The sequence below is a fragment of the Prionailurus viverrinus genome, chromosome A3 (genome assembly GCF_022837055.1).
Source record: "Prionailurus viverrinus isolate Anna chromosome A3, UM_Priviv_1.0, whole genome shotgun sequence".
In the NCBI taxonomy this organism is placed as follows: Eukaryota; Metazoa; Chordata; class Mammalia; order Carnivora; family Felidae; genus Prionailurus; species Prionailurus viverrinus.
In genome coordinates this window covers 50,075,735-50,136,682 of record NC_062563.1, presented here as the reverse complement: position 1 = coordinate 50,136,682, position 60,948 = coordinate 50,075,735, and the positions used below count along the sequence as shown (strand labels likewise).

The window sequence follows — 60,948 nt, the reverse complement described above, 5'->3', positions numbered from 1 at the left end:
TTTGGAAGCCTCTGGATCTGGGTCTGGGTGGGGACCTTCACTCTTTACTTGCTGACCTTGAGTCCTTAGGGCCCCTTGACCAGTCGGTGCTCCGTGCGCTGCCATGAAAGTGCAATCACTTGCTATTCCAAAAAGCAGTTGGCTCCATGCCTGACCTAAACACTCCACAACACAGGCCATTGTTATTTCAACTCAAAACTGAGGGACATTATGTGTAATTATGCTTACCTGGTCATAACTTTCAAGATAATTTTCAAGGCGCATTCAAGGATCTTGAGAGTAAAGAGGCCTTGGAAGTGCCTGATATGACCTCTTATCTGGACAGGGATCCCTTCTTGAGTACCCTTGAGTGCTGGCAAGGGTGGGGATGTATATGACAGAGAGCCTATCTTCTTTTAGGACATCTTTCCTTGTTAGAAACCTGAAAATGGTCTGTAACTTGTGCCCATGTGTCTAAGCTCTGGCCTCTGTAGCAACAGAGGCAAGTCCAGGATCTCACAATCCTTACAATATTGAAGATGCTGTCAGATTCCCATCGGCCATAAAGCCTCTTCCAGTACTGTGATTTTGTGATTCGTAATAGGAAACACAGATTTGGCCTTCATCCCTGCTCTTGGCCCCACAGCTCCTAAACCCTAGGGGGACTTCCTAAGTCATAAAAGCAATGGGAGCATCTTTTGTTATAACGTTTGGTCTTTGGTCCCAGGTCCCATAAGCTCATTCAACCACCCCTGAGTCTATGTTAATGAGGTGATTTCTGGAAAGCCCCTAGGTGACCACGGGAAGGGGGACAGTTGCCAAGGAGAAACAGCCATGCAATCAAAAGGATGGATCTTTCAGCCTCCCCCACCCTGACCTCTGGAGGAGAGAGAGGCTGGAGGTTGACCTAATTACTAATGGTCAATTATTTAATCAATCCTACATAATAAAACCTCCATAAAAAATCCCAAGTAGGGGTTTAGAGATCCTGAGATCAAGAGTTGCTTGCTTTAATTAAACTTCTGGTTTAATTAACATGTGGAGGTGCTAGGAGGGTGGTATGCCCAGAGAGGACACGGAAGCTCTGGACCCTTCCCCTATGTCCTGCCCCACATGTCTCTTCCATCTATTCTCTGCAATAAATCAACAAGAGTAAGTCAACTGTTTTTCCTGAATTCTGTGAGCCTCTTTGGCAAATTATCAAATCTGAGGAGAGGGTCATGAAAACCACTGACTTAGAGCCAGTTATTCAGAAGCACAGGTGACAACCTGGATTTGTGACTGGTACCTGAAGCAGGGGTGGGGGTAGTCTTATAAGACTGAGCCCTTCACCTGTGTGGTCTGCACTAACTCCAGGTAGATAGTGTCAGAACTGAGTTGTAGGCCACCTAGTTGGTGTGGGAGTATTGCTGACACATCTAGCATCAGAGAAAAGTACCAAGAGTAGAAGGCTGAGTGGAGAGCAGAGAAGAGTTTTCCTCCACAATGATGAACTGCCCCAGGGACTTCAATCATTCCTCACACTTCATGCTCTCCAAACAAGTCATTAAAACAACCTTACCAGAAACCGCACACACAATGTGGCTTTCCTGGGAGACTCTTCCTGACACTGCTATGATTCTGCACACTTCTGGGATTGCTCATTACCTTATTGCCAGCCTTGATTTTATCCCAAAATGGTATTACCCTAGTTTGAACATCACATTTGCCTTTCAGGGACTCTGAAATGGTTCTAAAAATAAAATCCACCTTGAAATAATGATTTACTGTGCCTGAGGGTATTCATAAGTATATATTGGGAGTTCTTAAAGTAATAAAATGAAAACCATAAAAAACAACAACACTGTTGGTTAACTTTGAAAACTATCCCAGTGGGGTAGCCTTTCTAATTATGACACAAAACCTGGAAGTCATCATAAGTCTATATAAAAATATAAATCAGTTAAACTTAAATACATAAAAACAGTAAAACTGTGCATTGAAAAAAACACCATAAATTCAAAAAGTAATAAAATGGGAACAAACTTGCCACACATTCTGTCACAATGACTAATTTCCCTAATGTATAAACATTCTTCTAGTAAGAGAATTACCACAATCTCTCAGAAAAATTGGCACAGGACATGGACAGATGTTTCACAGAAAAAGAAATGCTCTTAGACATACATATGACATGAATTAGGCCAGTGCACAGGAAAATTACCATCTGACGACATGGTCACAATTTAAAACATTCCTGCCTTTGGATCTGGCAATGTCAGCATGGCTCACGTATGGATGTGGTACTGGAAACAACCTGATGCCGGGGGTCCTGTCATCCAGACATATGGATGACACCAGCCACTGGAGGACTGAGGCAGCTCAGTGTGCATCAACAGTGTAGCTGTTCTGAGTGAGAACAGGAAAGTACAGGACATGTGGGCAGGAGGTGGTGTGTGGGACATGCTAGAAAGATCTGAGCACATAGATGCACACGGCTTATGTGAAGTGGGGCACACCAGAGGGAACAAAATTCTTACTGTATCTGTAGTTTGACTTTTACATGTTAGGAGGTGCATATGTAGTTACTTCTTTTTTAAAAAACAAAGCCTACTTTATAATCACAAAAGACACAGCAAAATGACTTGTGTACTTTGCTGGAACTAAAAATATTCCATGACTTATTTGGTGATCTTTTGGGAAACTTCCAGTTGTTGCCACTTTTTCAGATGTGAGATCACTAACCTATAAATGGACCAAATCAATTTTCACCTTTACCTTCATATACATTTGATCATGGCCTCTGGAAGTTCCTTAAATATTTAACTTGTTAGATATTATAGAAGGAAAAGGCTGGGGAAACCCTGCCAAGGCAGGGATGGTGAGGTGCTGGTAGTTGGATTTTCTTGCCCTTTTCAAATGAAGGTTTCCTAGCTGTAGCCCAAATGTGGCTTTTTATTTAGGTAAAACACCTTCCCTTCTTTGTCTTTTTCTGCTTATGTCATATGCACACCTCCAGACCTCTGCCCCAGGGTTTAAATTCTGGGGAAACCACTGGGCAGAGGGTGATTAACCTTATCTTGTCAGTGGATTTTGTACTGGGGTCTTCCACCAGCCTTCTGAAGTTGGGCCAGTGACGATCAGACCACAGAATCAGGACGTTCAGAAAAGGGGGTAACTGCTCCCCCATCTCCGTGGGCACAGCACTTCAAGATCAAAGGTTTTACACTTCGATCCCTCCCTGCCTCCACCCCTGGGGACGAAGGGCTCTTGGAGGTAAGGAGTAAAACTAACCTCCTGTAGCTCTCTGCAGAGCCCTTTCCCCAACACAGGCCTCCACTCATGGGCTCATTCAGCAGTCACATCGGTCCTGGTCCTGCAGTGGCCCTAAGTAGTTGAGGGGCCAGACCCTATGCTCACACCCAGTCTTTGTCTGGCATGCGACCCCTTTCCAGCTGTCCCAGATTAAAGCCAGATCCTCAGAGAACACACTGCAAGCTGGGGCACAGCATTTGCTTGAGAACTCCACACTGCACGTGGCTGCGGGTCACAGTCCCAGGGAAGAGGGGAGCTCTGCTGGGAAGGCAAGGGGCTCGCCTATAACCACGGGCATGTATGATGGCCTGAGGATGGCCTCCCTATGCCCTTCTGCTGTTTTCTCCTTATGAGGCACACTGACAAGAGTTAATGTGCCACCTGTCACCCGGCATGGACAGTTCTTTGTTTCAACTATAGTAAACAGGGATCTCAGGGGCTTTTCTACCAGGGGATGAACATTGCTGATGCTCACCTAGAAGAGTGACTGGAGAAGAAACCCTTGTAAACCCTTTATTTTGAGTGGAACACATGAGGTTCAGCTTATTCCATATACCATACATTCACTGCAGAACGACTGTGGCCCCAGGGCCTATGTCTCACAGACTTCACATCCCGATGCAAGAGGGCCCAGAGCCAGTGTCCTACAGAGGCCCCAGACAATGGGCATAGCCCTATACCCCAGAAGAGCCTCAAGAAGGCAGTTCTGGGGACTGCAGTCCACCTGACCCACAGGGGGATGGTGTGTGTCTTCAACACTGCTCAGCTGCAAATGGCTCATGGTAGCAATACATTCACTGGGGCTCAGAACACAGCTGCTACACAAACACCCAGCACCACACAACAGAGATGTCACTCACACAGCACAGCCATAAATATTGTAAGCAGGTCATGCTCACATTCAGACCTCCTCTGAAGAGCTGGGACACACAGAGGTATTTCCCCCAGCCCTCTTCTACTCACAAGGCCAACTTCATCAGCTTGCCCCAAGCCATCCAAGAACCTGAGAAAACAGACCTCTGGATGACCTCGCATGTCCATAACCAAAGAGGAGGCCAATGCATTCAGGTCCGCCCAATTCACTGTCCCAGAGGACATGGTGGTTGCCACTTGGCCCACCCTGAAAGCAGCCAGAACAGCCTGTAAAACCTCCCGACCAAGTCTCTGGGGAGAAGGTGGAGGTCCACCCTGGGGATGAGAGGAGGGACCAGACAGGGGCAGGGAGACAAAACAAGACCCCTGTCACAGAAACACGTTACAGTCACCCCAACCCTGCATACAGGGGAGGGATGGGGGATGGTGTGCCTGTGTCATACTAAACTTGACATGTGCCCTTTGCCCTGTCTGGTTTACTGCCCACCTGGGGCTGAGGCAGGAGGAGACACTAGGCCTGGTCACGTTCTAGCTCTCTGCCTGTCCAGGGGCAGGTCTGCAAGGCCAAAGGGAAAGGGGTGGCAGCCCAAGCAGTGGCTTCCTCCCAACACATCAAGGCGTTCCACACAGGTCTGTTCTCATGGAGATGGAGCCGCTCTGTAAGGATGGCTGGGGCAGCTTGGCCACTATGAGGCTGGATTCTTCTGTCTTCTCAGGGAGTCGATGTAATGAAAAATGGCCCCCAGAGCCCAGCTGGTCTCAACATCGTTGATTTTCCGAGTCAGCTTGAAAACACAAAGGAAGGCACAGAGTGGGCATGGTTGGGAGGCTGGAAGCAGTACCCCCAGCCCTTGGGGTCATAAAGGGCACAGGAGCACCCAGAGACAGTCTTTACCTTCAGCACTTTGTTCTCTGGGAAGCCAAACTCTTGGAGCAGCAGGCTGATGTAGGTGAGGTCCATGCACAGAAAGGGGTTGCCTGGAGGATGGGTCTCCGCTGTCCTGCACACTGGGGGTGAGAGAGCCCTTTCCCAATCAGATTCCAAGTGGTTCATTCCTGGGTGGGATGGGGGGGCTCTATGCAGACTAGACTCCACCCACCCCAGGTGCCCACCCTTCACAGGGCTCTATGTTGGCCCCAGGTTCTCAGTGATTTAGAAAAGACTGTAGCCCAGAGTGGGAAGGTGATCTGCCAAGAGCACACCAAAGGGTAGGGTCTCAAAGCTAACCAGCCTCCCCTGGGCCTGGCCTCCAAGACCAAGAGGGACTTGTGTGTCTTGTCTTGGTGTCATGGGCCTAAGGCCAAAGTCTCACACTGCATAGCTCTGCACCCATGACTTCTAGATACCTCTCTCAGGGGTGGATCTGGGCTTTCTGGAGAATGAAAACACCAACAAATCTGGCTCAGAACATTCTACTCTTATTCTCAAGGAGGATGAACAAACCTACCAATAGCCTTCCCAGAATTCTGCTCAGAACCTTTTCCTGTTGAAGAGTCATGACAAACCCCTAAGTGACAAGAAAACTTGAAGAAAAAAAAAAAAGCCACTTTGAAGGGGAAGGGGAGAAAGGACTTTCTATAGAGAAACATATGAAGTTTAACTCTTTTGATCTGCAATTAACAACAACAACCAAAGAGCAGAATATTTACAGACAGCCTTCATTTCACACCCCAGCCAGCCAGATTGAGTGTGATGGACAAAGGAGGAGAGGAAGGGGGACTGCTGGGTCAGCTACCTGCAAACTCAAGGGGAATAGCTCTTCACTCCCTACATGTTGGGCTCTGCTGTGCAGGGGTTGTTGGTGTGACAATTGTGAATTTGCTGGGACAATATCAGGGGAAATCCCTGAACTGCAGTGAAGAGGTGTCAGAAACAGTGAAATCAAGGGAGTCCATTCCTAACAACCTTAGAACTAGAAATATGCCGTATCACAGCCAGGGACACTGAGGCTCCCCTCTCCCCCTGCCGTGGCCACACAGGATGTGGCTGACCTGTGGTCTGGGCCCAGCACAGTGACCCCAAGCACCCTCTCCCACCTCTGAACACTCATCTGCCTGGCTGAATCAGGAACTAAATCCAGAAGTTCTCAGTACTGCCTCACAAGCACCAAGGTACATCTGCCACACAGAGGGACTGGGTCCCTGTCTCCCACTCTGGCTCTTCTCACCCGGGCAGTGCAGCCATCACTTACCATACTTGGCTGCAATATCAAAGTCTCCCACGACGAGGCTGCCTCCCTTCTCCACATCTGTGGGATAAGACCAAACACCTGGTCTGTACCAGCATTCCTGAAGCAGTGATGCCACCAATGCCCTGAGGCTGGTGCCCATGAGAGGATGATGTAAGGCGGTGTATCCAGGCTGACTGCAAGTGGAGCAGTGGCCCTCCCATGCACTGATCATTTGTCCAAAGTGACGTGGCTGGGGGTGGGTAGGTGTTCCATGCAGGACACCACATGGGGATGATTAGCACAATCATGGGACTTAGAGGGTCCCTCAGAGGAAAGGCACCAGGATCCTTGGACCCCCAGAGACTGGGCAATCTCTTAATTTTAAGTTAAAAAAAAAAAAAATAAAAGGGAATAATTGGATACATTTTCTCAAGCTGTGGCCCAGAGTTCAGCAATGGTATTCTGGTATCAATTTTATGAATGTGGAAAAAAAATTCTATAAAAAAAGTCAAATAGTGGTTTGCCAGGTCTTAGATCAAATGGTCAGAGAGACTTTACAGGGCTCTCCAGAAGGGAATGGCCCCAGTCTTCTGTGACATTCCTAGGGAGGGAGGCATGGCAGCTGTGTCTCCCAACTCTCAAGATTGGTGATTGTTTCTTCAACGCACCCCAAAACCTCTACTTTTCAAAGAGGGGCCTTGAGATATCCCACACACTTACGTTTCGTAGGGGGCAGCTGCTCAGTGAGCTGAATTTTCCTTGACTTTGGGCATTTGCTCAGTCAGCAAATGTCACATTGAAGATGGATACCATTTCTGAAAACAGACCTAAGCAGCTCTTTCAGAGCCATGTGTGACCACAAAAGGGAGTTGGAAGAGCTTTTCTGAACAGGCCAGCATCTCCCGAGGTCACTCTGGGAGGTTGTTGGTCCCCTAGGGAAAGGGCAACCTGCAGCCAGTGATAAGGTGATGCTGGGAGGTGTCTCTTCAAGCCAGCCTAGGAGAGTGGAGTCCCCCAGTGTACTGCCAGGCCAAATTTGTGTGTGGTAGGCCCTGAGCATTGTGATGTCCACAGCCAGTGGCACAGTCAGGAGAGTGGGGATCAACTAACGCTGCTCCAGGTATAGGGAGCCTGCAGGGGCCCTCAGGCCTGGCAGGTCAAGTGGCCATAGGGCCAGCTACCAGGAGGTAGCTTATTCTATGCCAGAGAGAGAGACCTGGGGCCTGAGCAAAGGGTGAATAGAGGTCATTTTCCACCTGGACTACCCACCCTTGGGTGGTAGTGTTCCACACTGGTCCCAGGCAGCAGGTGGCTCAGGGAGCCTGGAGACGCCACAGTGCCCATAAGCTCCTGAAGCTGGTCAGTGGGCTGACCCCTCCCCATGCCAGCCTAGGTGCCAGATGGGGAAAGGTGGCCATGTCACCAAGGGCTCCCTCAGCTAGAGACCTGGGGGCCAGGCAGGAATGGCTGAGGGTCTGAGTTACACAGGTGCGTCAGTTCTGCCTTAGAGCAGAACAACTCAACAGCAAGTAACTGTTTTTGCACTGACATTGTATTACTAAGTGGCTCAAAAACCTGCTTTATTTTTGAAAAGGGGGCTTACTATTGCCTATACGGATGACAAGACACTTGCCCTCCTGTCTACTTCCAGCTGTGAGGGTCACTGATGACATGATTACTCTCTGCCGTGGGCCCTCTGCACACCTCAGCCCCACCCTTACCTATGAGGCCAACATTTGCTGCAAGGTCATAATAGTAGGAAAAAGCATAAAAATCCACATCCTTCACTTCTTCTGTTCTATGCACTTTGTTTCGAAGGATTTCCGACACTCTGCTGGCACACAGCTCATGGAGGTTCACTGCTGAGGCAAAGGAGAAGCACAAAGATAGCAGTTTGGGGGCTCAACACCTGGGCCACGCAGCCCCCAGGGCTCTGTCCAGTGATTTGAGGCCCTGACCTGGAGGGTGTGGCAGGGCAAAAAGCCTGCATAGCACCTACCCTGAGTCAGGGTGCTCATCAACACCACACATATCAACAGCAAACTTTCAGGAGCCACAGCACTGTGGGCCCAGGTCAAGGGAGAGAAACCCAAAGCATGAAGGTGGCCAGAGATGGTGTGGTCCTCAACCCTGAAGGACATCGGCCCTTGGCTCAGCACACACAGCTGTCCTAATGCAGCCCAATGGGTTCAAGTTCACACTGTTTACTCTCTGCTAGCCCTTACTGAGCTCTGAACATGCAGGCTATCCCATCAGCCACTGTGGAAGTGGGACCTGCACCCTCCTTATGTCACAGATGAGGAAACTGAGGCCTAACAGGCAGCTTGCCAAGCTCACACAGCTGGCAATTAACCCCTTGCTCGGAAGAAGGACAACAGAGAGCCCCAGAGGTTATCAAACGTGGATATCCCATAGCCCACCCCTGGACTCAGCTTCCCATCTCTCCCAACAGACCTGCCATGGCCTGAAAGCAGCTCCAGCCAATTCTCCCCTTGTCCTTGTCCGCTGGATCTCATTTCCCTCCACTGTCCCTTGTCAGGACAGCCATACTTCCACTTCCTCATTCCTTAAACACAGCAGCCATCCCAGGGCTTTTATACTTGCTGCTCCTCTGGCCTGGAGAACTGTTGCTTTAGATCATCTGTGTGCCTTATTCTCCATCTCTTTAGGTCTTGGCTCAAACACCACTCCATGAAGCCTTCCCTGGCCATCATATTTAAAACAGTTATCTTCCTCTCAGGTTCCCCCTCCCCACAATCCCTTCTGTTTCTTTCTTCAAGTTACTTTCTTGTTTATCAATTCCTCCCACTGAAATGTCAGCTGTATGCCAGTGGCTGCAACAGGGCCTGACGCATAGGATGTGCATGAGCAGCTGGCTGAGACGGTGACCTCCATGGTCAATAATAAGAAACATATATTTGGTCTTTGTTCTGGACACAGCTTCTAAAACCCTTGGGATTTCCTGAGGAATGGAGATAAGAGGAAGATCTTCTGTTACTCAGGATAAATCTGCCCCTTTTTCTCAAGTATACCTGAATTTATGTGAATGAGTGGGCTCTTGTTGGTGGGTCCCTGAGTGGCTTCAGGATGGGAGCTGGTTATCAGAGGAGCCAACCATGTGATTAGAGGGTTGGAACTTTCGGCCCACCCTTCAAAATTCAGGGAGGGCAGGGGGCTGGGGCTTGAGTTAATCACCAGCAGACAATGATTTAATGACCTATGCCTGTGTAGTGAAGCTTTATATAGCCCTAAATAGGTTCCGTGAGCTTCCTGGATGGTGAACACATGAAAGTACTGGGAGGTGGTGTCCCCAAGGAGTGCATGGAGGCTCCACACCCCTTCTCCAACACCCTGCCCTATACATCTCTTCCATTTGGCTGTTCCAGACTTGTGCCTTTTATAATAAAACAGTGATATTATGTAAATTGCCTTCCTGAGTTCTGTGAGCTATTCTGGCAAATTATTTGGGGGTGGTGGTGGTGGTTCGTGGGAACCCCTAATTTGTAGTCGGCTGGTCAGAAGTATAGGAGGCCCAGGACTTGCTATCTGCATCTGAAGCAGAGGGGGGTGAGGGGAGCCTCGCAGGTCTGAGCCCTTAACCTCTGCAGTCTGCACTAACTCCGGGGTGAGTCTGAACAGAATTATTCATGTGTGGAGAACTGGTGGGTGTGGGGAACTCCCTCCCCTCCCCTGCCCACATTTGGTGTCAGAAATGTGAGTAGAAATAGCTCTGTCACCAAAGACAGACAAACCTCATGCCCATTATGTCCAGCCTGGAAACAGTTCAATGTTTCTTTTAGCAAAAACTAAAGGAGCACAGAGCAACCGAAGACCACGTGGGGCAAGAGGGGTCAGGCTGGTGAGACAGCACACCCAATGTCACAGGCTGGGGGGGCTATGCCACCTGGATCAGCCTCTCCTGTGCTCACCAGGCAGCCTGAGGTGATAGGTGGAGGGAACTGATTCCACTGAAGAAGCCATTTCTCCCTCTTTTCAGAGATAAGCTCACACTGCTACTGGGCCAACAGCCCCAACTTGGCCATTTGTCTTAAGAGTGGTAGAATGTTCAGGTCCTTCCTCACTGGAGGCTTGTTAGGAAGTGCAGTCTTTTGGAAGAAAGTATGTGGCAACAGACAAGGGAGCCTTGTGCAGAGACCCCATGGGAGCCAACAGTTCCCAGTGTGTTCTGGCAAGGGCCTCCTGCAGCCCTGACAGTTCACAGAGGTGCTTCCATTTCATGGGCAAGTGAGGGCTTGTCTGTGAATGAGGCTTGGCAACAGCCTCTCTGCTTCTGAGAGGTATTCAGAAGGTACAGAAGAGAGGGAAGGCTGTGGATCTTAACCCTCATAAACCACTGATGAACAAGAAGTCCACCATACCTGCCTTCTGTCCTGAAATTCTGTATGTTATTTCAGCATGTTGCCACTCTCCTGTGAAACCTGGAGACAAACAAGGACTGACCAACTCCTTTCCATCCTCAGCTGAAATAAAGAGAAATAAGAAAGGCACGTTATCACAGTAAGAATGGGGCACACATGGATTCTCCTGAGAACAGGCCTATAACACAGAGGATTATAGGCTAGTGAGGGGAAGATTTTTACCTCCCTTAACTACCTAAAATAATTTAGATAGTGTGTCTAGCCCAGAAACAGGGCTGTTACCAGAGATATTTTAATCTAAGTGACTTCTGTATGGATGGGCAAACATCTAATAACCAAACCTCTGTTCTTGTGTCCTGTGAATCACCTTCTTCCCTTTTAAAGCCCCCAGGCCCCTGGTCTATTTCTTAGCTCAGGATGACACAAAGCCTCAATTGCCCAACTTGTCCTTGGTGTCATATTCTTCTGGGGCTCCCATACATTTGTAATTAAATGTTTTTCTCCTATTAATCTGTCTTATGTCAATTTAATTAATATACTAGCCAGAAGAACCTAGAAGGGCAGGAAAAATTTTTCCTCCCCAACAGTTGGGGAGCCAGCCAGGAAAAACTTCACTGGCTGCAAACTGCCTGTTCTGAGGCTGCTGCAGCTGAGAGATCCTGAGACTTCTGACAGGTGTGGCACAAGGTACGAATTTTGTCAGGCTCCTGAATCTCTGCCTGTAGGGTCCAGTGGAAATGAGTGGTGAAAATCTCCCCCCACCCTTCTAAATTTAGATTAGCAGGAGAAAATATTTGTACAAGTTCCTTGGGTATGGTGACTCTGGTAAAGATTTATTATTAACACTCTTGACTTTTTTATTGATCCTTTTTGTTGCAGAGATGGTCACTGCTTTTCTCTTGTCTGTCATCATTTGTCATAAGAAGGAAGACCACAGGGTAGAACGCAAGCCTAGGTCCTATAAGCCTGCTGAGTTCACAGTTCCCACCAGATTAGTGTCTGTTTAGACAAATGTTGCTGTGGGTCAATATGCACATGAGGTAAAGAAGTTGCTAGGGGACATCTTGGAAGCCAAAGCCACAAAACAGGTAGGCATGGGTCAAGCACTTAAAAGCTGTCAGAGTGCTCCCTGTCTAACCCAAAGACTCCTGTGTTAGGATGAGTTAGTCACAAAACAGGCCAGACTGACACTAGGTCACCTGTGAACCTTGAGAAAACTGCCATACGAGGTACTCTGTAAAACACTTCACAATCTCTAACCCAGCAACACATCCCTCTCAGGTACAGTTTGGCTGAGACACCAAAGGCTCAGCTAAAGCTGTTAATGTGCCTATAAGGGGCTTTCCTTTCATTTTGTTTATGTATTGAGAGCTTGTCTTTATGACCAGTGAGAATATTCTCTCTGTACACATCACATGCATCTCGGTGGCTAGCTGAGTAGTCTGTGGTTCCAAGACTTTAAGTCACAAGAAGCACTCTTTGTCTGACCAGGCCAGCTCTCAGGAGAGTTTGTCACAGGGGTCCTGGTCCATATGGGGTTTTTGTCATCTCAACCTTCACTGTTTTGTCAGTGCTGAAAAAGTCCCATTTTAGCAGTGCCTACCTGGTATCTGATTAGCAGGTGTGTGACTGGAGGTGCCTCATGTTCTCATGGGGAACTGGAAAGGGTTTTCATGCATCATTCTTACTGCTTGCAACAACAAAAGGCTTTACTTTCTTAGACTATTTATGGGAGTAAACTTTCTGGATCTTATAAGGGCCCATCATCTTTTGGGACACTTCTTGTGTTCATGGTTAAGCCATAGAACGGCTTTTTGGTTTGAGTCACTATTGAGATTAATATAAAAATCCTGCTCACCAATGGCCAATGAATCCTTTGAATTGATAATATTTGAAAGAAAGAAAAATATTTTTGAGAGTTCTCAATTATTATCCTAAATAATTGTCTTATTGGTACCTATAGAAAGACCAAGTTAAAAAAAAAAAACAGACATGAAGAAATGTAACAGCTAAGCTTTAGGGACTCCTTTAATAAGATGGGCAGGGGGAAGAAAGGAAATTAGACTTAAAACAAAAATGAAAGTCCCCATCCAACATAAATTTCTTAAAATCTAGCCCTGTCTCCTCAGCAAATTCCCTTAACTCCCAAACTCGTCCACCTTCCCCAGAAAATCCCTTAAACACTGAACTGCTTACTTCAGCTTCCCTTTCCCTACAAGATTTACAGAGAGCACTCTGGCCTGATCTCTACGCCCAGGGTACACAATTTACTCATATAAATACTAAAAGCCAAAAAACAAATTTAACAGTAGCACCCAAAGTAGACAATAAGGCTTAGAGAGAAAGCTCCTTGCTATAATCAGGCTCTGCTACCTTTAGGCCTTCCTGTGCAATGTCCTTTACAGCTACATCCTAGATTCCCACCCAAATAATTCACATCCCTAGATAGCAGATTTTTAAAATTGTAAAGCCCTTGAAGGGCCTTGAAAGTCTTGACTTTCATTGGATTCTACCAAATTAAAAGAAAATCCCAGATTAATGTCCATTTACAACCCTACTCATAGGGACCTTGTTTGGGTGCTAAGGGGCATTCTTCCCATCCATGGTTATATTGTAGTTATCAGACAAGCCAGATAGCTCCCTGAAAGCCTCCGCCCCCACCCAAGGAAACAGATGACTAGCATTTCTCCTAGGACCTCCTATAAATGATCAGCTGAAGGCTGATGTTAGGGGCTGATAGGCTTTTCTTCCTAAGATGAAGGTCCAAGATTGAAATGTGCACTCAGAAAGGAGGCCTTTGTTAAAATACTATATATAGACTTTACAAAGGCATACTGCATTAATCCCGGAAAACATCTGCTGTTTGTCCAGACTGAAAACTGCCAAGACATTTAAAAGATTTTTTTAAATAGCTCTGTGGCTGGAGACCGGCCAGACTGGAAAATGATATTCAGAGACTGATAGGATTTTTTAGGTCTTTTCCCCTAAGCTAAAATGAAACTATGTTCTCAGAGGAAAAGAAAAATCTTCTGAAGCCTCTATAAAAAGTTTTATTACTAAAACACTACAAAGCTCTTATATATATATATACATATATATATACACATACACATATATATATATATGTAATACATATATCTATAAACATATTAATATAGTTGGATGGGTGGATCAAACTATGATATCATTTAAGCTGCAACCCAATTCTTTTAAAGAATTGAGAACTGTCCTTGTCTTACAAATCTTTGCAAAACTAACAATGCAGCTTTACAGGCAGCTCAAAGCTCACCTGTTCTTTTTCACCAATCCTCTCCCCCTCAATTTATCATCAACATGCATTCTTCCTTGTGCCTTTGAAATTGAAGTGTTAAAGTACAAAACTCAGGGAGGTAAAACAAAAAAGGGAATGGTCACTTGGAACTTGGGCTCATACAAAATTTTAAGTGTATGGAAACTGTAAGGTCTCAGTTTGCATCTGTTGATATGTTTATGTATTCTATATGTATGTGTTGTAATTGGGTGATATCTTCTATGTCCAAATGGTGTCAACAAAACTAATTTGTAAGAGAGCTCTATTTAATTGGCTTAAAGAAATGAAGTGTTTACATAAATTGAATTCTCAAAAATATACAGAAACTAGGGATGCCTGGCTGCTTAGTTAGTGGAGCATGTGACTCTTGATCTCAGGGTCATGGGTTAGAGCCCACATTGGGCATAGAATTTACTTAAAAAAAATTAAAGAATAAAATACTTCATTCTTTTTTTTTTTTTTTTTTTGAGAGAGAGAGAGAGAGAAAAAACGAGCATGCATACTTGCGAGAGGAGGAGGGGCAGAGGGAGAGAGAGAAAGAATCTTTTTTTTTTTAAATTTTTTTTTTTTCAACGTTTATTTATTTTTGGGACAGAGAGAGACAGAGCATGAATGGGGGAGGGGCAGAGAGACAGGGAGACACAGAATCGGAAACAGGCTCCAGGCTCTGAGCCATCAGCCCAGAGCCTGACGCGGGGCTCGAACTCACGGACCGCGAGATCGTGACCTGGCTGAAGTCGGACGCTTAACCGACTGCGCCATCCAGGCGCCCCGAGAGAAAGAATCTTAAGCAGGCTCCAGGCTCAGCACAGAGCCAGATGCAGGGCTTGATCCCATGACCCTGGAATCATGACCTGAGCTGAAATCAAGTCAGTCACTCAACTGACTGAGCCACCCAGGCACCCCAAAGACAAAATCTTTAAAAAAAAAAAAAAAAAAAAAAAAAAAAAAGAAACTAACCCAAATGTTTTCAAGTTAATGTGATCTAGTATTAACCTTTAGTAAATAAAAACTAGTTTAAGTTTGTTGATTAAAACAGGCAGGTCTTCAGAAGTTAATCAGTATGGCAGAGTGCCTGGGTGGCTCAGTGGTTGAGTGTCTGACTCAACTCTTGATTTCAGCTCAGGTTACGGTCTCAGGATTGTGGGACTGAGCCCATGCTGAGCATGGAAAACTGCTCAAGCTTCTCTCTCTTCCTCTCAAATTAAAAAAAAAAAGTTACGCCTGTTTCGGATTCTGTGTCTCCCTCTCTCTCTGCCCCTCCCCCGTTCATGCTCTGTCTCTCTCTGTCCCAAAAAATAAATAAACGTTGAAAAAAAATTAAAAAAAAAAAAAGTTACTAGTATGAAATATGAATATCACTATGAATATCACTATATCACTTTTATTCCACCTTGATTTACTTAAGGTCAAATAAGCTCATGCCATCTTTTACAAAAATCTATCAGCCAGAAAAATAGCTTGGGATGATGGCTGACTTTGTCTAAGGTCTCATAAAGCAGTCTAAACACAGTTGTTAAGAACAAGTAAATTGGGGCACCTGGGTGGCTCAGTCGGTTAAGCGTCCGACTTCGGCTCAGGTCATGATCTTGCGGTCTGTGAGTTCAAGCCCTGCGTCGGGCTCTGTGCTGACGGCTCAGAGCCTGGAGCCTGTTTCCGATTCTGTGTCTCCCTCTCTCTCTGCCCCTCCCCCGTTCATGCTCTGTCTCTCTCTGTCTCAAAAATAAATAAACGTTAAAAAAAAAAATTAAAAAAAAAAAGAACAAGTAAATTAAATAGATACAAGTAGTATATGAGATTTTTAGGTGAACTTTTCCGCAATAATTATGTTTTATGGTATGTGTACTTAAAAAATTTTCCCAAATCTTTTGGATAAGCTAAAGCTTTAAACTTTTGCTAAATGATGATTTAAGTTAAATTCACTGACTATCCAGACCATTTCTAATTAAGAGAAAATACTGGAACATTAATTACTGAACATAGATTTATACACTTTTATTTCCTTTTTCAGAAGAACTAAAAGGTATTTGGATCATGAGTAAACATATCTTATGCCATACTGAAAAAAAAAATTGTGCTATGAGGAAGCAGATGTCTCTAAGAATTATTGTTTATTTATTTGGGGGGGGGAGGGGCAGAGAGAGAGGGAGACACAGAATGTGAAGCAGGCTCCAGCACAGAGCTGTCAGCACAGAGCCTGATGTGGGGCTCGAATTCACAAATGGTGAGATCATGACTTGAGCCAAAGTTGGAAGCTTAACCCACTGAGCCACCCAGGCACCCCTAGAAATTATTAAATGTATTCATAAGTTTGCCAATCTAAACAATGCTGGTGTGACATAGTTTACAACTGTTAACTTCTTAGGGGTTTTAAGAGTTAATTCTAATTAATATATGTAACTAAAATTACTAGCAATAATAAGGGAAACAACTCTGTATGCAAAGACAGTAAAATGTGCTTTCAGTAAGAAGAGGTATGAGGTATGAAGATGCATTTTTGTTAAGGAGAAAGAAAGTAAATTTGTTCCAGGTAAAACTGGTTATTTCCAAACGGGCAGGAGAAGAATAAAGACAAATTAAATGGAAAGCTGGAAAGATAAAATCTTACCTTGTGTGGTTAAGTTGGCTAAAACTGAATGAATTTATTTAGGTTATAAAATGAAGCTTTAAAATCAGTAGTGTACTTATATGAAACCAAAATTGAATGTTCTTTCACCTACTAAAAGGACAAAGTTTTCTGTGACTAGTAACTGGCCTGCTCCTGATAAGACCGTGAAAGGCTTTTTGTTACCTTTTAAGTAACCAGCCTACAAAAAACAAAGATTATGTTTTATCAAAATAATTTTGTTTTATCAGGTCTTTGACCAGTTTTGCTCACAACTATGTAACCTTCTGTTTTGCCCTCCCAAAGGATTTTACCTTTGTCACTTTGGTTAAACAGATAAGTAATGGGGGCGCCTGGGTGGCGCAGTCGGTTAAGCGTCCGACTTCAGCCAGGTCACGATCTCGCGGTCCGGGAGTTCGAGCCCCGCGTCGGGCTCTGGGCTGATGGCTCAGAGCCTGGAGCCTGTTTCCGATTCTGTGTCTCCCTCTCTCTCTGCCCCTCCCCCGTTCATGCTCTGTCTCTCTCTGTCCCAAAAATAAATTAAAAATGTTGAAAAAAAAAATTTTAAAAAAAATTAAAAAAAAAAATAAACAGATAAGTAATGTTTCATAATGATCAGTAATTTGTATTAGTCAAGTGTACAAATCTTGTGGGTTTTTTTGACAAATTTCCAAAATCAAATTCTAAATGAATTCTTTTTTGGCCTCCAACTAAGTTTGAGATTTTTTTTTTTTTTTAAATTTTTTTTTTTCAACGTTTATTTATTTTTGGGACAGAGAGAGACAGAGCATGAACGGGGGAGGGGCAGAGAGAGAGGGAGACACAGAATCAGAAACAGGCTCCAGGCTCTGAGCCATCAGCCCAGAGCCCGATGCGGGGCTCGAACTCACGAACCGCGAGATCGTGACCTGGCTGAAGTCGGACGCTTAACCGACTGCGCCACCCAGGCGCCCCAAGTTTGAGATTTTTAAGAGAGCACGGATAACATCTCAAAAGATACGCTCTCTCTATAAAAAGAGATGTTACACTGAGTTTATTTGTTATGTTAAATTACCTGGAAAGCATGTCAGATAAGTGATGATAAGCCTTCTTAGATTATAACATATGAGTAAATGTTACTAACATACATATTATAGAAATTGTTAAGAAATTCCTAAAATTCTGGTATGTCCTGGTATAATGTTGTGTCATAATTGTTACCTTAAAATATTGCACACCACAGAAATAACCAGACCTCTTTGTCAATTCCACTACAATGAACTCTCATCAGATCTTTGACAATGGGTATTTTAATAGTCACTTACAGTTACTATTTTTACTCTTGCAAAAGTGTTCCTACAAAAGTACTTTCCTTCAAGGAGATTCAAGAAAAGACTTTTGACAAGTCCAGGTTTCTGATAACTTTATGATCATAAAACCGGGCTGGGTAAGAATTTCTAGAGCTAAAGAGAAAACGGGATTTAAGGGAAACAAGTACTAATTACATGGAACTGAATAAACTGAGAAGGAGCATTATAATTTTTATGAGTTTTTGTTTGAAATATTGCCTGTTCTGTTCTTCCAGATTTAGAAAAAAAATTTTAAAAATATATTTATTTATTTTGAGAGAGCGCAAATCAGGGAGGAGCAGAGAGAGGGAGACAGAGAATCCGTTGCAGGGCTCAAAACTCAAACCATGAGATCAAGTCCTGAGCTGAAACCAAGAGCTGGCTGCTTAACCAAATGAGCCACTCAGGTGCCCTTGTTTTTCCAGATTTAAGGAAACATTTTTCCTCTTTTTTCTTAAGCTATCAACAACTTGGTAAGATATACCTTTGTGAACAAAGATGAAACAATTACTTTTTCTCCCTATCTGATACTTCCAGAATTTGGAAACTTACTGAATATGCTTATTTTCATGGCAATATAGTTACGTGTGTAAGTTCAGTAAGAATCCATTCTCCTGGGTCTCCAGAACACAACTGGAAACACTGGCTATATTACCAAGGTTTTTACTAGAATGTCATATTTGAGAAGGATGTGTGTAAGCTCAGACATGATCAGACAATTTTAAGGAACTAAGGCTGGTGTTATGAAGCCAATGAAGCACCTTGAAAAAACTGGCCTGATATCTTGCTTGAAGGGTTCCTAGCATGCTTACAGGTGAGTAAATGTTTTCTGGCAGGTGCAGGAACCTTATGATATTTTAGACACCTCAAGAAAAGAGGAATTCACCTAAACTATAGGTATTGCAGGTTAAGTCTGATGGCATTGGCTTGATGGTTCTAGCTTCAAGAGGCCATTTTAAAAACTTCAATCTGAGATTCCTTATGAAAGTTCCAGCAAAGAGGATTAAAAGAGCCTATATGATGGTCAATCCCTATTCTTGCTGCACTTATGCAAGTAATCAGACCAAATTTATTGAAACTAAACTTAATCTGCAAACAAATTAGTCTTACTGCATTTATCTCTGGTAGAAATGGGGTGGCTAGTAGAAACCACAGTATACACTTCTACTCCTGCTGTCTCTGAGGTTTTATCTTCTGCCTATAAGTTGGACTGGAGCCTCATTATTCTACTCTTCTCGGATAGGTGGCTATAACTCTCCAAACTAACATTTCCAGTTTTTCTCCTACACCTCTGACTTGGAATCATTGAGAGCTAAATTGCCCTTTTTTGAAGCCATTAAACCTAGGCTGGACAATTGGATATAAATTTCAGAGAATCATCACAACAGCTCACATATGGATAATCTTCATGCCGGCTGCTGTGTGGAGCACTCAGAAAGATCACCAAAGACATTCAAACTGCAACAGGAAAACCTATCAGTTTGCCACTGTCTGCCCTCACTCTGTCTGAAGGTGCTTCAAGCTGAACATCTAGAAATCTTCTCAAATGGCTGCCTTCAGAACAGAAACTAGGATTACAATCTGCCAGTCATTAGCCACTATGTTTATTTCCACAGAAATGTATTTTACTTAAATACCTGATTTCTGGCACCACAGGCCTAACTTTGGGTGCCCACCTGCATCACTGCCTCCTGAAATGAGACACAACTATCTAACTGAACCCATCCATTATCAGGACTAAGAGCCTGGTTCAGTGATATGGAACAATCTACTAGCTTGAGTTCTCGACTGTGAAACTTCTTAGAAAAATTTCAAAGGTAGGACTAACAGGGAGTTGAATAGATGACCCCAAAATATGCCACTTTGGCATGTGGAATGTTTTGAGCTAAAGATAATCAATACTCAGAAGATTCAAGAAAAACTTTTACCTTTCTCTTAAATTCTAAAAGAATTTAGATAGGGGGTCTAGCCCAGAAAGAGAGCTGGTACCAGAGTTAAGTTGTTAAGAATGACCTCCGTATAGGAGGGCAAACACATCTAATGACCCAACATCTGTTCTTCCTATTGTCATGTGAATGCCCATCCCCCTCACCTTTTTAAACTGTACTGTTATTATTTTATTATTAAGTAATCCACTTCTGTGACTGTCATGAAGCCCAGGCGGGGTTAACAGTAATGAGTCCTAGAGGTAACTATACCCAACTATGGACTTTCTGGGTATAAGCACTATCTTCCCTCTCTACCTCAGCTGAAAACCCAGACTCATGAGGCCTTAATCCCCGCCTCCCTATTCTTGGAAGATGCCAAAGCCAACTATATACCAGGTTTTTCAGAGAAGATGACTTTGTCTTCCCAGAAGACAAATGCTCTAGTTTGCTTTATGAGGCAAATAGTAACCCCCAAGCCCCAAACCCCAAACAAGTTGGGACCTGCGCAGACCTCACTGTGCCCTCTTCGCCTTTAAGGCCCTAGACCTCTATCCTATTCCTTAGCTCAGAATGGCACGTAAGCCTCAATTGCCTGACTTGTCCTTGGGTATCATATTTTTATGGAGTCCTGTGCGTACATAATTAAATTTTTCTCCTATTAATCTGTCTTATGTCAATTTAATTAATAGACCAAAAGAAAAAATTTTCCTAATACTAGTAATGAAGGCATCGGAGAGCTAAAGGAACATGCTTCTTTTTGCCAGATTAGACCTGACCTGTGGAAGGATTCCAGGTCAACTAGGGGAGGCAAAGACTTTTTCTATCACAGAAGTTGCAGCAAAACCTCATCAGTTCTAGAAACATAGCCACCACAAGCTTACATGCACTGAGGGGCTTCAGGGTTCCAGGCACTGGGTCAAGTGCTATTCAGTCAATTGTCACAACCATGCTAATAAAAGGGGAGCCAACACTACTTGGTTTTATGGACAAATGAGGCAGTGAGTAACCTGGCAGGGCCAAGACAATGCTATCATGCCATGCATCTGTGTTGCCCCACAAGACAAAACCTGAGGGTTTTTTTCCAAAAAAAAATTGGAAAGGAAGCATGGTGGTTGGCCTCCAAGGGCCCACGATGCCACCCCTCGAGGATGTGCATGCTGAGAAGTGAGTCCCTATGTCTGCCCTTGATTCTGGCCTGGGGCTGCTTTCACCCATGGAATGTGCAGGATATGATGGCATGTGACTTCAGGGCATTTTCCTTCCTGATCTGCTAGGGAGAAATGCAGGCTGCTCTGCTGGGGGTGGGCCACATGGAGGAGCACTGAGTTGCAAGACATTCACCCAGACACCACAGGTGTCACCACACAACACCCTAGGGATCCTAGAAGAAGTGCTGCCCAGCTCAAGCCTGTGCAATCACGAGATACAACAATGACTGCTGTTTGCTTGTTTAACCAGTTTGGCGTGTACTTGTTGTGCAGCAACAGATAACACAATAGGGAGAGGACTCCTCTGGGGCAGGAGCTGTCCACACCCTTCGTGGCAGGTGTTACAGTCCTATGTGTCCCAAGTGGGCACTTCATGCAGATGACAGGACTCCAAGGCTAGCCATGGACAAGGCTACCTGCCTTCTTCTTCTTGGCTAAATAGGTGTTTTCTGGTCCCAGAACAAAGTCTGCAGGTATACCTGAGACATGGACATGTTTCTGGTTTGCAACAAAGGGGATAGATACCATAATAAGGTTAAACACTAGGATTTGAAATAAGTGAACTGAAATAAGATGTATGTGAAAAACAAAAATTCCTGCTGAACATTACCACCCTGGTCAGAACAACCAGGCCCTTAGAAGAAGTGCAGAGAAGTGCTAGGCCTATGGAGGGGAGCGGGTGTGGAGCAGGGAGCGGCAGGGCTGAGGGAAGGGCTTGTGGCTGGAACACAGGTGTGCATTCACACACACACTTCTGGACCAGAGGCATGGGTCAAGGCCTTTGGGCCTTGATCGATGCCATCAGTAAAGAGAGGCCAATGCCAGCATCAGATTAGTGCCCCCCAAATTGGGAAACTCCTAAGTGTCTCCTAAGTGATCTCCTAAGACCTCATAAGAGTTCATGTATCCTGGTGGCCAGCACCAGGCTTCTCCTCAGCCAGGCCACTCAGAGAAGATCAGAAAAGGCCTGGGAGGAAACATCCTGACCTGACATAGGCTCCATCTCTAGTCCAATGCCATGTCTGCAGGAAGGGCCAAGCCCATGTTTAATGATCCTTCACAGAGCAAGAGAAGATGGAGGGACATTCTCACAAGACTAGAATTTCTGTGAATAAGGGAATTCAACCCCAGCTCCAAGGCAGCAGCCTCAGAATCACCTCCTCATGGTCCCTCCTGTACTGTCATGAAGAATAATGTTCCCTCCAGATCCTTAAAAACCAGTCCATTCCAAACACAGGTGATGATTATACAGTTTCTTGGCTAAAATCCCCCAGCTCAGTGTTTGAGAAATAACTTCACTAGCATCTCTTCCTTTTGAAAAATAACTTAGCATGTACACAGCTAAAACACATCACCATTCATCACCATCAGAGTGCCCACTGACAAGATGTGGGGTGCATCCCTCCATATGCATCCCTCCTGGGCTCTCCCAGTCTCCAAGGCCCAGCGGGCTACTATGAGGGCGGAGGGTGGGAGCACCTTTCCTGAAGGGCCCCTGAAGGCTGCTGAGCAAGGAGGGCTCTGAATTCTCATTCCACTCACCAGGTTTCCCTTCCATGCCACCCAGAATTGCTAGCCGTGCCGACATCAATCCGAGGCCCAGGTAGCTGTGGAAAGAAAATCCTAGGTGAGGGACTGGCCTGCCACAGGAAGCGCTCGGTGCCATCTTCAACTCCACCTCCAGTATGGTCACCCAGCCTGGATCCAAAATAAGTGGGAGAGGGAGGAAACCTGTGCCGAGGCAGCAGATTTTCTGCTCCTAGAAGCCTCTCTTTGTGGAGTTCAGGCCATTTAGTTCAACAAATGAAAGCCTATTAATTGACAAGAGCTTGCTTAGGAGCTGTGGGCACCAGTGAACAACACAGATGCACCTTGATTTTTATGGAGCACATTTGCTTTATGCCAATAATCTACTAAAGGTGCCACGTAGTAAATAGATGGCTGAGAAAATTCCTGCACAATCCATGGGCTCTTCCCACCTTTTGGAAACCTCCTCCAAAGCAGAGGAGAATAAGCACAAAAAAGAGAAATGTGATTTTACTGTAGGTGAATTGAAAAATGAAGCAGGGAGAAGGCAGGAGAAGGGAGGAATAGCAGGGAGGAAGAAGAGGAGGAAGAGGGAGAGCCTCCAGTGGGGCATCCAGCAGAGGGGTTTCTGGGGCCTGGCCTGTTTGTGACCGGGTGCTCTGGCCACTGCACAGGGCTGGCTGAGCCACACTCCTGGACAGGCAACCTTCCGCCCCCACTCCCAAAACAAACCTGTAGGAATAGAGCTTGTAGGTCCGATTAAACATCTGGAGTGACGTCAGGTAGCCAGGCGGGGAGGTCTGGAGGGTGTCCTGAGGAAGAATGTGAGGATCACTATCCTTCCCGCTGGTCTTTCATTTGAAAAGACCAGGGTATATGGAAACCAGTTTGACAATAAATTTCATATAAAAAAAATAATAAATACATATCCAAAAAAAAAAAAAAAAGAAAAAGAAAAAGACCAGGGTATTCACAGATGTATTCAATTAAATTAGTTTTTTGTTAAGTCACATGTTATGAAAGAGTTTGGAACAAGCAAATGAAAAATAAAATGTCCAAAATGAAAAACTATGTTTTTCCTCCTTATAAGTAATATTTTCCATTTTGACAAGTATGGCCCAATCAAGACAATTATGAGTGAATTTAAATGTTCTTCCACTGAAAACTAAGAATAATAATAAAGTGGTTGGTGAGGAAGGCACTGTAGTTAACTATGGTCTTGACTGAGAGCATTTTTATCTCCTTTATAAGGTCTATCACACAGGGCTTGAGCTCTCTCAAGCTCTACTGGCCCCCTAATTAATAGCCCCTTTTCTGGCTGCCCTAGTGGGGAAGGGGAGCATCTCACATCCTATGGCCCAAAGGGTTCCAGGTAGTATCTAATTTATTATCCCACTGAAGACCAAATTTCCATTTTTTTTCCCCGGGCAGAGTTAAAATCAAGTGAAGAAGCATTAACTGTGAATGACTCTGGCCTTCAGGACAGGAACTGACTACACAGGCCCAGAGGCTCCAGTTCTATGGGCCTCCCCTAAGGGGCTGCAACTCTTGGGGACAGGCAGCCTTGGGGGGGGGGTAGGGGCCACAGTGGGGTGACAGAGACCAGTTACCTCGACTCTTGGAAGGAAGGTGATCTGAGTGGACCCTCCACCCAAATCCAGCATGCCCACACTGCTCCTTCCTGGGGTTTTCAAACTGCCTGGAGCATAGTGAATAGAAACCAAAATAGCACTGTTGCGTTAGTAATTAGACCAGAACAGCCAAAAAAGTAAAAAGAGTTTAGGAGCCAGGCCCCTCAGTGAAAAGAAGAACAGAAAAACAGCTGTATTTAACAATCTCTATGGAAGGATGCACTACATGTATAAGGGACATGAACGTGGCTCCACTGGCTGTGGCTTTAACAATATAGGATGACACTGATCTTCAGCAGAGAAGTGGGGCCTGCCCTTATCTACTGTTCACCCCTCAGAGACAGACTTCCATGATGTCCCTTCATGCCCAGAGGCATGCCTTCCCCTAGCTCAGCACTCCCAATCTGGCCCCTAACATGGTTCTCCACCCCAAGGGGCAAATCCTGCCACAAAGCTTCTTTCCTTTTCATATATGCATCACACGCGCTTGTCTTTGCCATAATTACAATAAAGAGACAAAAATCAACATGTACTGAGAATAATCTAAGAATAACAACAACTTGCCACCTCGATCCAAGAACTAATGTTTTTGTTCCCTGTTCTGTCTACAGCACAGGAATTCAATTCTAAGGTGATGAGCATACACCACATTTACTATGTGAAAGCATGACTGGTTTTATTCAGGACTTCCCTAAGAAATGAGAGGACAGGGTCCCAGGCAGGTGTGGCTCCAGGACAAGAGGCTGGAACCATGCTGGTGAAAACCAAGCCTACAGAGAAGCATTTTTATCTGCAAGCTCCATGCTTGCCCTGATGAGTCCCCAACCCATCCCAACACGCTACTTTGGGTAGCAACACTGGGGAACCCTAAGGGGTTAAAGACTAGAAATGAGGCTGCTGCTGTCAAGAATGGCATCTGTGGACTGTCAGCTTCTGGCGGGTGGGGAGGAATGTACCTGTTAGGAAGTTGACAGTGATCCACGCTGAAACGCCTATAAGAGAGGGTCACAGACAATATGTGAATAACCTGAGATGCTGTAAACAACACATGCACTCAAATGACCACTTTCAGATTCCAGGAGCTGGAAGTGAGCACTCATCACTCCTCAGTCTCCAGACCAACTACAGGAAGAGGCATCAGTCATCAAGTCACCAACAGCTTCTGGAAGACTGTTCTAGAAGACACCACACTAAAACAATAAATACTCTGTCAAATGTTGTATCTCTCCCTCCTATTCTTTATCATCAACTTCCACTTTTTGGAAGAGAACCAAATGTTGCTCTTCCCTCCCCTGGTCATATTTAAAATCAGGGGCTGGTGAGGAACCTGATCTTTTCTCTCTTAGCAATAACAATGTAGCAGCAAACTTCTAAATAGGGTAGCAAGTGGGGATTCTCTCTAAATGTTCTTAAAACTGAAGAGGATTTGTTTTCAGAAACTTCATCTGTGCCAAGTTTGGAGCTGGTCAAGATGAGAACCCATCTCTAACACTGGCCCACAAAGATCCTCTGAGACAGTAGAACTGTGAATTGAGTGGGACTGCCATTTTTGTTTGCCTGTGTCTGACCAAGGAGAAAGTTCCCACTCGGAAGCCAACAGCAGCCCTACATACAGCCTGTCTCGAGGGACAGAGAGCTTGGGAGACCCTACCTTCATCCGTTCCATTCATGATGGAAACACAGTCATCTCCCACAAGGAAAGGCGATGCCTTAAACACTTCTTTCACCTAAATGTAAAGAGACATGTCTTTATCCTTCAGAATCTAGACTCAAAGTTCCCAAATATGCTGTGTTTTCAGCAGGTGGTGACAAAACAGCAAAGGACGGCAGCTGTTGCTGTGAAGTAACAAAACTCTTGTTTTAAATTTCTCTAATCCTTGGCAAGTGGTATCCTCCTTAATCTACTCTCTGGGCTGGCAGAGGCAGAGGCTACCCTGAAGAGCCCTGTCTTCAAGCCACTTTGGGCTAGAATTGCTCAGGGGCATCCTGAGCCTACTGGGCCCCCAAACACTGCCCAGCTTTAGGACTAGAGATGAGGGACAAGAAACCCCTCAAGGCAGAGTTTAGCCTGGGACTCAGGAGACAGTCCCACAGAGGGAAGGTGAAGGCAGAGGAGCAGCTGCATTTGGGTGTATTTCCTTCTCCTTTTTTTTTTTTTTTTTTTTTTTTTTTTTTTACCAAGTATTGACACACAGAAACTTCAGTACTCTGCACATTCCAACTGCACTTGTGGCCCACCATCCGACTTGAGCATGCAAGGTAATTTTTATAAGGGACTTTGAAAAATGTGCAAAAATTCATCATTTAGCAGTTGCATAGTTTAGAAACAGTACAGAGGATGAGGGGACCATATTGTTGAGAGCAGTTTCCCTAATGTGCCTGACAATAAGAACCATTCAGGCACCTGTTAGAGATAGGGTCCAGAGCCCCTTTACAGGGCTGCCACTGGTTCTGGGGACAATCCTGGCCATTTGAGAAAAGAACAGGGCCGGAGAAGGCTAAAAGGCCTCCTCAGCAGTTACATCTGTGGATCAGACCAAGAGGGAAACTAGCAATTTCCATGAGAACAAGCAGGCTGGAGATGAAATGTCAGGAACTTGGCTTCCACATCCCTCTACAAGGAACAAGTCTGCATGGAAGGAAGCCCTTCAAAAGGCTTCAATGTATTTTTAAAACAAAGTTGCTGTTATCACACAACAGATTCATTCTAGAAAACACAAACAGCTAAAAGTGATGCTGTTAACATTTTGATGTGTTTTCCTCCTCAAGAAGCTTCTACATAGCCCGTCTGACTGCTTGGACAATGGCTGAATATTTGGTGTTTCCAGATATCATAAGCTATGCACCTCCGCGCCCCCCCCCCCCCCCCCCCCCCGGGTAAATGGATAAGATCACCTTTTGCAGTAACTTCTGAGCCTTTTCTCCTGGTAATAGACGTAAACCAGCTGTGGCCTTGAGAACCAAGGGGGTAGCCTTCCAGAAGTCAAAAGGAACGTCTTTTTTAGCAACATCCAGTAATTCCTGAATTCCCGAAGTACTCTGTGAAGGTGGTAAAAGTAAAGTAGAATCTGTCAAAGATCAGCATACAGGGTCACAGATGCTCCCCCAACCCTTTTGGTTTTATTAACTCATAAATACATTTTCTTCTAATTTTCCAAATTGGCAGAAAATGACTTAAGTGGTGCTGGTGGGTGTGAGGGGCAACAGGGACCAAGTGAGTACAGAGAAACACCCTTGGCAGTGGAGCATGGTGGGATAAGGACACACACAATAGGGGTCTTGCTGTTCTATACTCTGGCAACCAAAACCCCACCCAGCCCCCATCACCAACCCCCAGTGGGTGACCTCAGATGAGCTGTGATTCCCCTGGACATTGTGGGGAATCTCTCATGGTGCTAAAATCCCATGAATAACTACACAGAGGAATCATTTACACCTGCCAGAATGCTTGAGGTCCAAAAGTTGGCACGGCCCTGTGTCAGTGCATAGGTGGCAAAACAACTTTGGTAAAGTATTGCTGGGCATTATCAATAGGTACAATGCTGTGGGGTGGTGTGGGGGAGGGCAATTTGGCAATGTCTGTCCAAGAAAACATACATTCCTTTTACTCAGAAATCCCATTGTAAGAATTCATCTGAGATAAATGCCCTTGCATGTGTGGGTAATGAAGTTCATATAAGGTGACAAACTGCAGCCTTATACCGTTAAGAGTAAAGTGTTAGACATTATCCAAATGTCTTTCAGGAGGGGACTGGTTCTGTAATTTAATGTGCCCACACATACTGCAATATCATTGCCAGAAAAATCAAGGAAGCTCTTCATATCCTGATAGTAAATGTTCTCCATGTTATACTGCTGAAGGACAAAAACAAAGTATGTAACAATGTGAATGCCATTCTATTGTAAAAATAGGGGAGGGGGAAGAATATAGATGTATTTGTTCATAGGTATATCACCTAGCCCTTGAAGGACACATAAGAAACCAGGGACACCAGCTCTCCTGGAGGGGACTAGAGAGGGAGGAGAGTTCTCATTGTCTGCCCTGTGAAGCTGTGAAATATGTCCCACTTGAATGTGTACTGCCTACTAAAACAAATAACAGTTTAAAAGTCCTATGAGTTTATTCTAAAGACACCTAATTTAATCATGTGTAACCTTATGGTTACTCTAGCATCACTCATTTCAGTTTTGTTTTCAATTTTAACCAAGCCACAGGAAAGGAGGGTATGACTTCACTGAGATCAAGAGACACTTGTGGGCAAAAATGATACATCAGCTTTTAAGACATATTTGAGCCAAAAGGCATGTATAGGTATATGACTAACTAGTCCGTTTCATCAGTGCTTTAGTGGAAATACAGGTGTCCAGTATTAGTGCAGCTATAAGCTTTAAGGACTCAAAAAATATAAAAGCTACAAACTTACAAAAATCATTGTTTGACAGTTTAAATAAATCTTTCACTCTTACTTGGTTTTGTGGATTTTACATAATACATTTTTAACTTCAATTTTTTGTGTCAACTTTTGTCACCCTCAATCAGAGGAACTGAAACAAAAACAAACTCTCAAATAATGCTTTTTTTTTAAAGCAATTTTTTAAAATGTTTATTTTTGAAAGAGAGAGAAACAGAGCACAAGCAGGGGAGGGTCAGAGAGAGAGGGAGACACAGAATCCAAAGCAGGCTCCACGGCTCTCAGCTGTCAGCAGAGTGGGGCTTGAACCCAAGAACTGTGAGATCATGACCTGAGCCAAAGTTGGACACTCAACCAACTGAGCCACCCAGGCGCCCCTCAAATAATGCTTTTTGTCAAGTTTGTAGGCTTTGTGTTTTTGAACCACACTAAGACTTCTGGGTGGCATGTGTGTTGGCTGGGGGAAGGCCCTAGGGTGGGGGCAGCAGCCCTCCTTGAGCCTCACGTGCAGTACCAGTTTCCTCCAACTGATCATTCTAAACAGCAGGAGATGTCCCAGGTTAGTAGTGTCAGAGATGCTTTTCTCTGTGAAGAAGGCCTACTGCACTCAACAGATAGGGAGCTGGCTTTAACAGATTATACAGTTGGAAGACAAATGTGAAGAACAACAGATGTGAGAGAAAATAATTACCTTTTCAACATCATCAGCATAAGCAGAAAGACCTGGCTTCAGTGCTTTGAAGGTCTCATGGGTCAAAGTGGGAGTTTCTAAGGGGGAAACATGTTTAAAAAGGTACACGGCAAATATATACACAAATATATAAATATATACAACAATGGCTTGCTGCCCTTTTCAAAGCAGATGCCTGAAATCAGACCAATCCCAGGGTGACTGGGATGCTGCCTCTTTAGTTCAGATAAACAAGATGAATGTTAACACCTGAGGCTTTGGTCAGAATTTTTTTTTTTTTTTTTTTTTTAGTCAACCTTACTGAGGTATAATTTATATACAAAACTGTATCCATCTAAAGTGCTAAATTTTAACATGGTTTTCGTGAAATTAACAGAGGAGCAGGACAGATGATTCCAGACTGCAAACATGAAAATCATTTCTCTGTTCTAGGATGGATGTAGTACAGGTTCTGAAAGAACATTTATTTTTTCCCTTCTTTTAAACCATAAGGGGCCTGGACTCATGAGCATATAGCAAGGGAGTGTTCAGGGGTACACTGGTGGCCAAGGGATGCTGGTCCAAATTTGGACATGAAGACCCAGGAGGAAAAATCAGGGACAGAACTTTTTGAAAGGATGTCTCTCCAGAGATAAAATACTGGAATATGGCTACTGAAGGATTACATTCTGAATATGAATTGTCTTAAAAGCTTCAAAACCATTATGGGAAGTATGTAGGTCTGGCATATAAAACTTTAACTACTGAAATGAGTTAATTAATAGAGCAGATGAAGAGTAGAGAAAACATGCCACAACAGTTTTGAAGAGAACTACTAATGGTGTCTGTTGCCACCAGCTCAAAAACAGTGTCTACTCAAAAGGTTTCGAGGGTCAGCAAAGAACCACACACGACCAGCAGACCTACTGAGCAGTCAGGGGGAAAACACTCAGTGGCTAGAAGCTGGAGGGTGGCCCTCAGAGCTGGAGGGTACAAAGGGCGCTAGAGAAGGAGATCAAAGTGGGGAGGGAAAGAGTTCAGAGCTGGGCAGTGACTGTGTTTCTCCACAGGAGCAGTTAGGGGGTGAACATACACAAACTCCCTCCTCCTTCTTGCCGGAAGCCTGTGATCCCCACCCTAGCAAGCAAAGCTGATGGGGCTCAGACTCCAGCTCCCTCCGCACTGCTGAGGCCACTCTTGTCTGTCACCCCCCTCTCCTCCTGGACCCACTGGGCAGCACCATGTCAGCCTGGGTCCTAGGTCCGTGCCAGTTCATGACTTACCCAGACTGCTGCCTCATACCAGTCTGAGTTTGGGGCAACTTCCTGCCTTAACCTCTCCCAACGCAGCTTCTGGCTTAAGTCATGGTCCTAGTCATCTGACATGCTGGTAAACACTGGGACAGGACAGGCCACCCAATACCCTTGGGGATCTCAGTTGCCCTGAGGTGGTCACCAGATGCTAGTGTGAGTATGGACAGTCTGGTGCTCCAGGGAAATTCAGATTCCTGGGCCCCAAACCACACCGGAGCCAGCTTCTCTGGGAATTGCATTTTTGACAAGTTCCCAGATGAGTCCGAGGCAGGGCATCCAGCCCACATGCTGATAAACCATTGTCTCTAAGTAGAAGAGATCCCGAGAGCTCTGACGTGAGCAAGGAGAACCATGCAGTGAATGGCCAGGGCCCTCTGCCCAGCATACCTCCAGGCTGCCGGGCGAATTGGAAGATGTGCACACGGGTGCCAGTGCTTCCTGCGTCAAACATGATGCCATAGAAAACCTCATGACCATGTGTAGCTGTCCCCAGAGGACTATGAGCCTGCTGGCCCCTCCGGGCCCCAGACGCTACCTCAGTGATGCTGAAGAAGGCCTGGGTGGCGGAGGCCCAGTGCCACTTGATATAGGCGACATAGATGAACAGGCAAATGAACAGCCCCAGAGGGTAAGCCACTTTTGTCATCTTCAGGTTCCCATTATTTGGTATTTTTCTCATGTCTCTATCTGCTGAGGACTGTGCTGAAGCTGTTGGTGAAAAGGGAGGGAAAGCAGGAAAAACATGTTAGCAAGCTTCCAGGGCGAGTCAGACAAACATTTGTGCTCGGAGACAAAACATTCAGCCAGAAACTGGTCTGCATTTTTCTGCCTGGAATGAGAAGCTTCATTTGGTCTTCAAAGAGCTTCTAGAAGGGATGAGCCCAGTTTATAGAAGAGAAGAGGGGGTGCCTGGGTGGCTCAGTCGGTTGGGCGGCCGACTTTGGCTCAGGTCATGATCTCGCAGCTCGTGAGTTCGAGCCCTGCATCGGGCTCTGCGCTGACAGCCTGGAGCCTGCTTCAGATTTTATGTCTCCTCCCTCTGCCCCTCCCCCATCCACGCTCTGTCTCTCTCTCTCAAAAATAAATAAACATTAAAAAAATTTTAAGAAGAGAAGAGGAACTGAGGCTAGTTATATGTATATATACATATACATACATATATAAAGTCTCTCTCTCTCTCTCTCTCTCTCTCTGTCTCTCTCTCTAAAACTATAGTCTTTATAAGACTAGATAATCTGTTCAAGGCAGGAGGTCTTGCTGAGGCTGACTCGGGGCACAGATCCACAGCTGCCAGCTCTAATGCAAGTGCTGTTCCAGACAAGTGGCTTTTGGATTTATGGGCACTTTAAAAAGCCAGATGTAAATGGTATCCCCAAACCTCTCAAGGTACAGGAACATGTGTCCAATCCATTCTTTCAGTTCTCGCTTCCTCTTCTATATAGGTGTTCACTTCTCAGAAGGCTTAAAGTCCCATCCTTTGGGGACTACAGAGAGCCCCAGCCACGTCTGAGAAATGCAGCTCATCTTCCTGGAAGTTTCACAGGAGATGTCTTGTTTTACTCAGGCAGAATACTCCACCAAGGAGGAAATAATGCCTATGTGCTTTCCAAGCCTATGAAATCCTACCCGAGCAGCAAAAGAAACTAACTCCGCGCCACTGTCTTTGGTTCAATACCCCTCAGCCCCTCAAATAAAGCATTCATTCAAGCTTTCTTAGCAGCTTCTGGTATAAGACACCATGTGGGAACCTGAGGCTTCAAAGAATAAGAAGCAGGGTGCTTGATTCTCAGGGCTCCCTACCCTTGGGGAATGTCCACCTGTCTGTCCATCCCTCACTCTGTAAGTTGTAAATGGAGTGGACTCTCCTGGGAGTAAGGAGACAGGGAAGTACAAGGCTGAAAGCAGGACATGGGTTTATACTCTGCCCATAGCAGCATGTGACTGTGGGCAAGTTAACCTTCATGAGGGCTGGTCTCCTCATCTGTAAGGGGGAAAGCTGCTTTGTGATGCTGTTTGGGGATACAATGAGATGTGTGATGTGCTCAGAAGAGGACACAGAGAAGGTGCCAGCCCATATTCAATGCTGGCTTTATAGCAGGGTAGTGGGAGGTAACACCCCCCTTGGAACCAGGGACAGTGACAGGCAGGAGTGCTGGAAGATAGTGTGACTACACTCTCTGGGAAGAAGAAAAGCAGGGGCCAGAGTTAAAAGTGCAGGGGGCAAGCCTGTGGTGGTCTTCATACCAACCTTGAGGTTGTCTGGGCAGAGGAGAAATGGAATGAAAGTGGCCCTTGGGGTGGTGGGGAAGGGAGTCCAGGACTTCTGTGGCCACTCCTTTCCAGGATCTAGCCCTGCAGCTACACCTGGATGCCCTCAGATCCAAGAGCACTGCCCAAACCTTTGGATGTCTCTGTGTTCCTGCTCAGGGGGACACCAGTGGCCCACCACCCAAGCTTAGGCAGGGAGCAGGGCAAATCACCCTTCCCTGAGCATCTGCTGTGCACAGGGCTGAGGGAAAGTCTATGTTGGCAGGACCAAGGAGCAAGCCTCCTCCCCACCCCTATTCCTGCCTAACTTTGAGCCTCTCTTGGGTCTCACTTGGGAGCTTCTTACTGCTCTTAGGATCGTGGTGCACACCCTGGATCCTCACCAGCCTTTGTAGCTTTCTCTCATCCTCTCTTGCCTTTGCTCATAGTGCTCTGAGAACCTAGTGCCTCCTTCTGTCCCTAGAACTCAGCTTCTCTCTGCCTTAGTCCCTTTGCACACACTGTTACTAGTTCCCAGAATGCTCGTGCAACCCAGTCAACCTTGTTCTCATCCCCAAGCCTCAGCTGAAATGTTATTGTCCTCACCATCCCTGACCACCCTCAACTTGAAAGATCCTTACCCCCATTATGCTCTCTCTGTACTTCCTGCCCCCTCTGGCCTGGTACCCCCATAATCTGTAACAATGCCAGGATCTGTGGGATTAATTCCTGAAGGTCCATGTCACCCTCTACCCCATGAGCTTCAAGGTCAGGAACTTATCCTGGTTGTGCCACTGCAGCTCAGTTGAGAACACAGGTCCCTATCTAGAAGGATGGAGGATGCACCTCTATCCCTGACTACCTCCCATACTGTCACCAGACACACAAGAGTCCCTATTTTGGGGTGCCCAGGTGGCTCAGTCAGTTAAGCATCTGACTTTGGCTCAGGTCATGATCTCACAGTTTGTGAGTTCAAGCCCCACATCGGGCTCTCTGCAGTCAGTACAAATCCTGCTTCAGATCTTCTGTCTCCCTCTCTCATGTACATGTGTTCTCTCTCTCTCTGAAAAATAAACATTTAAAAAAATAAAAAGAGTCCCTGTTTCAAATCCTTTAATGAGGAGAGGAACATCAGCAAGACAGTAGAATAGGGAGCTCTAGGCCCTTGCTCCCCCACAGAAATATTAGAAAAAAATTGGGACTGGCTGTAATATTTTATAGGCATTCTGAAAACCAGTCAAAGATCCATAGATTTCTACAAGCAAGTGCCGAATCAAGAAATCACATTCAGAATGTTTGTTAAGTTCAGTGGTGTTTACTCATCCTTGCCCCCACCCCTCTCTGCACAGTGCAGTCTAAAGGAAGCAGCAGCTCAGTGTCTACCTATCTCCTTCCTTCAAACTGGAGGGATCAGAGCAACATTCTAACCTATCTTCAGGCTGCCCAAGAGACAGGTCTCTGTTTTGCCTGACTTGGAGCTCAGAGCTCCAATGGGGGAAAACCGTGGAAGGCAGCTATGGGTACTTCTTATGAAAGTCACGGGGTGACTGCAGAACCACACATGCTTGGGGCAAGAGGCCAGGTTTGTGTGTGTGTGTGTGTGTGTGTGTGTGTGTGTGTGTGTGTGTGTGTAAGAAACAAGAAAACATTGAACACCTAAGAAGGAGTGTGGATGGAACTTTTAAAGAAATTAAGACATTTAAAAGCAACCATAACACACGGGAGAATTGAAACTAATACACACACAGGCCCAGGTAACAATCCTGAGAGGACCTTAAGCCTTTGCCCTGGGCTGACTCGAAGGCTCAGACACATTCTGTTAATTAGTGAAGATCTTTCATGGCACAGAACCAGTCTGCAAAGCCTCGGAGAGGTGGCTATTTTCTTAAATGCTCCACTTTTCAACAATAGAAATCACAAGGCATACCAAGATACAGGAAAATTTGGCCCATTCAAAGGAAGAAAAGGTGGCAGAAACTGTCTCTGAAGAAACATAGGCATTGGATATACCAGATAAAGACTTAAAACAACTGTCTTACATATGGTGAAACACAAGAACTGACAGAAATATGGAATATGACATATGACAACAAAATGGGAATATCAATGAAGAAATAGAAATTATTAAAAGCAACCAAATTGTGGGGCTAAATGTATTGAAAAATTCACAAGAGGGGTTTAACAGCAAATCTGAGCAGGCAGAAGAACCAGTGAACTTGAACATGGACATTAAACTTATTGAATCAGAGGAGCAAAAGAAAAAAAGACATAAGAAAAGTGAACAGAGCCCAAGGGATTTATGGGACACCACAAGGGACCAACAGGCACATTTCAGGAGCCCCGGAAGAAAACACAGAGAGAAGGACAGAAATAATGGCTGAACTCCAAGGAGGATAAACCCAGAGACTCATGCTGAGATACACTGTAATCACACCACTGAAATCCAGAAAATAAAAGAAGGAATCTTGAAAGCAGCAAGAGAAAAGCAATTTATCATGTACAAAGAATCCTTAAATAATAAGATTATCAGCCCATTTCTCAACAGAAATTTTGGAGATCAGAAAGCAGTGGGATGATATATTCAAACTGCTAAAAGAAAAATCTGTCAGCTGAGAATTTCATATTCATTAAAACTGTCCTTCAAAAATGAAGGTGAAATTAAGGCATTCCCAGATAAATGAAAGCTGAGGGAGTTCTTTGCCAGCAGACCTGCCCTACAACAAATGCTAAAGGTTGACATGAAAGGACGCCAAACAGTAACAGAAATCCATAAGAAAATATAAACATCTCCAAAGAAGTTAAATACGTGGACAAACACAACAACCAGTATTAGTGTATATTTGGTTTGTAACTCCACTTTTTATTTTCTTCAGCATTAAAAAAAACAAATGCTGAGGGGTATGTGGGTGGCTCAGTCTGACTTCAGCTCAGGTCATGATCTCACAGGTTTTGAGTTCAGGCCTCTCATTGGGCTTTGTGCTGACAGTGTGGAGCCTGCTTGGGATTCTCTCTCTCTGCCCCTCCCCAACTTGCACTCTCTCTATCTCAAAATAAATAAAACAAAGCAAAACAAATGCTGTGACATCAAAAACAAATTAGGAAGATATATGATATAAAGGAGAAGAGTTAACATATGTAATTCAAGCTAAACTGGGATAAATTTTAGAACAGACTTATAATTTCAGGATGTTATATGTAATCTCTGTGGTAATCACCAAGAAAATATCTAGAAAAAATATATAAAAGGAAATGAGAAGGGAATAAATACTGTCCTTAGAAAAGAATCAATTACACCCAAAGGAAAGCAATAATGGAGGAAATGAGGGACAAAAAAAGCTGTAAGACCTACACAAAATAAAATGGCAAAAGTAGTCCTTCCCTGTCAGTACTTTAATTTTTAAAATTTTAAATGTTTATTTAGTTTTGAGAGAGAAGAGACAGAGCATGTGGGAGGGAGAGGCAGAGACACAGGGACACACAGAATCCAAAGCGGGCTCCATGCTCTGAGCTGTCGGCACAGAGCCTGACGAGGGCTCAAACTCACGGACCGTGAGATCATGACCTGAGCTGAAGTTGGACACTTAACCAACTGAGCCACCCAGGCACCCCTCCCTGTCAGTACTTTAAATGTAAATGGATTAAACTTTCCAACCAAGATACATAGAGTAGCTGAATGGATAAAAAAACAAGATCCAACCGTATCATTCTACAAGAGACTTACTTTAGATCTAAGGGCATATACAGACTGAAAGTAAAAGAATGAAAAAGATTCCATGAAAAGAATAACCAAAACAGAGTAGAAGTGGCTATACTAACATTAGACAAAACAGACTTTGAATCAAAAACTGTCAGAAAAAATAAAAACATACAATGATAAAAGGGTCAAGTCTCCACTAACAATTATAAACATATACAACAGAGCTCTTAAATATATGAAACAAACAGAACTGAAAGGAGAAATAGTTGTACAATAATAGTAGGAGAATTCAATATCCCACTTTCAATAAAGGATAAAAAAACCAGACAGAAGATCAATAAAGAAATAGGGAACTTGAACAACACTAAAGACCACCTGGACCTGAGAGGCACATACAGACCACCCAACAACAGCAGAATCCACATTCTTCTCAAGTGCACATGGAACATCCTCCAGGACAGACAAGATGAGAAGCTACAAAACATGTCTTAATGTATTTTAAAAGATCACAATCAAAGTATATTTTCTGATTACAGTGGAATGAAACTAGAAATCAATAGAAGAAGGAAAGCTGGAAAACTAAACACCACACTCTTAGCTCATGTGTCAAAAAAGAAATCAAAAAGGAAATCAGAAAATACCTTCTGACAGGTGAAAATGAAAACACAACATACCAAACCTTTGGAATGCAGTGAAAGCAGTACCAAGAAGGAAATTTATAGGGGCGCCTGGGTGGCGCAGTCGGTTAAGCGTCCGACTTCAGCCAGGTCACGATCTCGCCCTCCGTGAGTTCGAGCCCCGCGTCGGGCTCTGGGCTGATGGCTCGGAGCCTGGAGCCTGTTTCCGATTCTGTGTCTCCCTCTCTCTCTGCCCCTCCCCCGTTCATGCTCTGTCTCTCTCTGTCCCAAAAATAAATAAAAAACGTTGAAAAAAAAATTTAAAAAAAAAAAAGAAGGAAATTTATAGCTGTAAATGCTTACATTATAAGAAAGATTGCAAACCAACAACCTAACTTTACACCTTAAGGAACTAGAAAAAGAACAAATTAAACACAAAACTAGAAGGAAGGAAACAATAAAAATCAAAGCAGGATAAGCAGAAGATAGAAAAACAGAGAAAAATCCATGAAGCCAAGAGCTTGTTCTTTGAAAAGATCACCATAACTGAACCTTTAGCTATACTGACTAAGGAATAAAGAGAGAAGATTCAAATTATAACTAAAATCAGAAATTAAGGGAACATTACTACTGATTTTACAGAATGAAAATGATTATAAGAGTTTTATGTTCAACTGTACACCAATAATTGGATAACCTACATGAAATCAATAAATTCCTAGAAACACAACCTACCAAGATGAATTATGAAGAAACAGAAAATCTGAAGACCTATAACTAGTAAGGAGATTGAATCAGTAATCAAAAAACTCCCAACAAAGAAAACTCCTGGACCAAATGACTAGTGATCTGGTCACTACTAATTTTACCAAACATTTTAAGAAGAATCCCAAAATCTTCTCCCGAATTGAAGAAAAGGAACGTTTTAACTCATTCAATAAGGCCAGCATTACTCTAATACCAAAGCCACTATAAGACAAAGACACTACAAGAAAATACAGACCAGCATTCCTTATGAATAGTGATGCAAAAATCCTCAACAAATAGCAGCAAACTGAATTCAACCACACAGCAAAAGGACCAACTGGGATTTATTCCTAGAATGCAAGAATGGTTCAAGATTTAAAACCCATCAAGGCAAATATATCATATTAACAGAATAAAGGGGAAAAATCCGTATGATCATCTCAATCAATGCAGAAAAAACATTTAATAAAATCCAACACTTTTTAATAATAAAAATAACCAGCAAACAGGAATAGAAGAAAATACTTCAACATAATAAAGGCCATATATACAAACCCAACAACTAACATCAGACTCAATAGTGGAAGACTGAAAACTTTTACTTTAAAATCAGAAACAAGAAAGGATGTCTGTTTTCAACACTTCCATTCAACATAACATTGGAAGTTTTAGCCAGACCAATCAGGAAAGTAAAAGAAATAAAAGGCATCCAAAGTGGGAAGAAGAAATAAAATGATCTGTTCATAGATTACATGATCTTATATGTAGAAAACCCTAAAGATTCCACAAGGAAGGAAAATAACTGTTAGAACTAATAAATTCAAGGTTACAGAACACAATATCAACACACAAAAATCAGTTGTTTCTATACACTATAATGAACAATCTGAAAAGAAAATTAAGAAAATAATTCTATTTACAATAGCATCAAAGGAATAAAATACTGAAGAATAAAATTAACCACCAAGGTGTACCTGGGGTGGCTCAGTTGGCTGAGCATCTGACTCTTGATTTTGGCTCAGGTCATGATCCCAGGGTCATGGGATCAAGCCCTGCATTGGGCTGTGTTGAGCATGGACCCTGCTTGGGATTTACTCTCTCTCTGCCCCTCTCTCCTGCTCACACATGCTCTTTCTCAAAATAAACAAACAAATAAATAAAAATTTAAAAAAGAAAAAAGTTAACCAAGGAGGTGAAAGACTTGTACCCTGAACACTACAGAACATAGCTGAAAGAAAACTGAGTCAAATAAATAGTAAGATAACCCGTGTTCATGGACTGGAAGACTTAATATTGTTAAGATATCTATACTATCTGTAATGGTCCACAGGTTCAATGCAATTCCTATCAAAATCCTAATGACTTTTTTGCAGAGACAGAAAAAAAATAAATCCTAAAATTCATAAGGAATCTCAAGGGACCCCCAAATCACAAAACAATCTTGAAAAAGAACTAATTGGATGCCTTATACTTCCTGATTTCAAAACATACTACAAAGCCACAGTAATTAAAAGCTTGTGGTAGTGGGACACATAGACCAACAGAACAGAAAATCCAGAGGTAAACCCTTACGTACATGGTAAAATGGTCTTTGATAAGGGTATCAAGACCATTCATGGGGGAAAGGATAGTCTCTTTAAGAAATGGTACTGGGAAAACTGGATATACACACGCAAAAGACTGAAGTTGGATCCTTTCCTTATACCATATACAGAAATTAATTCAAAATGGATTAAAGACCTAACTATAAAACTTAAAACTATAAAACTCCCAGAAGAGGGGAGCATAGGTGGCTCAGTTGGTTGAGTGTTTTGTTTTGCTTTTTTAAAAAGATCTTATTTCTCTTGTCTTTTCTCCACATCTCTACAAAATCTACCCAAGATGTTTACTGCCACTCTAAACCCTGGCAGCTAGAGGCTTCTCTCTTGGGCTCTTTGGTGCTCTACACATTTCCCCTCCTTGAGTAAGTGGTATGTGGAGCTATTCATTTGTGCCTTTCTTCCTTCTGGTTAGAATGCCTCTCTAGAAGCAAGGACCAGCCCACTCATTCCCAACCCCAACACAAGGCCAGAGCCCACAGCCAGTAAGCCAGTACTTGCTGGTAAAGGAGGCTAGATGATGGCTTAGCAATTCTCTGGTAGTCAGGGAAAGATGGAGCCATCAACAGTGCTTCATGACCCAGATGATGGCCACCAACAGAAGCAGGCTGTTTGGGAAGGGGCTGTTTAGGCAGGAGACAATAGTGACCAGGTTTTCTACAAGTTTGAAATGACAGCAGGGCATGGATCAGAAATGGAACTGACCCTTGTGAGAGAGCAGGTTTGCGGCTGTGACCTGGGGAACCATCTGCACTGAGACGTTAACTAAGATTAGGAATGAAGAAATCAATTACAGAGAGAAGATCCAGCAACAATCAAGGCTGAGATGTGACCTGGGGAATGCCCATCCCCAGGCAGCCAGTGTTCACCCTACACCCTACCCTCTCACAGGCTTCCTTTCGTTAGGTTACTGTAACCCAGAGTCTTCCATTGCTAAGAGATGATTAAACAAAAAAGTATTTATAAAGAAAGCTCTAAAGCAACCATTTCTAAGGATGAACAGTAAGGACACAAAAGTAATACTAACATCTTCCAACTCTGATGGTGCTTTTTATAAGACTCTTTCTTGCCTTTCTTTCTCTCTCTTTCTTTCTGTACACTCTCTCTCCTCTTTTGCAACCAGAAGGCTGGCACCACATTTGCCTGTCTGAGCCACACGGGTAGAAGACCCTTTTTCATAATCACATTTTATCATGTCCTGTGTTAGTCTACGAACCATGTCCTACATGATCAGATTAACAGGTGGAATACCAAATTTTGAGGCAAAGGTTGCTCTTTATTACATTTGTCTACCCATTAAAAAAATACACTTTACATATGCTATATCCTGTTACCAAAGGCCTACAAGGCTGGCACTTACACTATATAACATATGACTTACATAACTTATTGCCATACGACAGCACCAAGGCCCAGAAAATGTTTGAAAACAGACTTGCCTGGAATCACAGAGCTGGCACGTGGTGAGGCACAGACCAGACTTTCTGGCTTCTGTCTCCAAATCAAATGTGCTCCATCACTTCACTTACCCTATTAATGTAAGACTCTACTTTAGACAACAAAAAAAAAATACTCACATGGAATTACACATCATCATTAAAGTTACACACCAAGAAGTTTGGCATGACATAAACAGATTCCAAATAGAAAATAACATTTAGGAAGCATAGAGCCAGGAACAGCCTGGCCCACAGGAACCTCCACATCCTGGAGACCCAAACTTAAAAGCCAGTTTCACTCCACTGGGTTAAGATGTTTGTTCAGTGATACTAGTACTATGAGACAACCTTTGGAGGGGAAAATTGCATTTCCATGGGCACCACTAACACCATAAGTGTAAATGTGTTGATCAGGCCCTCCCTAGAAGGAAAACAATTCACTTTAGCTTTGTCCTTTAAAGGAAGAGTCTAGAACAAGGCTATAAGGAAGGTAAGCCAGGTGGGGAATAAAGAGTAGGCTGGGAGTAGGGTGGGGCAGGATCTAAGGTGTGCAAAGGCAAAAAGAGGTTTGGCTTAGCATATCTTGCTCCCAGCTGACTCCAGCTGGGGGCTACCTTCCATCAGAGGGAGGGTGGGGTCACAGAGCAGAATTTGGGTGTGGAGCAATGGTGCCCGAGACAAGTGCCTGGCCATCCCTTGGCTATCGTTCTAGAAGCTAGGGAAGGTTGCTGAGCTTCTGGAAATACAAGCTCATCTGATTTGGATCAGTGGCCCCACAATATGTTGGACAGTTTCGTCAAGGTTTTCAGTTAAAATACACAAAAGGGCCATGTGTGCAAATGACTGTCACATATGCTAAAAACCTATCCAAAATTAAATGACATTAACAAACCACTACTTATTCTCCTGGTAGGTTTAAATGGATTTTTCTCCCCTTCTCTGAAAAAAAAAGCATACATACTGAGTCAGCCCTGTTAACATCACCCAGTGTTTCCTTTTCACAAGACAGAGTGGGCGGGGAGGTTCTTCCAGATCTCTTTACATGGTTGTCCACCTCTCTGGTTTGTCATATGAGGTTCCACAAGGGAGAGAGACACACACCTTATTAGCCAACTGATGCTTATAAGGGTGGGGGGGAGACAGAAACAGTTTCTGGATTTGTATCACTATGCTTTTCTCCTCCATGAACCTTGTTAATATGCTGGTGACAGCAAAACAAGAACCTCCCCCAGACAAACCCTAATCCCTCCATCCATCATGAGTCTTGCACAGTGCGTCAGAAGGGCCTTGTAATCACAGTTGACATCCACCTATCCCCAAGCAACCTCTTTCCTAGAAGTTTCAGTTTCCTTCACTGACTGGGTGGCTATGGGTTAGGACCTCCATGGCATCCTGAAGGATGTAGGATATGTGGCATGATATGCATGATTCTGGAATACAAGTGTCTGGAGAGACAACTGAAACTACCCAGGCACTTCTGGGTGACTGATTCCTTTGGGTGGATGCCCAGGATATGGGGTCTGTGCCCACCATCATTTACAAAACAATTCAGGCTTTTCCCCAACCCTTAAAACCATTCTATGGCTTCTAACTTAGGATAAAAAACACCCTTCCTTCCATGGTCCCTGCCTATCTCTCCCTTCTCTTCTACCTTCCTGATGCTTCAAGGCTTTCCTCTGAAGGAAGTCCAGCTTGGTGTCCAGCTCTATCCACCTCTGGCCTCTCTCTCTCTGGTAGCCTGGAGCACTCCTGGCTCATGCCTCAGCTCAGGCAGAACCGACTGACCACCCTATGAGGTCTATTCCTGGTCACTACAGCAATGCCAGAGTTTATTGTCCTCACATCCGCAGTACTGTCAGAATGGCATGATCTTGCCCGTTACCTGGGCTTCCCACCTGGGCTGTGAGGCCCAGAAGGGAATTGGGCCTGCCAGTCCTTCCCCTACTGGATCTCCTGCATCTGGCACAGCTCTGGGAACCGGTCAGCAAATGCTGCTGAATGAATGAATGTAGCAGGGCTCCAGCTCCCTGGGGGCAGAGACCCCTACTATTTGGCCCACCCAGTTTCCAGAACACGAATCGCTCCCCTCACGGGTCAGCGGAGCCCAGAGTTCAAGGAGGACTAATGGAACCAGGACGTTAAGGCAGCAGGAGGTTAAAGCCGGGTGCGAATGACCCTGATGTCGCCTGCAAGCACCGCCGCTAAGCCCGAGGAGCTGGCAGGCGCGTGGGTCTGGACCCCTCTTCCACTCCGCGCCCCCGCTCCGGGCGGCCCACGTGCAGACCCCCGGGTCCGGCAAACTCCGCCGGCCCCACAAGCGTCCCCGCCCCCTCCCCCCCCTCCCCCCCCCCTCCCCCCACTTACCCTGTAGGGTCCCCTCTTCACCACGGAGGGAGGTTCCCTTTCGCGGAAGCTGGCGGGCTACCCAGGAAGCGCCCGACTCTCCTCTCCTACCGGCGTTACCAGGGCCACCACCCACAGGCCAAGAGCCGGCGGATCTTGGGAGCCTAGGCCCCGCCTACGTGCACGTCATGTCTTTGGCGGGGCATAGCAGAACGTTGCGGATCCGGCGCGCAGGAGCGGCGTGTGGGCGGGGCTTAGCTGGATCCGCTGAGCGGTGTGGCCGTATTTTCCGCCTGGGTAGGTCTTTGTGGTTCCCTGCCGGAGGCGGTTCGGCTAGTGTTGGACTTGAATGAGGTCTCGGCCTGTCTGGCCTCCACCGCCCAAGTGCGTCCTTCACGGGCCGTATTCGGCTCCTGCCCTGTCATGTAGGGTTTCCTCTGTGCGGTAGAGCCGGCCATGGTGCTGGCCAAAGAATTACCACCACAACCTCACAACCTTGACCTTAACTAGCCCGTGGAAGTTTTGAATTTTCTTTGGGTCCTTTCATAGCTAAAGTCCCCTCTCTTTTTTTTAAGGTAACATGTGATGGAAAATGCAACAGAATAGACAGCACGATAAATCTCCTATTCTTGCCCCCCATTTTCTTTCTTTTTTGTTCTAAGCATTTTATTTTTATTTAATTAATTTATTTTTAAAAAATTTACATCCAAGTTAGTTAGCATATAGTGCAACAATGATTTCAGGAGTAGATTCCTTAGTGCCCCCTACCCATTTAGCCCATCCCCTCCTCCCACAACCCCTCCAGTAACCCTGCTTGTTCCCCATATTTAAGAGTCTCTTATGTTTTTGTCCCCCTCCCTGTTTTTATATTATTTTTGCTTCCCTTATGTTCATCTGTTTTGTATCTTAAAGTCCTCTTCTGAGTGAAGTCATATGATTTTTGTCTTTCTCTGACTAATTTCACTTAGCATAATACCCTCTAGTTCCATCCATATAGTTGCAAAAGGCAAGATTTCATTCTTTTTGATTGCTGAGTAATACTCCATTGTGTGTGAGACACACACACACACACACACACACATTCCACATCTTTATCCATTCATCCATCAATGGACATTTGGGTTCTTTCCATACTTTGGCTATTGTTGACAGTGCTGCTATAAACGTTGGGGTGCATGTGCCCCTTCAAAACAGCATACCTGTATCCCTTGGATAAATACCTACTAGTGCAATTGCTGTGTCCTAGGGTAGTTGTATTTTTAGTTTTTTGAGGAACTTCCATACTGTGTTCCAGAGTGGCTGCACCAGTTTGCCTTCCCACCAGCAGTGCAAAAGAGATCCTTTCTCTTGCCAACATCTGTTGTTGTCTAAGTTGTTAATGTTAGCCATTCTGACAGGTGTGAGGTGGTATCTCACTGTGGTTTTGATTTGCATTTCCCTCATGATGAGTTATTTTCAGCATTTTTTCATGTGTCAGTTGGCCATCTGGATGTCTTTGAAGAGGTGTCTATCCATGTCTTTTGCCCATTTCTTCACTGGATTATTTGTTTTCGGGGTGTTGAGTTTGATAAGTTCTTTATACATTTTGGATACTAACCCTTTATCTGATATGTCCTTTGCAAATATCTTCTCCCATTCCGTCGAGTGCCTTTTAGTTTTGCTAATTGTTTCCTTAGCTGTGCAGAAGCTTTTTATTTTGATGAGGTCCCAATAGTTCATTTTTGCTTTTGTTTCCCTTGCCTCTGAAGTTGCTGTGACCGAGGTCAAAAAGGTTTTCGCCTGTTTTCTCCTCGAGGATTTTGATGGCTTCTTATCTTACATTTAGGTCTTTCATCCATTTTGAGTTTATTTTTGTGTACGGTGTAAGAAAGTGGTCCAGGTTCATTTTTCTGTATGTCGCTGTCCAGTTTCTCCAGCACCACTTGCTGAAGAGACTGTCTTTATTCCATTGGATATTCTTTCCTGCTTTGTCAAAGATTAGTTGCCCTTATGTTTGTGGGTCCATTTCTGGGTTTTCTATTCTGTTCCATGGATCTGAGTGTCTGTTTTTGTGCCAGTACCATACCGCCTTGATGATTACAGCTTTGTAATACAGCTTGAAGTCTGGGATCGTGATGTCTCCTGCTTGAAGTCTGGGATTGTGATCTCCTGCTTTGGTTTTCTTTTTCAAGATTGCTTTGGCTATTCAGGGTCTTTTATGGCTCTATACACATTTTAGGATTGTTTGTTCTAGCTCTGTGAAAAATGCTGGTGTTATTTTGTTAGGGATTGCATTGAATATGTAGATTGTTTTGGGTAGTACCGACATTTTAACAATATGTGTTCTTCCTATCCAGGAGCATGGAATATTTTTCCATTTTTTTGTGTCTTCTTCAATTTCTTTCATAAGTTTGTATAGTTTTCTATAGATTTTCACCTCTTTGGTTAGATTTATTCGTAGGTATTTTATGGTTTTGGGTACAGTTGTAAATGGGATCGATTCCTTGATTTCTCTTTCTGTTGCTTCATTATTGGTGTATAGGAATGCAACAGATTTCTGTGCACTGATTTTATATCCTGCCACTTTGCTGAATTGATGGATCAGTTCTAGCAGTTTTTTGGTGGAATCTTTTGGGTAGATACCATATAGAATATCATGTCACCTGTGAAGAGTGAAAATTTGACCTCCTCCTGGCCGATTTGGATGTTTTTTATTTCTTTGTGTTCTCTGCTGAGGCTAAGACTTTCAATATTATGTTGAATAACAGTGGCGAGAGTAGACATCCCTGTCTTGTTCCTGACCTTAGGGAGAAAGCTCTCAGTTTTTCCCCATTGAGGATGATATTAGCATTGGGTCTTTCATATATGAAAGATATGGTCTTGAGATATGATCCTTCTATCCCTACTTTCTTAAGGGTTTTTATCAAGAAAGGATGCTGTATTTTGTCAAATGCTTTCTCTGTATCTATTGAGAGGATCATGTGGTTCTTGTTCTTTCCTTTATTGATGTGATGAATCACATTGATTGTTTTGTGGATATTGAACCAGCCCTGCATCCCAGGTATAAATCCCACTTGGTCGTGGTGAATAATTTTTTAAATGTATTGTTGGATCCTGTTGGCTAATATCTTGTTGAGGATTTTTGCATCCATGTTCATCAGGGAAATTGGTCTATAGTTCTTCTTTTTAGTGGGGTCTTTGTCTGGTTTTGGAATCAAGGTAATGCTGGCTTCATAGAAAGAGTTTGGAAATTTTCCTTCCATTTCTATTTTTTGGAACACCTTCAAGAAAATAGGTGTTAACTCTTCCTTAAATGTTTGGTAGAATTTCCCTGGAAAGTCATCTGGCCCTGGACTCTTGTTTTTTGGCAGATTTTTAATTACTAATTCGATTTCTTTACTGGTTATAGGTCTTCAAATTTTCTATTTCTTCCTGTTTCCATTTTGGTAGTTTATATGTTTCTAGGAATTTGTCCATTTCTTCTAGATTGCCCATTTTATTGGCGTATAATTGCTCATAATATTGTCTTATTATTGTTTTTATTTCTGCTGTGTTGGTTGTGAGCTCTCCTCCTTCATTCTTGATTTTATTTATTTGGGTCCTTTCCTTTTTCTTTTTGATCAAACTCACTAGTGGTTTATCAATTTTGTTAAATCTTTCAAAGAAACCAGAAACTCTGGTTTCATTGATCTGTTCTACTGTTATTTTTGTTTGTTTGTTTGTTTGTTTGGTTTTGATAGCATTGATTTCTGCTCTAATCTTTATTATTTCCTGTCTTCTGCTGGTTTTGGGCTTTATTTGCTGTTCTTTTTCCAGCTTTTTAAGGTGTAAGGTTAGGTTGTGTATCTGAGACCTTTCTTTCTTCTTTAGGAAGGCCTAGATTGTTATATACTTCCCTCTTATGACTGCCTTTGCTGCGTCCCAGAGGTGACCCCCATTTTCTTAACTCTTCCTAGAAGTCACCAAGATTGCCAGTTCCTGACTTGGGTTAGTCATCTACAGAGGCCCCCAGTGTACTTAAGGATAATTGTGGTAGGGGCTGCCCACATGTCCCCTCTGTGGGTCCCAGTGTGTTCCCGCCAGAGCTGGAGCCACCTTCCCATCTTCCCTTGTGGCTGGGCTGCCCAAGTGACAGTGTATGGCCAATGAGCTGTGTGTGTGCCCCTTCTGGGCCTGGCCCAGAAACCCATTCCATCATGATGTTGGTTGGGGGAGACCCGGGGAGGGCTGTTAATGGGCTCCTGAAGCACATGGTGCTCCTAAGTCTGTGGTCAAGAGGTGGCACTTTTGAGAATGAGTGGGTGCTAACCAGACAGTGTGTAGGGACAATGTGCATATACTAGGACTGGGCACAGGGCATGTCATCATCGTGAGCACCTGGTTGCACGTTGCCCTTCTTCACCAGTCAAACCACTGAGACTTGGTTGTTTATATAGCAGTTAGCCCATATGGTCCCTTGTTCCAGACACTTGCTATTTTGAATAATGCTATAGAGTCCTGAGACTTTTTGTGTGCATGTGTGAGTATACCTTTAGGAAAAATTCTTAGAAGAATTGCTATCGTAAAGGATGTGTCCCTCACCCCCTTTTCTTTTAAATATTAGATACATGTGGCTAAATTGCTCCTTAGACATTGTAAACTAACTGATACACCCACAGTTATGTATAGGAGTGTAGGTTTCCCCACGTTTTCCCCAGTGGAGTCTTTACAAACCTTTGGATCTTTGCCAATCCAACTGTTATAAAATTCTATCTCACAGTTTCCATTTGAATTTATTTTAATATTTTGAAATGTCTACTCATGGAAATGTGATGACCTTTCTTCTGTCCACCTCACTCATAACATTACCCTCACCATATTTCACTCTTAGAATTTCTAGAATTTGTCAATTTTACTGACATGGGTGTTTGCATATGCTGTTCACTGCTTGGAAAGCTCTTCCCCTAGGTCTTTCCTTAGTAAACTGGTATGGTTTCAATGTTTGTTTACCCCCCAAATTCATGTGTTCATATCATAACCTTTAAGGTGATGTATTAGTGTGTGAGGCCTTTTGGAGATGAATGTGATTAGTACTCTTGTAAAAGAGGCGCTGGAGAGATCCCTTGCCCGTTCTGTCATGTGTGATTACAATGAGAAGCTAGCCCTCTGATGAAACCAGCCCTTATCAGACACCAAATCTGCCAGCACCTTGATCTTAGACCTCCAAGACCCTAGAACTGTGAGAAATACACGTTTGCTACTTATAAGCCACACAGTTTATGGTGTTTTTGTTACAGCAGCCCGAATGGACTGATACATAGATTCTTTCTTATCCTTTAGACTCAGCTCAAATGTCACCTCTTCTAAACAAATAATTGTTTGGAATATAAATCTAGAGTGGTTCTGTTTTTCCCTTCTTTCCATTATTTACTTCATAGTATTTTTCAAACCCATCATTATTTAATTGTTGGTTTGTACACCATACTGAAAGGTAAGTTACACGAAAACAAGGAAGTGATTTGTCCTGATGGTTGTTGCATGGCCAGCACCTAGCATTCTGTCTGACAGGTGGTAGGTTCCTACAGCAAACATTGTCACTTTATCTCCTCAGCCCACTTCTGACTTCCGTTCTCCAATGGTGGTGGAGAGTTCCCACGAATGCTGCCACCTCAGTTAGCTCTTTGCTGTCCTCTTTAGAGCTTACCTTAGAACTTTATCTGGAGCTGGCACAGCCTGGAACTTGAAGGAAGTTAACCTATAACTTTTTGGGGTTGAATGCCTCAGCCTTCCATGCTTCATAGGGGCTGCATTGAGCTTTAGTTGCCCATGGTGGTAACTAGCTCAGTCATGCCCAACCCCTTGGGTTGACTTTTCCTTCTGCCTTGGTGCCCTTTCCCAAATAAACTACTTACACCTAAGCTTTTGTCTCAGACTATCTTTGAGGAAACCCAAACCAAGGCAATGCTCAGTAAATATTTGTTGAAGAAATGCTTAGATTAATTATAGTGTTTCTTCAGCTTTCACTGGCGAGCCCGGAAGAAGCAGCTCAGTCCTGCAGCTGGAAAATGATGGAAGCCAATCGACACCTATTGTGGACATGCAGGAAATGGGACAGATAACTATGATATGGGCTGTGGCAGAAAATGTATACAAGTGCTCTGACAGCAGGGAGGTGTAGCAAACATTGTCACCAAAAGCCCTGCTTTTGTGAGGTGAATATTTTAGAAGAGGTAGATGAATGATTAAATTCCCCCAGTTTACCCAATGTGACTAAGGACAGAGTGGAGGATGCCCACTATTTTGTGCAGCTGCCTGTTCATATTTGTCCATCTACTCACATCAATCCAGGAGGACATCTGCAAATCTGTGTTACACAAAACAGTATAACATGGACTCCATAGTGTCCTGATAGTAGATGGTACCACAGTATCCCTTACCCATATCCTTCCTACTGGAAGCACCAGTGATTCTCCCCATAACAGCTTTCTTTTGGCCCAAACATGCACAACAACTGGAAGTGCTAGGGAGCTAATGTTACCCCTCAGCCAATGACAGGTGTGAATATCTTAGATCCATTGCCACTCCCTTCCTTGCCCCTCAAGTGGGACAATACTCTGGCATGTTCTACAGTGGAATCGAGCCCCAGTTGTGCAAAGTAGTGACCCATATTGGCTTTCTTCCTATCCCTGTCTAACTTTCCCACTCTACTGGTGTTCCCTGGGGTCACCTCCCAAGTAAACTACACTCCTTTCTCAGGATTTATTTTTATGGGGTGGTTTGTTCTTTTTTTAAAAAAGAAATTTTAATGTTTATTGGGAGACAGAGCATGAGCATGGGAGGGGCAGAGAGAGGAGGAGACACAGAATCCAAGGCAGGCTCCAGGCTCTGAGCACAGAGCCCAACACGGGGCTTGAACTCACAAACCACAAGATCATGACCTGAAGTTGGACGCTTAACCAAGAGAGCCACCTAGGCACCCCTATGGGGTGGGTTGTTCTAAGACACCCTTGCTCATAGGTCATTTTGATAATAATACCAAGTAAAATATCTTAGTCACTTATGATTCCTTGAAGAATATAACCACAAATTACTTTCTCATCCAAATTCTTTTTCTTTAACTCTCCGGAAAAGTCAGATCCTCTGCACTCATGGCTAGTCTTCCCTTTTCCAAAATCTAGTACACACATAGAAGATGTGAAGGAAACCTTATCTTTAACTAGAGGAGGTGGACTTTTTATTTCTACCTGCCATGTTGGTCATCACAAGATCTCCTTTGACTTCCTGATATATGCTCAACAGAGGCCACCTGTACCATAATGAAAATCTAATTGGGGCACCAAGAAGTGCAGGTATAAGAAGCATAGGTAAAGTTCTGGGTGACTGGGTTAACTATCAAGAGGAGAGACAGACTGGTGTGGATGATTGTCCTGTTTAATTCCTCAAGTGGCTGTGTATTTGTTCTCCTCCCCTCTGTGGAGGCCCTTAACTTTTTAATCACTAAATATGAAGATGCCCTTTGTCAGATTAAGAAAACTTCCTTTTAAGGACTTTTAGTTTAGTTTAAGAGTTAAAAAAATCATAGTGGATGTCAATTTTATTTTGTGCATTTTATTAATCTATTGAGGCAATCACATGAGTTTTCTCCATTATTTTGTAAATGTGATAAATTAAATTCTTTTTAAAAAAGTATTTAGTACATTTTTGGGAGAGCACAAGCAGGGGAGGGGCAGAGAGAATCCAAAGTGGACTCTGTGCTGACAGGCTGACAGCAGCAAGCCTGATATGGGGCTCAAACTCACAAACTGCAAAATCATGACCTCAGCTGAAGTTGGACACCCAATGGACTAAGCCACCCAGGTGCCCCAAATTCTAATGTTGAATCATTCCTGATTCCCAATAGAAAGTATGTTTTTTTTTGTTTTTTTGTTTTTTTATACATTGTTGGATTTGATTTGCTAATATGGGCTTTAGGCTCTTTGTTTCTATGTTCATGAAAGAGGTTAGCTTCTAATTTTCTTTCATACATTGTACTTATTTGGATATATGGTCATGGTTATATTGCCTTACAAAGGGAATTGAAAATTAAACAACAACAACAACAACCTCCTAAGAGAGTTTGTGTTGTTTTGAATTTTCTATTCCTTGCACATTTGAGAGAACATGCCTGTTTTCTACGTGAAACATTTTAAACTGCTGATTCCATTTCTAATAATTCAAGTGTTCTATTTATTTTTCAGGCAATTTTGGTATATTTCTGGTGAAAAATTTTCCCATTTCACCTAAGTTTTCAACTTTATTGGCATAACATTGCTCATATCTTATCTCCTTAGCATTTGCAGTTATAGTCTCTCTTGCACTAATAATATTACTTCTTTTTGTCCTGTTTCTTTTTCTTGATCAACATTCCAGAAATTTAAATATTTGGTTACATTTTCCCTGCAAGAACTAACTTCTAGCTTTGTTAAACAACTCCATTATATCTGTGTGATATTTTAAAATTTCTCTCATCTTTATTTTATCTTTCTTCCTACTTTCTTTGAGTATATTCATTTTTTCCTTTTTCTAATTAATCATCTCATTAATATTTAGCCTTCTTTCCTAATGTATTTAAAGCTTTAAATTTTCAAGTACCACATTAGCGCCATCCTACAAATCTTGCTATATTGTCTTTTTATAATTGTTGGCTTGAAAAATTTTCTAAATTCCATTACAAAATCTCTCTGTCCCATGAGTTATTTAGAAATATGTTTTTAGGAGTGACTGGGTAGCTCGGTTAAGCATCTGACTTCGGCTTAGTTCATGATCTCGTGGTCTGTGTGTTTGAGCCCCACACTGGGCTCTGTGCTGACAGCTCGGAGCCTGGAGCCTGCTTCGAATTCTGTGTCTCCCTCTCTCTCTGCCCCTCCCCTGCTCACTCTCTGTCTCTCTCTCTCTTAAAAATAAACATTAAAAAATTAAAAAAAATATGTTTTAAATTTTTTGAATTAATTTCTAAAATTAACCTTTTACTTAGTAAATTCTCACCTGATTGCATTGTAGCCTGGGGATGTAATCTCTATAATATCCATTCTTTGAAAATTGTTGAGAGTAGCTTTGCATCTACTAATTTTAAGTTGTATTTGAGAAGGGTATTTGAGGAAAATGTGTGTGTTTCAGATGTTGAGTGAATAAAATACCCACTATATCACACTTGTGATATTGATAAGCTGAAGTGCTGAAATGAGATCCCACCATAGGTCTAAAGAGAATAGAAGATGATTGTTTGCCATCCTAGTGATGCAGGGCTGGGAGCCCTGCTCCCTACCATCTGTCATCCTAGGACCCACATTCATGGGCACTGCTATGCTCAACATGTGCTGTCTAAGGCCATCCTCTCAGCAGCATCTACATTCCAGTAGGCCAGGAATGTATCTCTTTTCTTCACCTTTGTTCCTCCAGACAGTGCCCAGCATACAGTATACATTTACTAAGTATTTGTTAAATATATGAACCAATGAATGAAGAAAAGATGCCCTCCTAGTTAACATACTAGCAAAATTTAATAAACAGATGTTTTTTTTTTCTTTTCAAACTGCTTAATTATTTTCAATTGGCAATACATTATTATGGCTTAAAATTTTAAAGGTACAAAATTATGTACAGCAATAATTTTCTCAATTTCCCAGTTCCCCTTCCTGGTTTACAGCTTGTTTATATTCCCCAGAGGTATTTTATATATACAAAAGCATCCATGCGTATATATAGACTTGTTTCTAATGTATTTTTCAATCATAGTAACATGCATCATCCTTAACCTTATATATTCCATTATTTCTGAATTCACATTTCTGAGGATGTGTCAGTTTGTTTAAGGGACATTAGGTGGCAGTATATTACCAGAAGATGGAGGCAGAGTGGAGGGTGAGAGTAGGAGTGGGTTGTGTGTGTGTTGGGGGATCTTTCCAAAAATTGAACAGCAGTTTCACATGGTTATCCTCTGCACAACAGGTCTCCTGAGCATGTGTGTCTGTGCATGTGTGTAGGTAAATGGCTACCCAATTTTAATAAATGAGGGCTTGGTTGAATTTTAAATCTATTATAAAAATTGAGTGTAAAATCTGACACAGGACTTTAGTTTGTTGAGAAAAACACAATTTTAGAGCCACTCCAGACTCCCCTACAAGCCTGCCAAGATCATGCATGTGCACATGTTTCCTCCCTCAAAATTGTTAGCCTCAAATGATTTAAACCCACACAGTACTTATAATCTGAGGTGTTAAAGTAACAATGAAAGCACCCTTACTTTCTCCATGCTTTAGATTTTCCCTTGCTTTAAAAAATTAATTGACTCCTTTTCCCACATGTGGTCCTTGCCTCAGGCCCACAGCTATGCTTCCCCTCTGTCCTGGTGACAATGACTCCCCTATTTCTCCTACTCCCTTCTAGTGAAGTTCTAGGAAATGTAAGGAAACAAGTGTATACATTTCCTTTAATAAACCCCTACTCTCATCAAAGATTGCATTGTATGCACATTATTGTATATACATTTTTCATTTAACAGTATACCCTGGAAGGGCACCTGGGTGGCACAGTCAGTTGGGAGTCCAACTCTTGATTTCAGCTCAGGTCATGATCCCAGGGTCATGGGACTGAGCCCTGCATGGGGCTCTGTGCTGAGCATGGAGCCTGCTTAATATTCTCTCTCTCTTTCTATCTTTCTCCCTCTGTTTCTCTCCCTCACTCACACAAACACACACTCTCTCTAAAATAATTATACATGATGATACACTATCTATCCTTGAACACATGCCACATCTTGTCTTTTTACCTTTATAGGCAAGCCCAAACTCACCTCATAGAAAACACACAAAAGGTAATTTTAAACAAGGCCTTTTTGATCTTACTATGTCTTCCTTTCATTTCTATCTTTATTCTATACACATTCCTTTCCCTCCTTTTAATTCCTATTATTCTTCTTGTCTCACCAATCAGTACCCTGCATCCTCTTGCTTTTTCCCTTAAGGTGACCTTCAGCCTCTCCCACTAGAACAGATACACTCTGAGGACCTGGACCTGGGACTCATCTTTTTGCATTCCCATGCTTGGCCCAGTGGCTGGCAAATTCAGGTTAAAATATGGATTTGTGTCTGCTGGGTAAACAAATTTGTATGCCAATATATTAGATCTTAGGATTGTTCCAAATATGTAACACCCTCAAGGATCAAACATCTGTCTGCTAAACAGTTAAGCAACAAAACTATATATAATAGACTGTATGGAGCAGACTAATTGCTTAACTTAAATGCTATAATTAGTATTCTTACTAAGGTTCTTCCTAAGGCACTCTCCTACATAGCCAGTTCACTCATCAAAATTAGAAACTTAACACTAATGCAGTACCATCATGGAACCCACACAGACCAAGTTTCACTGACTGTACCAAAAGTGTCTTTTGTAGCAAAAACACAACAGAACAAAAATTCTTTCCTTTATCTTTCTTCCTTTGTGGTCCAGAATATAATTCTGGATCATGTACTGAATTTAGTTGTCTCTGCCAGTCTTTTTCAATCTAGAATAGACCCTCAGCCTTTCCTTGTATTTCATGACCTTGTCATTTTTGAAGAACATGCACCAGTTACTTCGTAGAATGTATCTCAGTTTGGGTTGGTCTGATGTGTCTTCATGATTCAATTCAGGTTATGTATTTTGGGCAGAAGTGATTTACCACAAAAGTGATGTGTTCTCAGCGCATCTCAGAGCCCTGATGGCTCATTATTGGCGATGTTAACTTTACTCACTTGGTTGAGATAGTATCTGCTAGGTTTCTTCACTTTGTTACATACACCCTTCAAATTAATTCCTCAGAAAATGATTATCTTCATTCTATAGATGAGCAAACTGAGGCACAATGATGTAGATACCTTGCCGAAAATCGTACTAATAAGCCAGGATCCCAACCCAGACATTCTGGCTCCAAAGCAAACACTTTTAGCTGCCAAACCAAAAGTAACTTGTTGGGGCTAGAAGACTTGATGTGCTTGGCCTGTGGAGAACCACTGGAGGGCAGAGAATATGAGGATGGACAGAAAGGTGGAGTGGAATGGGCTAAGCTTCTTTATCAGTATGTCTGGCTTGGGGCTTGGTGCATTACTCTGGATAATTTTGTTAATGGTGGCCTGAGGATGGCTTGTGCTGACCTGGCTGTCCTCTGGAGTGTCAGAGCTGGACCGGCTTGAGATTATCACTCCAAATCCTCATTCTGAGGGTAAGTTCCTTGTAGTTGTTGGGAGGTCATGATGTTCCCCCAATCTTGATTTCTTGGCTATATCCATCACTTACATTGTAGAAGCATAGTGAAAGAGTTGTTATAATTGAGTCATGGACAAAAAGAGTTGATCTATATTTTGGAATGCCATGTGAACAAGAGCTACATACCTGCTTCACAAATACATCCCTGTTTGTTAGTGTCCAAGCTCATCTAGGGCTAGAGACTCCCAGGTTTCAAGGCTTTATCTGAGCAGACCTACTCCCGATCCTTTGTTCTTCCCTCCAATTCTTTTGACCTGTCTTCTTTCAAGCCCTTTATGAAAGGCTGTGAAAGGCTCTTAACTGTCTTTAATGTTTATTCATTTTTTAGAGAGACAGGGAGACCCAGAATCTGCAACAGGCTTCAGGCTCTGAGTTGTCAGCACAGAGCCTGATGTGGGACTCAAACCCATGAACCACAAGATCATGACCTGAGCCAAAGTTGGACACTTAACTGACTGAGCCACCCCGGTGCCCCAAACTCTTGAAAGTCTCTTGGTCATCACTGTCTTGATTCCCCATTGCTGACCCAACTGTGTCCTTATAACATAGACTTCACCATGCACTCCTTCTCCATACCTGGCAGAGCTCCAACTTTCACTCAGTCAAATTTCCTCTGCTCCACAGTAATATTTCCAGATTCTCAGTCTTAGTTTGGGTCCCTTTGGGAACCAAAGTCTAGAGCAGGAGGGAACTGGGGTATACATCAGCTTCTGTCAGTCATTTGCCAAGCTTTAATTTCTCTGCATATCTGGCCTGCTGTACATGCAGGCTCCGGAAGAGCCCTCAGGCACAGAGACCAGACAGAACATTTGGAGTTAACTATAGTTGATATCGGAAAGGTACGATTTGGAGGCTATTTAAGAGGGTACTGGAAACCTGGTTCTTAGTTAATATCTTAGGGAATTAGAGCAGAAAGGGAGTTCAGAGACAATCTAGTCTACTTTCTCCCCCTCTCCCAATGGAATCAGGGATAAACATTGTATCCTCAGTTATAAAGAGGAAACTTAGATGGAAAAATTTCCTGAATTTCCTCAAATTCCCTGAGCTTCACTCTTTTTTAATTTTATTTTTAAAATTTATTTTTCTTCTTGAAAAATTTAAATTCCAGTGTAGATAACACACAACATTATATTAGTTTCAGGTATACAATATAATGATTCAACAGTTCCACATATTACTCAGTGTTCCTCAAGTAAGTGTACTCTTAATTCCCTTTGCCTATTTCACCTATCACTCTACCCACCTCCCCTCCAGTCACCATCTGTTTGTTCTCTATGGTTAAGAGTCTGATTTTGGGGTGCCTGGGTGGCTCAGTCAGTCAAGCATCTGACTTCAGATCAGGTCATGATCTCACAGTTCACAGGTTTGAGCCCTGCATTGGGCTCTGTGCTGACAGCACAGAGCCAGGAGCCTGCTTCAGATTCTGTATCTCCCTCTCTCTGCCCTCCCTTGTTCACGCTCTCTAAAATAAATAAACGTTAAAATTTTTTTTTAAATATTAGAAACAGTGTTTTTTGGTTGGTCTCTCTATTTTTTTCTTTTGTTCATTTGTTTTGTTTCTTAAGTTCCACATATTAATTAAATCATATAGTATTTGTCTTACTCTGGCTTATTTTGCTTAGTATTATACTCTCTAGATCCATCTATATTGTTGCAAAAGGCAAGATTTCATTCTTTTCATGGTTGAATAATATTCCTGTGTGTGTGTGTGTGTGTGTGTGTGTGTGTACACATCACCTTTTCTTTATCCATCCCACTATTGATGGACAGTTGGGCTGCTTCTACAATTAGGTGTTATAAATAATGCTGCTAACAACATAAGGGTGCATGTATCTCTTTGAATTAATGTTTCTGCATTTTTTTGGGTAAATATCCAGTAGTGCAATTACTGGATCACAGGGCAGTTCTATTTTTAACTTTTTGAGGAATCTCCATACTGTTTTTCAGAGTAGGTGCACCAGTTTGCCTTCCCACCAACAGTGCACGAGGACTCCTTTCTTTCCATATCCTCACCAATACCCACTGTTTCTTGTGTTGTTGATTTTAGTCATTCTGACAGGTGTGAGGTGATACCTCATTGTAGTTTTGATATGTATTTCCCTGATGAGTGATGTTGAGCATTTTTTAAATGTGTCTTCTTGGTCATCTGTATGTCTTCTTTGGAGAAATCTCTGTTCATGTCTTCTGTCCACTTTTAAATTGGATTATTTGGGGGTTTTTTTGGTGTGTTTATGTTGAGATGTATAAGTTTTTTATATATTTTGGATACTAACCTTTTCCTGAATATGCTATTTGCAAATATGTTCTCCCGTTCAGTAGCTTGTCTTTTAGTTTTGTTGGTTGTTTCCTTTGCTGTGAAGAAGGCTTTTATTTTGATATAGTCTCAATAGTTTATTTTTGCTTTTGTTTCTCTTGTCTCAGGAGACCTATCTAGAAAAAAATTGCTATGTCCAATGTCAGAGAAATTACTGCCTATCACTCTTATCATATGTAAAATGAAGATTAAAAATAATATCTAACCATTGGGTAGCACAGAGTAAACAACAAATGTTAGGTGTTATTTTAGGAGAAAGAGCCTTGTTGTACTAGTTAGCTATTGCCACAGTGCTATGTAACAAACCATCCTAAAACTCAGTGCACACAGTAGTAGCATTTCTGAAATGGTGGTGTAATGAGCACTGCAGACCCTTTCCCAAGCAAAACAAGCAAAACCGGTAAAAAATATTTAAAAGTAATAGCCACTTTAAGTCTGAAAATTCTAAGGGCATACAGCATATGGAAAAACACTTATTCAAGAAATTCTACTAACTCTGGGTAAGAACAGCGAGTGTCTGTGGCACTGAGGCATGATCATGATCTGTCTCCTCTCCCTCCATGAAGCTCTATTTTAGGTGGGTATAATCAAGAAAATGGACTCCTCTCCTCAGTTCTCAATCTTGGGTTACACATTCACCCCAGGAGGGAAAGACTACTAACATTTCTCATCTCCCTCCAGCTCCATGTTGCAGAAGCTCTATTTCAGATAAGAGTAGCCAAGAGGTCTGTGGCTACCCTCTTCCACCTAGGCGCACCCACACGTAGGGCACAGGTTATACCCCAGGTATGGCAGGCCAGGAATACTGGGTCCTGGTTGCCCTTGCCCCAGCTCATTCATAAGCTAGACTTTCCATTCCAGAAAAAGCAGGCTGAGAAAACCTCAGAAAGCTGAGGGCTATATCCCTGCTCTAGTGTCATTCTAGTAAAGCAAGAGCATCATTCTAAGAGAAGGGCGGGGGGGATGATTGTCCCTACCTCCAGAAACAAAGCAGTGGTGCAGAGGTTCTGTGAGGAAGAGAGACAGGTCATAAGAATAACAAAGACCTTGTAGTTCTCCTCAAGAAGACTGACTTTACATGGAATAGAACATGGGGAAGTTCAAGCCTAATCATAGTCTCAAAAGCAATGGATCGAGCCCTGTACTCTTCACTGACACCGAAGACCCTGCTTCAGATCCTCTGTCTCCCTCTCTCTCTGTCCCCACCTCAAAAATAAATAAACATTAAAAAAATTTTAAAAAGCAGTGGAGATTTTGGTGGTTAGCAATTAAGAGGAGACTGGTAGCAACAAGGGAAATGGTGGGCCAGTTATGCTTTCAATAGAACCAGGGAAAGAGGTAGCTAGGAAGATCCCCACTGGAGTCAGAGCAAGCCTCAAACACTGATTCAAAACCTACTTTAATCCTTTAAAGGGGCCCCAAATTTTACTGGATCAGATTATAGAGCAATTTATGCCCCAGAATGTTGTCAGAAACAACAGAACAATCAGCTAGCAATTAGTGGAAGTTAAATCTGGGTACAATATCAGTAGAGACAGATGATCTAGAAACATAAAGGAAACATTTATTTCCTCAGAGAAAGAGAAGTCAAAGCAAGTCCAACTAGGACCATTGTCATCCCTGGACAGAGGAAGGGTCAGTGACTGTGAAAGTGTCGAACATCGTGCTCTCTGAGGAGTGAAATAAAAGGTTCTTCATATGAGGGGAAAGAGACAGTGAAAACTTCCAGACAAATCAGTAAGCAAATAAGTGATTATAGCCTTGGAATAAGTGTCCAGAATTGCTACAATATATTACCTAAAATGTCCAGTTTTCAATGAAAAAGAATGAGATATGCAAAGAAATAGGAAAGGGTGACCCATTCACAGGAAAAACGTAGTAGTAGTAGTAGTAGTAGAAATTATCCTTCAGGAAGCCAAGATGTTGGATTTACTAGACAAACACTTTAAACCAGCTATTGTTCAAATGAAAATATGTCTAAAGAATTAAATGAAAGTAGGAGAACAATGTCTTGCCAAATAAAGAACATCAATAAAGAGATAGAAATTATTTTAAAAGAACCAGAGATTCTAGAGTTGGAAAAAGACAATTTCTGAAGTGAAAAATTACTAGCAGAGTTCAATAGCAGATTTGAACTAATGTAATCAAGAATCAGCAAATTTGAAGATAGATCAATTGAGATGATCAGTCTGAGGATTGGAAAGAAAAAAAATGGACAAATGAACAGAGTATAAGAGACCTGTGGGACACCATCAGCCATACAAACATACACATAATTAAATTCCTAGAAGGAAAGGAGGTAAAGGGGCACAAAGAAGATTTGAAGGAACAATACTAATAAACTTCCCAAGTTTTATGGAAAACATTAATCTGCATATTTCGGAAGCTAAACTATTCCAAGTAGAATCAAAGAGATCTACACCAAGACACACCATAAACAAACTGCTGAAAGCCAAAAACAAAGAGAGAATCTTGAAAGCAGTGAGAGAGAAGTGATTCATTACCTAGGATGGATTCTCAATCAGAAACCATGGAGGCCAAAATGACACTGTCTTCTGAGTTTGAAAAGAAAAAAAAAACCCACAAAATTTATATTCAACAAAAATACCCTTCAAAATGAAAGAGAAATTAAGACATTTTCAGATAAAACCCAGGGAGTTTGTCACTAGTAGACCTGCCATACAAGAAATGCTAAAAAGAGTTTTTCAAGTTGAATATAAGGACACTAGACAATAATTTGAATCCACATGAAAAACCAAAGAACACTGAAAAGATAAATATATAGATTAAAAGACAGTATTCCGTATTTTTGTTTGTAAGCATTTTCCTTTCATATATGATTTAAAAGACAACTGTATAAGGGTGCCTGGGTGGCTCATTCAGTTAAGCTTCTGACTTGGGCTCACGTCATGATCTCACAGTTTGTGAGTTTGAGCCCTGCATCGGGCTCTGTATTGACAACTCAGAGCCAGAGTCTGCTCTGGATTCTGTGTCTCCCTCTCTCTGCCCCTCCCCCACTCTCTCTCTCTCTCAAAAATAAATAAATATTAAAAAAACCACAACTGTATAAAG

At 43.1% G+C, this 60,948-nt stretch overlaps 1 protein-coding gene across 8 annotated transcripts; it reads right to left on the bottom strand.

Annotated features, from left to right (window-relative positions):
- Positions 1-447: 447 nt before the first annotated feature.
- ENTPD6 (ectonucleoside triphosphate diphosphohydrolase 6) lies at positions 448-43,467 on the bottom strand. Of its 8 annotated transcripts, XR_007150851.1 has the most exons (16): positions 43,338-43,467; positions 40,974-41,064; positions 31,016-31,336; positions 29,337-29,413; positions 27,129-27,272; positions 25,885-25,960; positions 25,190-25,225; positions 24,213-24,301; positions 23,335-23,414; positions 22,618-22,682; positions 10,697-10,798; positions 8,039-8,179; positions 6,339-6,395; positions 5,042-5,154; positions 4,287-4,931; positions 448-458 (listed from the first exon to the last, which is right to left on the bottom strand). XR_007150851.1 is itself a non-coding variant. In XM_047852501.1 (15 exons), exons 3-15 carry the CDS (start codon positions 31,305-31,307, stop codon positions 4,833-4,835), a joined length of 1,371 nt encoding a protein of 456 aa, XP_047708457.1. In that variant the 5' UTR covers positions 31,308-31,336; positions 40,974-41,064; positions 43,338-43,467; the 3' UTR covers positions 1,830-4,832. The 8 variants fall into 8 exon arrangements, 7 of the variants coding, with proteins under 7 accessions (XP_047708457.1, XP_047708459.1, XP_047708460.1 ...); XM_047852501.1 differs by lacking the exon at positions 448-458 and having other exon boundaries at positions 1,830-4,931; XM_047852503.1 differs by lacking the exon at positions 448-458 and having other exon boundaries at positions 1,830-4,931; positions 8,039-8,176.
- Positions 43,468-60,948: the final 17,481 nt, after the last annotated feature.

What these genes read in the sequence shown, in the direction of transcription:
- ENTPD6 (XM_047852501.1), bottom strand. Translation starts at nt 31,307, where the DNA reads ATGAGAAAAATACCAAATAATGGGAACCTGAAGATGACAAAAGTGGCT. An exon ending in ATGCTGATGATGTTGAAAAG is followed by an intron (nt 27,273 to 29,336) that starts GTAATTATTTTC and finishes CCACCTTCACAG; the next exon opens with AGTACTTCGGGAATTCAGGA. An exon ending in CATGAATGGAACGGATGAAG is followed by an intron (nt 25,226 to 25,884) that starts GTAGGGTCTCCC and finishes CCTCTCTTATAG; the next exon opens with GCGTTTCAGCGTGGATCACT.